This window comes from Phoca vitulina, unplaced genomic scaffold (assembly GCF_004348235.1).
Source record: "Phoca vitulina isolate PV1807 unplaced genomic scaffold, GSC_HSeal_1.0 scaffold39, whole genome shotgun sequence".
Taxonomy (NCBI): domain Eukaryota; kingdom Metazoa; phylum Chordata; class Mammalia; order Carnivora; family Phocidae; genus Phoca; species Phoca vitulina.
The window spans coordinates 11,593,619-11,665,707 of NW_022589742.1; the positions used below are offsets into that span (position 1 = coordinate 11,593,619).

At 44.0% G+C, this 72,089-nt stretch overlaps 1 protein-coding gene across 1 annotated transcript; it reads right to left on the reverse strand.

Moving 5' to 3' along the window:
• Positions 1-22,376: 22,376 nt before the first annotated feature.
• HPRT1 (hypoxanthine phosphoribosyltransferase 1) lies at positions 22,377-59,547 on the reverse strand. The gene is made up of 9 exons (XM_032428328.1): positions 59,351-59,547; positions 44,362-44,468; positions 42,021-42,204; positions 32,215-32,280; positions 28,916-28,933; positions 26,850-26,932; positions 24,420-24,466; positions 24,124-24,200; positions 22,377-23,598 (listed from the first exon to the last, which is right to left on the reverse strand). The coding sequence occupies exons 1-9, from the start codon at positions 59,375-59,377 to the stop codon at positions 23,551-23,553; spliced, it is 657 nt and encodes a 218-aa protein (XP_032284219.1). The 5' UTR covers positions 59,378-59,547; the 3' UTR covers positions 22,377-23,550.
• Between the last annotated feature and the right edge of the window lie 12,542 nt (positions 59,548-72,089).

Here is a 72,089-nt window from a genome sequence, read left to right on the forward strand (position 1 = left end):
AGACATAAATTCTTTCCTGCATCTGCCACTGGGTACAGAACTGGGATCAGCTGGGGCTTTGACCTTCTTCTGAGCCAGGTCGGACCACACAGAGAATCTGCGTGGCTCAGCCAAATTATCCAGTGTCCTCCTTTCCCCTAGGCTCCATTCTAGTCCCTACTAGACAGAGTGTAAGAGAGGGGACGAGTGTGGGAGGGCCCCCTTCCTAAATGGAAGGTCTCCTGCCCAGCTGAGAGAGAGAGAGAGAGAGATTCTTAATATAAGCACTGACCTTAACTCTTTTCACTTACCAGTGAGAAAAGCTCTAGCCCCTGAATTTCTGAACCAATAAACGGTCTTAGGATTTGGCCAGGACAGAGAGCACTCAGAGCTGGGAGTATGCCAAGAAGGAGCTGGGAGCTGCCCTTTGCTAACAGGGTCAGGGCAATCCCTCATTTTACGGAAGAGGAAACCAAGTTGCTGAGAGAGGAAATACGGTGTAGAGAGGTCATGCAGAGAACCGGTGGCCACGTTAGGACTGGAACCTTGATCTTCAGGGCTCTGTCCACTCTAACACCCTGTCTGTAAAGGGCGGACGAAGCCACCCAGGAAGGCGCTCTGAAGGATGTGGGGCTCTGTGAGAACCTTTGAAGGCGGGCAGGGCCAGAAGAGGCAGAGAGGGCAGGGGAGGGCACTTCGGCAGGGGAGCATGGCCCCCCGCATGGGCCGCGGGCAGGGATGGAGATGGCGTGGCAGCAGGGCACTCAGGAAACAGGTCTGGAGGAAATTGTGAAGGCCAAGTCTGGCTTCCCAACGTGAGCTATTCAGACCATTGAGGGGATAAGCCAGTGTCCCCAGGGGTGCAAAAAGCCACACAATACTAGGGCACACACTGGGCCCAATCGTGAGTCATTTAAAGCATTGTTTTCCCGTTAAAAGCAGCACAGATCTCAAAAGATAAAACTGAGGCCTCAAAAGCATTTCAAGTTTGTGGCAGTGCTGCAGGCCCCTCGGGGCTGTCCCACAACTTCCACCCCAGTCCCATTCCAAGGGAGCATCTGTGTACTGGTTTCTATAGACGTTTTGGCTTTTTGTCTGTTTTTCCTGCCAACACCAGGATCCTGCACTTCTCCTGATAAGAGCAGTTCTGCCCTTGCCTCGGGTGAACTGCTTCTCCCCAGCCTCCTGCCCAGCACATGACCCAAGTCAGGCCAGTGAGGGCGTCTCATGCCCCTTTCTGCGCTGTGCTAGAGAAAGTGCATGCGACCCTCGCCTGACCAATGAGAGCACTTCCCTGGGATTTCTTTCCCTCCTGAAATGGAGAGAGTCTCTTCTGCAGTTTCTAAGCCTGCTTTACCATGTTCATCACTGGGAGGAAACCCACCTTCAGCAGAAGAGAATGAGAACGATATGCACACAGAAACACAGGAGAGAGAGAGAGAGAGAGAGAGACAGAAAGACAGAGAGACAGAGAGAAATGACATTGCTTGAGTCCCTGGACCCAGGTCTGGAGCACCTATTGTCCCTTTTTTTTTTAAAGCTGGTTTCATTTATTCATTCAACAAGTACTTACTGAGTGCCATCTTGGTGCCAGGCAATTCTAGGGTCTGGAAATAGAGCAGTAAACAAAAGAGACAAAGATCCTGCTCCCGTGGAGTTTAGTTATAAGTTGAGTTGTGCTTCTGTCATTTTGCAACTGAAAATGCTGCCCGCCAGATCACGGAAGAATTTACAAGCTACGATAAGGATCAGAGAGAGAGAGTCTTTACTGTAAGCAAGGGAAAGTCTGACATTTCTGGAGCAGAGGAATCACACGATCTGTCAGAGCCCTCTGGATCTGAGGCAGACCGGGCTGGAAGCAGTGACTTTACAAAAGCTGGAGTGGCCGGGGCTCCGATTTGCTCCATTTTTAAAATACACGCATGAAGACGATGTCATACCTGAAGCAAGGCTCCTGGGATGAAACTCAACTCAGAGGGAAAAGAAAATGCTCCCAGGAAGTGCTCCAGGCCCAGCTCTTCCGGCGCTCCCACCGGCACCTTCATCGGGCGGGTCGTTCGCTTCAGCCTTTCCGGGCCCTTCGTCCATCTGCTGCCCCAACGTCCATCTGCATGTGCAGTGCGCACGCCACTGGCCCGACCAGGTCAGCTCAAGGGAAGGCCCATGGGAACTCCCATCCAGGCTGACCAGTGAGAGCACTTCCCTGGGATTTTTTTCTCCCTCCTGAAATGGAGAGAGTCTCTTCTGCAGTTTCTAAGCCTGCTTTACCATGTTCATCACTGGGAGGAAACCCATCCTCTCCCCGGCCCCGACCCACTGCACCTTTAAGAGCCATTGCAAGCGCTTCCTTCTCCAGAGGGCTTTCTTGACTGCTCCCCACCCCTGCCAGGCGGAACCTCCTTTGAACTCCAGCCACACCCATGTCCAGGCACTTGCTCATAGTAGCTGTGGATTTTTGCAGGAGTGTCTCCTGCAATTCAGTAGGAAGCCACCCGAGGGCAAGAACCTGGGCCCCCCTGCACCGCCTCCCCCCTGGAGCCTAGCTCCGTGCCCGACCCAGCAGACGGGGTACTCAACTCAGGCTGCTGGGGGGACCTGTTGCGGAGACAGCTCAGGGATAAGGTATATCTGAATTCCTTTTCCTGGGACAGTCCTGGTTTAGGCCGGTTTTATTGTCATAATTATTAGTAGCATCCTCTTTCACTCTCGAAAGTGCCTTATGATAAAGTAGACTGTCACCTGTTTATCGGGGGGAGTCCCAGAGGGGCTGTCGTCACAGCCAAGTTGGAGTGGCTCCCGATATAGGACAAAATATTTATAAAGTCTAAACAGCATCCTATTGCAATTCCGTGCTCCATCACTTGGAACTAAGCATGCTCCTTGCGGAGCTCTGGAAGGTCCTGCCCCCCCGGGTCTTGCCTGCTCTGCTGGATCCGGTTGCCACGCACCCCCCGGCACACGAAGCCTGAAAACCACAGTACAACCTGTCACAGGATTCCGATGTTGCTTCCATTGCCGTCGTGCCCCGGGCGTGGAAAATAGCACCGTTACGCCCCACAGAGGCTGGAAAGGCCCATGGGCCCCGTCCAGGCGCAGAAAGAATTCAAAGGCAGTCATGAATGAACCCGAAGCCCAACAGATGGGCTACCCATGTCCCCAGAGTCATGGCTCCATCCTGCCACTGCCCTGGGATGCTCAGTGTGCCTGGGATGCTCACGGTCCGCGGAGCAGAGCGCCCGTCTCCAGCAAGTCCCTCCTTGGCCGGTGAACGGTGCCCGCAGATTCTCCGACACTCCTCCCACTGGGATGTGGGGTCTGGGTCCCCTCCCCTCCAGTCTGGGCTGGCCTCAGTGACCTGCTGCCCAGTGTGGCAGACATGGCCTCACCTGGCTTCTGCCTGGGTCTCTTGGAGCCCTGAGCTTCCACATGGAAGTCCAGTCACGTGGAGAGGTGCCACAGAGAGGCCCCTGAGCCTCCACTAAGGAGAGAAAGAGAGGCCCTGGGCAGCTCCTTACTATTCCAACCCCCCCAGCGGTCAGGTCATCCCTGCTGTCCTCGGATATCACTAGACATCCGGGCCGAATCGCAGATTCCGGAGCAAGAGAAATGATTGTGGTTGTTTTAAGGGCCGGAGTTTGGGGGTGGTTTGTTACGCAGCGCTTGATAAGCAGGCCTCTCCCTGTTGCCAGTGCTGATTTATCACTTCTCCTAGCGTCAGTCCGCTGTGCTAGGTAAGCTCTACAACACAAAGGGAGGCAGGGGAAGGACAGAGCAGGTGGAGGGAACAGAGAATCCGCGACTGCTGCGCTCCGAGTTCAGTAGGGGAGGGTGGTTAGACAGTGAAAGTGAAAACTCCCAGACATCTGTAGTACTGTGTGTTTACTTTTACTTTCTATTTATGGCAGGTGAAAATGGGTTTTGTTTACCAGAGCGAAATGAAATGATACTTAAAAATAAATTTATGTCACATTCATGAAGATGGCTACTATGGAAAAAAAAAAAAAAAAAAAAACAAAACCCAGAAAAGAACAAGCGTTGGCCAGGAGATGGAGAAATTGGAACCCTTGTGCATTTCTTAAATGGTACAGCTGCTGTGGAAAACAGCATGGCAGTTCCTCAAAAATTAAACACAGAATGACCGTAGGATCCAGCAATCCCACTTCTGAGTATATACACGGAAACATTGAAAGCAGAGATTCAAACGGTATTTGCACACCGGTGTTCACAGCGGCATTATTCACGATGCCCAAAAGGTAGAAACAACCCGTGTCGGGGCGCCTGGGTGGCTCAGTCGTTAAGCGTCTGCCTTCGGCTCAGGTCATGATCCCGGAGTCCTGGGATCGAGCCCCGCATCGGGCTCCCTGCTCTGCGGGAAGCCTGCTTCTCCCTCTCCTGCTCCCCCTGCTGGTGTTCCCTCTCTCGCTGTGTCTCTCTCTGTCAAATAAATAAATAAAATCTTTAAAAAAAAAAAAAAGAAACAACCCGTGTCCACTGACAGATGAATGCATGCAGAAAGTGTGGTCTATCCATATAATGAAAGATTACTCAGCCTTAAAAAGGGAGTTCTGACACCTGCTACAACATGGATGAACCTTGAAGACATTATACACTCAGTGAACTAAGGCAGTCACAAAAAACGAAGTATTGTATGATTCCACTTAGGTGAGTTATATGGCCTATATGAGCACAGCACCGCCCCCCCAGTGGTGAGCTGGGACTCGCCACGGGCGCCCGGGGGTTCCTGCCTCCCCAAGGATACAGAGTGCAGGTGCGTAGGGCCCATCACCCTGGGTGGCCCCTCCCAGGGACCGCCTGGCATATTACCCAGGCCTGGGGAGTGGGTGGAGTCTGGGGGAGAAGATCCAGGCCTCCCGACTGCCCTGGCTCATTCTGACCCCCCACTCCCACCCCCACCGCCACCCCCCCAACCCCCCAAGTCGACTCTGCCTGTGACCACCCGTGGGACACAAACCTCAGTGCCTCAGACCCAGTGATGATGCGTGCATGTGGAGGGGTGGCCCAGCATGCATGTCTTGGCCCAAGTGAGTTCAGGAAGGCATCAATATGCGGCGGGGGGAGGGGGGTCGAATTATAGAAGTTCTGTTCTTGGTAACACTTAACACAGCTGAGGATGGGAGTTACTGGCTAAACCAAAAGCAGAACAATTGATGGAAAGTCCATTTAGACTTTAGTAAGTCCAGCACCCTCACCCCTAGGCTCCTTTCCCCAGAGCTCCCAGTATGCTGGCAACCTGGCATACGTCCACCAGTCTGGAGACTGGAGTTTATGTAGTCCCCTAGTGCGTCTTGTCCCTTCCCGTGGGCCACGTCTGATTTCAGCCACATACATGCACCGTTCTGTACAAGATCAGACTGACCTCATGCTGGTAGTGTTCGGCCTTCGGGGAACATGAGGTTTCTTTCTGCTTGTAGTTTCCAGGCCTTCTCTGATGCTGTGTGCTATGGTCTGAATATTTGTGCCCCCCTCCATTCAGATGTTGAAACCCACCCCCTAAGGCGATGGTATCAGAAGGTGGCGCCTTTGGGAGGTGATTAGGTCCTGAGGGTGGAGCCTTCATGAATGGGCGTAGTGCCCTTATGCAAGAGGCTCCAGAAAGATCTCTTGCCTCCTCGACCATGGGAGGACACATCAAAAAGATGGCTGCCTGTGAACCAGGAAGCGAGTCCTCACCAGACACCAGACCCTGGACTTCCCAGCCTCCGGGACTGTGAGAAAGAAATGTCTGTTGTGAACAAGCCACTCCACGTGTGGGATTTTGTTACAGCAGTCCAGATGGACTAAGACATTGTAGGTGCCCACCTGGCTCACTTTTAAGAGCAGCTTGAAGTGTGGTCAATTATCACCCCAGGATTAACTCTCCACCCATGGGGAGATAGGAGCGGGTGTTTAAATGCTCCAGGTTCCCGGCGCCTGGGTGGCTCAGATGGTTAAGCATCTGCCTTCGGCTCAGGTCACGATCCTGGGTACCTGGGATCGAGCCCCGCATCGGGCTCCCTGCTCAGCGGAGAGCCTGCTTCTCCCTCTCCTTCTGCACCTCCCCCTGCTCATGTGCTCTCTCTCTCCCTGTCTCAAATAAATTAAGAAAAAAAATCTTTAAATGTTCCAGCTTCCTGGGGCGCCTGGGTGGCTCAGTTGTTGTGCGCCTGCCTTCGGCTCGGGTCATGATCTCAGGATTCTGGGATCGAGCCCTGCGTCCCCGCATCGGGCTCCCTGCTCCGCAGGAAGCCTGCTTCTCCCTCTCCCATTCCCCCTGCTTGTGTTCCCTCTCTCGCTCTGTCTCTCTGTGTCAAATACATAAAATATTAAAAAAAAAAAAAAAAAAAAAAGCCCCAGCTTTCTGTTCTCTGTGGTCAATTCTGGGAGGCCTCTGAGGGCTTCTAAGGAGGCGCTGGGGGGGATGAAACCATGTTCCCTACAGGGGTGACCTCAGGCACGCACGTTTATATTGGCTTTCTCTCTTTCCCTGTGTCACTCTCAGCTCCTTCACTCCAAACCTGAGACCAACTCCTAAATACGCTGCCTGCTCTCAAATCCTATTCTCAGCCTCCAGTTTTCTGAAAACCCAAATTAAGATGCTCTCCATTTGGAGATGCCATAATGAAATGTCTGTGTCCTGGTCCAGGCATTCTAGAATGAAGCCAGTGGACAGGCCTGACCCATGCCACAGGGCTTCTGGTCAGCATGTTCATATCTCATCCCTAAATATGGATCAGGGTCCAGAGCTGGGACTAGAGTAAGGCAAGATGCCCAGGGCGCACAATTTAAGGAGGTGCTCACTCTCACATGCTGGCCCTGCATTTGCATGAGCCTGAGAAGGGAGTGCCTCCCTAAATTTTATACCCTTGGCGTCCTGTTTGTCTCACCAGGACCTGGTTCTGGCCAAGACACTAGTAAAAAAAACCTCTGAGATTAAAACAGACAAGGGGACCTGGGTGGTTTCAGTCCGCTAAGCATCTGCCTTCAGCTCAGGTCATGATCCTGGAGTCCCAGGATCGAGCCCCGAGTCGAGTCGGGCTCCTGGCTCAGTGGGAGTCTGCTTCACCCTCTGCCCGTCCTCCCTCTCGTGCTCTCTCTCACTCACTCTCTCTCTCTAATAAATACATAAAATCTTTTAAAAAAAGATTAAAGCAGACATAAGAAAAAGAAACTCAAATAAAAAGGAAATCATGCACACAGCAGAAAACAACTTTTAAAAATCCACAATATCCTTGGAGATGTAATTCATCGAGAAGGAGCATTTAAAGAACAAGAAAGGGCTCTTGCAAATTAAAAGTTTAGGACAGCTCTCAAGAGAGTAGAACAAAAAGACAGAGTAGGACTGAAAAGAAAAAGGACATTAGAGAATTGTTCCAGGAGACAAATATTCGAGAAAGAGAGTAGGGGGGGAAAAAGGTGGAGAGGAGATTATTGAAAAAATCATACATAAAAATACCCAGAGCTGAAGGACATGAGTTTCCAGTTTGGAAGAATATGGTGTGCCCAGCATAGTGAGTGAAAAGAGCCCAAATCAAGGCACCTCATCATGAAAATTTCAAACACAAGGATAAAGAGAAGATTTAAGCACTTCCAGGAGGAAAAAAAAATAGATTAGATGAAAAGGATCAGAAATCAGAATGGCTTTGGATTCTTCAAGAGAAACACCGGCAGCTAGAAGATAAGGAAGCAATGCTTTCAATATAAAAATTAATATCCAACTAGAATTCCAAATCCAGCCAAACCAACCATTATGAGAATAGAAGTTTCAAACATACAAGGCCTCAAAAAATTAATTCTTTTTTTTAAGATTTAATTTATTTACTCTAGAGAGACAGAGAGCAGGGGGTGAGGAGCAGAGGGAGAGGAACACGCAGACTCCGAGCTGAGTGTGGAGCCCGACGCAGGGCTTGATCTCAGGACCCTGGGCCGAAACCAAGAGTCCAACACTTAACCGACTGGGCCACCCAGGTGCCCCCTCAAAAAATTAATTCTTATACACTCTTTCTCAGGACGCTACTGATGCCTCCCAAACGAGGAAGAGGGACTTTAGCTTCTGTAAATGGCAGACTAGGTAATGTGGACCAACACTCCCACTGGAGACATCAAAGAAGGTGGACAAAATAATTTCAGTGAGAAAGCAGTGAGCCAAGATCTGGGAAAGGACAAGAACCCAGTGAGATGAGAACAGCTCTTCAGGTCACTTTGGCTCAGGGAGACTTTTTCCAATCAGGAAGAAGCAGCTGAGAGACCAAGTGCTTCTGGTGGCCTCCCAGGGACAGGGAACAAAAGTCAGAGTCCAGGGTCAGGCCAACGTAAAGACCCCGTTAAACCACTGCCTGCCTTGGACTGGTATCTTGAAAAGCTACACCCTAGCAGTAAGGATGAATGGGATGCAAATCATATCTCACACGCATTGCAGCCTGCCTTCCGTTCATCTGTGTAACCCAGAAAAATCTCACACCCCGAAATCAGGTTAAGTTTACTTCAGATAGCTAGGAGCCCCAGGCACCCGGGGAAAACAAATCAAAGTCTTCTTTGGAGGAACAACAGTATCTTAGGCTTAAAATTATTTCTTTAAACTAAAATCTAATGTCCAACACAAAGACACATAAAAATTTAAGACACTACAAGCAAGAACCAGTAGAAATCACAGCCAATAGGAATGAATGCAGGAGAGTTTCAAATACCAGAATTTGCAAGTGTGATCGTAAAACAATGATGCTTATTTTGTTCAAGAAGAAAATGCCAAGCTTTTCAAATGTGGGGGGAATTGGAAAACTCTAAAATGAGACATAGATTAAAAATGAAAGAAACCAAAGCATGAGAGTAAACCAATTAAGACAGAGATAGGGGATCCATCAAACAGGGGACACAACACAGAAGTACAAAGGGAATCCCTAAGTCGATAGGGGAGGAGGATGCCAGCATGACAGCCGAGTGTGAAACCTTGAGAGCTCCAAGTTCAGATGGGGAGCTCCAAGTTCAGATGGGAGCAGGGGATGGAAGGCCTCCAGAAGGTTGTTTTCCAAGAGGAAAAAAAGTGGAACTGATAGGTTATCAACTGGGCTGAAAGCTGTTTTACAAAGTGATTGGACATTATGAGAACAGTTAGCCAAGGATTTGAAGAAACAAGAGAGAGAGAGAGAGAGAGAATGGCGGGGGAAGGGGAAGGTGGCTATGGAAAATACTTAAAAGATTTTATTTTGTTTGTAAGTCTAATTTCTCACATAATTTCTTATTTGGCCTATGGGCTATGTAGAAGTGTGTTTATTTACTCATATTGGGGAATTTCCTTCCCTCTTTGGGGTTAATAAAATATCTCTTTGTGATACCTGCTCTGTCTTCTTAGCTGGACCTCTTTTTGCTACTTTCTGTGGTAGCTCTAGGTTAACAATACACATCTTTCACTTAGAGAGTCTCTTTAGAGTCATACTTCACGCCTGAAACATCAAACTTCCAACTTTCCCCTTCTCGCTTTACATGTGACACTTCACAAATCTACTAACCTTCCAACACAATAGTTAGTTCCATACACCTGCCCTCCTATTCTTGGTGCCACTTTGTCTTATCTTTTACTTCCACAACTGTTGTAAACCCCAGTGTACAGTTTTTGTTCTTTCCATTAGAGAGTTGTTTACCTTTTAAGTCAGCTACAATAAGAAAGCATAATTTTTTATTACTCACTGACTTGCTATTTCCAGTCTTCATCCCTTCTTGTACATCCGGGTTTCCTTCCGGCGCCATTTCTCTTTGGTCTGAAGGACACCTTTTAATGTTTGGTTTTTTTTTTTAAGATTTTTATTTATTTATTTATTTATTTGTCAGAGAGACAGAGAGCATAAGCAGGGGGAGCGGCAGGCAGAGGCAGAGGGAGAAGCAGGCTCCCCACTGAGCAAGGAGCCCGATGTGCGGCTCGATCCCAGGACCCTGGGATCATGACCTGAGCGGAAGGCAGATGCTGAATGACTGAGCCACCCAGGTGTCCCCCTTTAATGGTTTCTGGTGATGAAGGTCTGCTGGTGACACATTTTCTCACCTTTGGTTTATCTGAAACTCTGTCTCTCACTCATTTGCGAAGGATCCTTTTGGATGGACATAGGTCCTTTTGGTCATGATCTCGGGGTGGTGAGATTGAGCCCTTCCTCGGGCTCCACGCTTAGCAGGGAGTCGGCTTGAGATTTTCTTGCTCCCTCTCCCTCTGCCCCTCCTCCCCACTCCCATCTCTCTCTCTCTCTCTCTCTCTAAAATAAATAAATATATCTTTTTTTTTTTTTTTTTTAAGAATTGCCATTTACTGACTACCTACCCCATGTTATTGGAAGTGGACCCTCAGTGGAAAGTGAGGTTCAGAGAGGTGGAGAGGAAGTGAGGGTGAGCATAGGAATCCAAATCTTTCAGTAGACACATGTTGGTCTTCTCATGCAGTAGCCTGGAAATGTGTATGACACACAAACCTAAGCAAAAAAAAAAAAATATGTCATGGTCAGATATAAAATGTGACTATAATTAGGATAAAAAAAACACTGCACTTCTGATTGCATTTGGATGATTCACTTCCTAGTTTTCTGTATTTCTCACATTTTTAAAAATCAGCATTAAAAACTGTAAGAGCACAAATCGAGGCTTTCTTCTTGATATAATCAGAATGATTGAAAAAGAATGATTGAAAAGAGGGGGGAAAATGAGAGAGCAAAAGCTTCCTTTTTAAAATTACTCCCTTTCTCTGTTTCAGCTGCAATAAAACTAGTTTCATTTTTTCTGATGATATACATTTAGATATATACATAAAAGTTCAAGAACCAAACAAACAACCTGATTAAAAAATGGGCAAAGAACTTGAATAGACAAGTCTCCAAAGAAGATATACATTTAAATAACCAATAAGCACATGAAAAGATGCTCAGCATCACTAATCATTAAGAGAAATGCAAATCAAAACCACAATGAGAGACCATTTTATACATCGGGATGGCCATTAACAAGAAAACAGGGGGTGCCTTGGCTGGCTCAGTCATAGAGCCTACGACTCTTGATCTCAGGGTTGTGAGTTCGAGCCCCACGCTGGTGACAGAGCTTACTTAAAAAATTTTTAAATATTAAAAAACAAAACAGACAATAACAAGTGTTGGTGAGGATGTGGAGAGAACAGAACACTTGTGCTTTGCTGGTGGGCATGGAAAATGGTGTAGTCACTGCAGTAAACCAGCATGGCAGTTCTCCAAAAAAATTAAACCTTGAATTATCATATGATCCAGCAATTCCGCTTCTGAATATATACCCAAGATAATTGAAAGCAGACTCAAATAGATATTCATATACCCATGTTCACAGCAGCCTGATTCACAGTAGCCAAAATGTGGAAGCGACCCAAGGGCATTAATTTGCTAGGGCTGCCATAACAAGACTACAGACTGGGTAGCTTAAACAAGAGAAATTTATTTCCTTACAGTTCTGGAGACCGGAAGTCCAAGACCAAGGCGCCAGCAGGGTTGATTTTTCCTGAGACTTCTCTCGGTGGCTCGCAGATAGCTGCCTTCTTGCCACGTCCTCACGTGGCCTTTTCACACATCCTTGGTGTTGCTTCCTTTTCTTATAAGGACACCAATCCTACTGGACTAGGGCCCCACCCTTATGACTTCACTTAACCTTAATTACCTCTCCAAAGTCCTATCTCAACTACAGTCACACTGGGGGTTTGGGCTTCAATATGGATTTGGGGGGGGCACAATTCAGTCCATAGCACCAAATGTTCATCGATGGATGAATAGATAAAAGGAAATGTCATAGACACATGAAATTCTGACACACGTGACAATGCGGATGACTCTTGCAGACATTACGTGAGGTAAAATGTTGGTCACAAGGGGACAAATATTGTATGATTCCACTTCCATTTAAGTTCCTAGAGTGGTCACATTCACAGAGACAGAACCGAAGGGTGGTGGCTGCCAGGGGCTGGGGACAGGGAGGAGGACTGGGGAAGGATTACTGGGAATGGGTACAAAGCGTCAGTTTTGGAAGATGGCAAAAGCCACTGAATTGGGGACACCTGGGTGGCTCAGTCAGTTGAGTGTCTGCCTTCAGCTCGGGTCGTGATCCCAGGGTCCTGGGATCGAGTCCTGCTTCGGGCTCCTTGTTCAGCGGGCAGCCTGCTTCTCTCTCTCCCTCTGCCTGCCGCTGCCCCCTGCTCGTGCTCTCTCTGACAAGTAAATAAATAAAATCTTTTTTTTAAAAAGCCACTGAATTGTATACTTAAAAATGTTTAAAGTGGTTAATTTTATATTATATATGTTTGCACAACAGAAGCACAAGAATCCCCCCTCCCCCCGAGATATTAATCATTAACATTTGGGGAACTCAATTTTTCATGCCTCTTTTTCTACACTTATGTATACACATATCACATGCGGTTTTTTTCTTTTTCATCCTTGTAGAAGTCCTACTAATTTTAGGATAGTTTTATTAGATTTCAAGTGTCTTAGAGAATCATATTTCAAATATAAAGCATAGAGAATCATGCGTACCCACCTGTGTACCCACCACTCAGACTTCACAAATTTCACCATTTCCCACGCTTGCTTGAGATCTTTTATAAAAGTCTTTTTGATGATGTGATATTTAGGACCTACAATATTATATATGAAATGTGCCCATAAAATAAAAATGCATACTGAGAACCCACAACACACAACCTCAGCTTTAGGCCCTTATGGGTACCTTTGAATCTACCTGTGTTCCTCCCCCAAGAAACACTATCCTGACTTCTGGGTTTATTATTCCCTCGCTTAAATAACTTGTCACTTAGATATACAGCTCTATTCTGGCCACCTTTTGCTGCCTAAGAAACTACCTCTAAACTTAATGACTTAAAGCATCAACCATTTAATTACATCTCATGATTTTATGGGTCAGGAATTCAGGCAGGGTTCAGCTGGGTGATTCTTTTATTTCACATAGCAGATGGGCTGGTCTGGAAGGTTCCGTGTGGGCTCCACTCAAGTCTGGAGACTTGGTGGGGCTGGGTAGAAGACTGAGTTCAGCTGGGACTGTTTATTGGGCGCTTCCAGAATGACCAACTCTGGGTAGTCGAATTTCTCATATGGTGGCTCAGGACTTCCAGAATGTTCCAAGAGAGCCAAACAAGGCTGGAAAGCCTCTTATAACAGCCTCGGAAGTCCTAAAACGTCACTTCTACTGCAGTCAATTATCAACTCTCAAAGGCCAGACTGGATTCCAGGGGAGGGGAGTTTGCTCCATCCCATAATGGGAAGATTAGAAAAGAATTTTTGGCCATCTCTAATCTATCACAGCCCCTGGATAATATATTTTTTAGTCCTCTTAATGCCAGATGGTGGCAGGGGCCCTGTACATGCTGAGCATTCCACAGCAAATGTCCCCTTCTCAATTAGGTTATCCTGGTAACTTGTTTTTCTTCCTTTTTTTTTTTTAAAGATTTGTAAGTAATCTCTACACCCAACATGGGGTTCAAACTCACCACCCCGAGATCACACGCTCCACCAACTGAGCCAGCCAGGCACCCCTTTTTCTTCCCCCTCTTAAAAAAACAACTTATCATGGGAAATTTCAAACATATATAAAAGGGTAGAATAGTATCCTGAACTCCGCATATACCCATCACCCAGTTTCAGTGATCATCAGCTCATGACCTATTTCCCCTGACTCCTGTATTTTTTTGAAACAAATCCCAGACATCGAGCTGTTTTCATCTGTAAATAATTTAGTCTGTATTTTCTAAAAGATAGGACTCTTTTTTTTTTTTTAACATAACCACAATATATTATTCCACATTTTAGAAACCACAATAATTCCTTGGTACCAATGTATATTCGAGCCGGGGTTCACATTTCCAATTGTCTCATGTCATAAATGTGTATTTTCAAGTTTACTTGGGTTGGGATCTAAATGAGGTCCGTACATTGCTCCTGGTTGAGATTTCTGTCTCTCTTAATCTATAGGTTTCCTCCTTCATGTTTTTCCTTGCAAGTTATTTGTTGAAGAAACCAGGTTGTTTGCCCAATAAACAACTGATAGCATCTTAGACTCAATGAAAACCAGGAATATTTTTGGTTTATCAAAATTCACATTTTTTCCACATTCCCCATTTCTCACTCAATGAGCACAATCCTCCACTTTCTTGGCACTTGAGAGCACAGAGGTTGCTGGTTGCCTCCCTAGCACCGAATCCGGGCTACGTCCTCTTCACCAAGTTCTGAGTTTGTGCTATGCGTCCCAAGGGAAATGGACTCTAATCTTAGCTCCGGAAGTGGGCCTGATGGGGCAGAGGGCAATCCCACCCCCCATCGCCAGTGACTGGCTACGAAATGGACATCTGAGCCTGTTCTGGCTTGTGGGACACCAGGAGGGACTTTTTACCACTTCTAAAAGCAAGTTGACACAGAAGGCCGTTCTCAGTGAAGCTTGCCCCCCCCCCCCCCAATGACTACTGGCCGCCCTCACCCGGCCACAGGACGAGCGGCCTTAGGATGAAGCTGGTCCAGGGCAGGCACGTGGGAGCCTGGCATCGTCATGGAGCGGGGGATCACCCAGAGCGGGCTGAAGCTACTCCTGGGCTTCTCAGTTCCGTAGTTAATGCCCTTTATTGCGTAGGCCGGTCTGAGCAGGGCAATCTGACGGGAAGCCTAGATCATCCTAACAGATACAGAAGCCCTTAAAATGACCCCAATCTACTCTGCTGGCTTTCTCTCTTATCGCTCCCCTCGACATCCTCTGCCATGGCCAAAATAGACTCCTCACCATTTCCCACACTACCCTGTGATTTGTTTTTAACCCATGCCTCTGCCCAAGCAGATCCTTTGGCTGAAACCCTTTCCCCAGCCTTCCTTCCTCTCTATCTACCTATTCAAACCTTTCCTGTTCTCCAAAGTTGTATTTTATTTTTTTTAAGATTTTATTTATTTATTTGAGAGAGAGAGAGCACAAGCTGGGGGGAGAGGGGCAGAGGGAGAGGGTGAAGCAGGCTTCCCTCTGAGCAGGGAGCCCCGATGCGGGACTCGATCCCAGGACCCGAGGATCATGACCTGAGCCGAAGGCAGACACTTGACCCACTGAGCCACCCAGGCGCCCCTCCAAAGTCAGATTTTAAATGCTGCTTCTCCCTGAAGCTTCTTTCAGAAGGCCCCCCTGCTTCCCCCTCCTCGTTCTGAGTTTTCTTTGAAGTCCCATTACATTAGGTGTACCCTCTTCTTCGGCACTGAACGGAGTCTTGCCTTGCGTTGGAACACTGGTAGACTTGCCCCTTTCCCCTCCTAGACCTGAAGCCCCTCGAGGACGTGGACCGTTGGCATTCAGCGCTATCCCTGAAATGCCCAGCACACAGCCCGAGACGCAGGAAGGCCCCATCACCACTACTGAACGGAACAGCGACAATGCCAAGTGCGGATGCTCCTTGAACCGCTGTGCTCCCAGACAACTGTTTTCCATGAAGCCTCGGTTACCTTTTAAAGAAATTGCTAGGTTGCCAAATTTACAAGACATGTCAACACATTTTGGAAAATGGGGAGGGTGGAATCGACTGAGGGCAACGTCTTCCCCCAGGTCCTAGGCAAAGGCCAGGTGGCCCCTCATGGCCCTTGTCTAGCCACGCCGGAGCAGAACAAGGCTTGCGACAGTGAACAGAACATTTTCAGACAGGTGACTTCAGACGTGCCGAGCTTCAGGGAGACCCAGGATGAGGAGGGACCAGACAATTTTAACAAAAAGGTGGTCCCAGTGTCGTTCCTGGTGTCAGATCCCGGCTGGGGTAGCTGCCAGGATGTCAGCTCGGACAACGTCCTCACATCTGTGGGGCTCAATCCCCTCATCTAAGAAAATGGGGGTGATACTAGGACCTACCTCAAGGGGCTGCCGTGAAGGGGAACGTGCCCAGCCATAGTAGGTGCTCGGCACACACACGGCTGCCACGAGAAGCCAGGAAGATGATGGTCGTCGAGTGGGTGGGAGGAGCGGAAAGCTGGGGCAATGGGAACAGGACGAGGGGACAAAGTATCTCTGAGCAGACCTTTCCGTATCACTCTCACTCTTATTATGATCCACTGTAAGACTCAATCACGACTAGGATATAGGAGCCTAAATAAAATACACTAACAAATGATTCAAACTGCATGACAGGTGAATACCACAGCTGCGCTAAAAGGGAGGGAGAAGAAAATAATTCTGGAAAAGAGTATTGCGATTGGATACCGTAAGGCTTACGGCAAAAAGATCTGCCCACAGACACCGGGCTCTAGTTAGTTAGATCTGTCACGGGCACACGTTAAGTCCTTCATGATACTGGGGTTGAACAAGCAAGCGAATGGAGCCAGATTCTCCAAGTCGAAGTGAAGTTCATAAGTCAGGCAAGGCGGCTAGAATGAATCCTGTGGTGTGGATGAGAGCAGCCCGCAGTGTGAACTCTCTCTTTTCCTACGTACACAGATGCAGAAATAGACACAGATGTGCGTGTACGTGTGCGAGGGTGTGTGCTCCCTCTTCTAGCTCTGTTCCACCCGGAGGCCCCGGAAGCCAGGACGCCCCGACGGTGATGAGCACAGCGCTATCCCTGAAACGCCCAGCCAGCTAGCCGCCGCATCCAGGATGAACCCGTCAGGTCTTGTGGAGCCGGGGAAACAGGGAAGCCCTTGGGAAAGGGCAGGGCAACGAGGACACGGGGGCCGGTGGGCAGATGCGGGATGAGCGCTCCAGACGACGCCCCGTGCAGAACCGAACTGGTTCATGTTCACAGTTCTCGAATATTGTCACGATGAAGGCAAGAGGGGGGAAAAAATGTCAGGAAAGGAAGTTCTACTGTAAAGCTACGGAGTTTGAAAGTCACTTCAGTCATGAATCATAATGAGGAGGCTCATTATGAAGTACACCCGTGTTGTGTTAAGAGAAAACTTGAAAGAATTTGGCAGTTTTTATCAGTAATGCTTGAAGTTACAACTAATAATGAAAAACCATTAAAAAATCATTACTCTTTCAAGTGGTTTGAGGGATCTATAAAATTCACATTTAAAAATGGCAAAGAGCACACACACAATCCTTCATGCCAGAGAGTTATTTTGTCTGAAGCTGCCCACGGGGTCGTAAAATAAGCCAGCAGAAAAATTCGGAGATCACATTGGAGGAACTCCGCAATTGTTTTTGAAAACGGTTCCCAGTGCTGGAGGAAGTCAGTGTACATTCTTAAAGATCAGCTGTGACCTCGAGAAGCTGTTTAAATACACAAGTCATTTGGAATTATTCCCTTCAACGAGCTTAGTATTTTTCTCTGTGCCCTCAGTGTATTAGTTTGCACCTAAGAACCAGGCACTAAAGGTTAAGTGCTAATGGACTAAGAGGGCAGGTTCCGGAATAAGACCGCCTGGGTTCAAATTCCTTATCTGCCATGTCTAGCTGTGTGATCTTGGGCAAGTTACACAACCTCTCTGGACCTGTATTTCTTCATTTGCAAAATCAGGATGGTGAAAAAACATCTGCCTCCTAGGGGTATCACAAAGATTCGACAGTGCTTAGCATGCTTCCGCTGCATGTGGTTAATGACCCAATCAATGTTAGCTAGTATTAGCAAGAAAGAAAATTCTGCTCGTGTTTTTTTTTTTTTTTTGTCTTGCACAACCTGAGAAAACGTTTTGCTTCTCACTCTGGGTAATTCGGCTATCATTTTTAAATATTTTACTTGCTTTTTAACTTCCTATCATTTATCCAATGGATACTTCTTGAGCACCGTAGTTTGCCAGGCCCTCTCGTGGGTGTTGGGGACACAGCAGGGAAGAGGGGCAAGGTCCTGCCCTCACGGGGCTGGGGGTCTATGAGGGAAGCCAGGAAAGAGAGAGAGAAAGCCACGATCCACTGGGCAGGTGCTTGTAAGGGACCAGCTCCGCCACAGATGCCACTCCCTAGGTGGCATAGAGAGAGCCGACTGCCGTTGGACCCAAGTCTCAGACAGCCCGGGAGCCTGCCGGGAGCAAGGACAGGTGAGCAGCTGTGGGAGGAGCTGCCGCAAGGCTGTCTGTCGTCCCCCTCCTCATCTCACGGGTCTGCCATGAGGCAGCTTCCCATCCGCCTCCCTGGTTCGGGCTAAGCCGTGGGACCTCCGACTCGCCCCCTGAGCTCGGCGAGAGCTGCAGGCCACACATTTAGCCGGAGAACGGTGCCATCCCGGGGGCCCCGCGCCGCTCGGGCTTAGGCTAAGGAATAAACCGGCCGCGGCCGCCTGGGCGGCTTCCTTCCCAGCCAAGCGCGTGGCAGAGTGGCCGCCGTGGCCGTTTCTGCCCTGTGGGGACCGCGTGAGTGCCCAGCGGTGCTGAGGACCACAAGCAACCGAAACAGGTCACGTCATGGAGCGCAACCTCGAGGCTGTTAGAGGAGATCAGGGAAGGGTTCACTGGGGCGATCCGTGAGCCAGCCTGGCTGATCTGGGGCAAGTGAGTGACAGGCACAAGGAACAGCAGGAACGGAGGCCCTGAGGTAAGGGGGGGTGGGCTGGCAGGTCTGAGGAACTAAAAGAAGAGCAGTGTGGCTGAAGTGAAGTGAGCAAGGACAGATGATGTGAGGTGGCGGGGGGCTAGTTCGTTCACAGGCGGGCTTGCAGGCCACACGCTCTCTCGCTGTGTCTCTGTCAAATAAATAAAATCTTTTTTTTTTTTTTAAAGATTTTATTTATTTATTTGACAGAGACACAGTGAGAGAGGGAACACAAGCAGGGAGAGTGGGAGAGGCAGAAGCAGGCCTCCCGCGGAGCATGGAGCCTGATGCGGGGCTCGATCCCAGGACCCCGGGACCACGACCCAAGCCGAAGGCAGACGCTCAACGACTGAGCCACCCAGGTGCCCCAGATAAATAAAATCTTAAAAAAAAAACTTTATTCATTCATTTGAGAGAGGGAACACAAGCAGGGGGAGTGGGAGACGGAGAAGCAGGCTCCCCGCCAAGCAGGGAGCCTGACGCAGGGCTTGATCCCAGGACTCTGGGATCATGACCTGAGCCGAAGGCAGATGCTTAACGACTGAGCAACCCAGGCGCCCCTGACTTCTATTTTTTTTTTAAACATTTACAGTCTTTATTCAGCAATTATTATTCTGGAATGTTACACAACGGAAGTGATTCGAGGTTTCTTAGACATATAAACTCATAATTTTGTCTTTTTGTAATATCAAAACTTCAGGATTTAAAATGTGTATATTAACTAGGATGCATGCAACCATTCAAAAACATATAAATTCTATAACTAGAAAATTTTCATGATATAGTAAACGCAAATATTTAAGAAATTTTTTGTAGAAATATTATTTATCTGACTTCTATTTTTAAAAGAACATCATCCCAAAAAAGCAAGCAGACACCAAGAGTAAGAAAAGAAGGGCCTACCTACAGCGCAGGGGGGCAGCGGGAAGGGGGCAAGAGCCGAGGCGGGGAGAGCAGCCGTGGGGGGCTGGCAGCCATCCCCGTGCTCGAGCGAAGGGAGGGGGGGCCATGCAGCAAGCGAGCGGGTCCGGGGCGAGCTCAGCATCCTTACGGTGGTGGTGGTGGTGGTGGTGCGGCCAGGGCGCCCCGCAGCAGCGAGGCAGGACCCACACGCGATCCACCCCTGGAAGGACCTGGGCTTCCCCCCCACAAATGGGGAGCCCCAAGAAGGATCTGAGCCAAACCGAACATCTTCCTTGGACTCTGACTGCTGCACCACCTGGTGTGGGTGTCAGTCCGGCGGGCGGGGGACAAGGATGGGAACTGGAGATGTGACTGCAAACATCCGGGGGAGAAATGGCGGCCAATCTGTCCCGGGCAGCCTCCCCTCCACTAACGTGACAACTGAGCCTCGGAGACGGTCCCTTCCGTGAAATGTGCTGTGAGCAAACGTAACGCATATAAGGCCCTCGCCTTACGCGACACCGTAAGCCCTGCCGGTGCCGGTCTGACTCCCGAAGCCCCTGCCACCCCTGCCACTCTCGGAACTGCCCTTGGGCGTCCTCGCGCCTCCGAAGCTGCAAACAGAATCTTAACCCCGGCTCCCTGCTTCACAGCCCTGGACGGCCGCCTGCTGCCCAGCGCACAAAAGCCCTGCTCCTCGGCCGCCTGGCACACGGCCTCCCCAGTCTCCGGCGCCACCTCGCTTACACGCGCGCGCACTCACACTTACACATGCGTGCACACACTTTCTCTCCCCGGCGCAGACACACACTTACACACATACACACTTACACGCACACACTCTCTCCCCGGCGCAGACACACACTTGCACACACTCACACTTACACACGCGCACACACACACTCTCTCCCCGGAGCAGACACACACTTACACACGCGCGCACACACTCTCTCCCCGGTGCACACACACACTTATGCACTCACACACACACACTCTCCCCGGCACAGACAAGCGCGCGTGCACTCACACTTACACGCACTCACACTCTCTCCCCAGCTCAGACACACACACACACAGTCTCCAGCGCCGACACACACACACACACACACACACACACACACTCTCTCTCTCTCTCTCTCTCTCCAGTGCCGACACACACACTCTCTCTCTGGCACCAACACACACACACACACACACACACACGCACACACGAGAAGACCAGGAACCTTGCCAGTCTTCCCCAGGACCTGGCACCCAGAGGGTGCGCAGTGTGTTTCTAGAATCTCAACCGCAGGGGAGGACATTAACCCTCCAAGCTGATGAATCAGACCAGCAGGCCATCTTTACACACGGAATTACAGGCATGATGCAAACAGTAGTAGTCCCATATAAGCATTCACAATAGGGGGACACGTGGAGGGTTTGGCACACACAGTTTTCCAGGTCTTTGAGCACCCACATCGCCTCGGATGGTAAGATGCCATGTTTCCCTGTCTCTGAAAATCAAGCAAATGAAAGCGCAGTCCCGAGGATTACGGACGTGTGACATTTGTGACCAGTGGCTCCCAGGCTAAATGACCAAAAAGGGCCCCAGGAGGCTTTGGCCTTTTTTTTTTTTCTTTTTAGTACTTTTCCTCTCCCTTGACAGACTGTTATTCCAGAAATTACTACTGCTCCCATCAGTGTGCCCTTTCTGTCATCCTATAAATGGACGACGTTTAATCTGCTGCAAGTTGGTCAAGGAAATAAAATTACTGGGAACAGGCACCCCGATGGCAGGTGAAGTAAGGTCTGAGGCGTCTTCTTACGAGGTAAGAGGATGCGCTCCCCAGGCCTTTCGTTCCCAGCGGTTAGCTGGGATTCCTGACGGGTGTGCCAAGCGGCAAAGACATGACCTAACCGCAAGCTAACGAGCTTGGCCGACGCGGGAGAAACAGCTGAGGCTCCTCATGCTACAGTAGCAAGAATCTGACAGATCTCAGCTTAAATCTCGGCCGCTGACTAGCCATGCACCTCACTTCTCAGAACATTCATTTCTTTCAGCATGAACCACAGTTTACAGCGTGCCGGCTCACTCCCGGGCCACCGTCCCACTCCACCTGCATCAGGGCAGCTCCTTACTCCTCACCACGTGCCTGTGAAGAGACACCACTGTCCCCACTTACAGCTGAGAAAACAGGCCCCAAAATTCAGTACCTCGATGTCACAGCGCTAATAAGCAAAGGTTAGGACAGTCTAACCCAGAGCTCTTAGCTACTCATTTGACAACTGTCATCTGAGCTCCTAGTAAATCTTCGAGACACTGAGTATACATCAGTGAACAAAACAGATACAAATTCTTGTCTTGGGGCACCTGGGTGGCTCAGTCCTTAGGCGTCTGCCTTCGGCTCAGGTCGTGATCCCAGGGCCCTGGGATCGAACCCCACATGGGGCTCCCTGCTCAGCGGGAAGCCTGCTTCTCCCTCTCCCACATCCCCTGCTTGTGTTCCCTCTCTCGCTGTCTCTGTCAAATAAATAAAATCTTTAAAGAAAAAATTCTTGTCTTCCTTATGGAACTGACATTCTAGAAGATGTGGAGAGGGGAGACAAACAGGAAGCCATACATACAAATGTAAACCACACAGCATGTTTTTAGGGCACACCACTTGAAACTGCCACCAGCCAACAGTTTTTTTTTTTTTTTTTTTACCTATGAGAAGGGTCATTTCACATGGTTCAACCTAACAGAAGGTGGGAAGTGCACCGGGAAAGGGGAGGGGAAGAGGGATGGGCAGCAGGAGGCCGCTTGCCTAGCAAACCCACCGTGAGGCCAGGACGTGCTGAGGGGAGGGGAGGGGAGGGGAGGGGAGGGGAGGAATCGGGAGTTATGGTGGATGCTACACCCATAGCATCGACACCAACCTCAACATCACAGGGTTATGAAGATCAAATGAGATAACCAAAGTGAAAAGGTTTGATAAACTAGGAAGCTCCGCGACCATAATAAATTATTACTCGGTACTACTTCAAGTTCCCTACTTTGCTCTTGGGAAGGACAGCAAACTTCTTAAGGCATCGATGTGGCTAGATGGCTCCCGGGGTTGCTGGTTCATACCTCACCTGGAGCTGAGAGGCCCCTGAGGGTCTGGGTTGAAAACCGGTCTCCCTGGTCCCAGAAAACAAGAGGCTGTGTTGGTGCTGTTCTCAGTGAGGTATTATCTACACAAAGGCGGCAGCGGGATGCGGCTCAGACAGACTGCTGAGATGCCCGCCAGACCGCGGTCTGAACAATCTACCAGGATCACAAGAGAAAGCCCTGTTACTCGAACACGGTGACACGTCATAAAGCATACTGTGTGTCTGAAACTTAAACGTCGGTAAGAATTTCACTAGCCTCACCAACGCATTCTACCAGATAATCGCTATTCGCTGGGCTCCGTAAAGATTACAATTAAAATAGCTGCTAAAACGTAACAGACGAGGAAAAGGTAACCGACAGAAAATGACACTAGGTTAATTTGTAGGGAAATGACAGGTAGGCATAGTTTCTTTTAAGAGACAGCCTTTATTGTAAGGAGTTTTACACCCAAGAATTCAAAATGTGGTAACGTTTTTTGGAATTTATTGATTTGTATTTAAAAGGAACCGCTGACAGATTCACCGGAAATCATTGGAACAAGCGCGAGAAAACAGTTAATACTACCGAAACAGTAAAGTAATTCCAAGACATGTGGTTTCTCCAACAGAACAATACTGTAGATGCTGTCACTGATATTAAAACTGACGGCTCCTTACTCTTCTAAACACACAGTGGTATATAATTAACAATATTCAATCACTTCTGTTCTTTCCGGAATATATAAAAATTAAAATACCAATTAAAAAACTAATATATCTTCTCTTTAAATGTTTCTTACAGATACAATTTCAATATTTTCATTCGATAGTGGTGTGGTTTAAGAGATTTTTTTCATTCACAAGTCAAACAACACTCCACTCCAAGAGAACAGATAGTCTATAGGCTCATACTGCAAATAAAGACTTCAGGAATGCAGCAACGGGCATTTCTAAAATACAAAATCGATAAAATTCTGAGAGGAAACATGCAATAAAGCTCTACTAAGCAGCTGGCCACAGAACTAGAACATTCTACTGATGATTTCAATGGGACTCCAGATGCTTCCAAACTCAACTTGAACTCTCATCTTAGGCTTTGTATTTTGCTTTTCCAGTTTCACTAATGACACAAACATGCTACAAAATAAAAATCCAGAAACTCACATTAGAAAAGTGTATTGTGCAACAAAAGGCAAGAAGAGCATTTTGCATGGCTCGGGCGAACGGTGCTGTGCTGTAGGGGTTCTAGTGGACACAGGGGGGTGGGGTCTTCTGCATCTTCCTCACCCGTGTGAGGAAACGCACGCCCGGGCCTCTTGCCCACGGAGCAGAAGCGGGTGCTTGAAGGAGAGTGAGTGAAAAGACTTAAACCTTCATTTATTTCTTACTTATGACTACATCTATCATCTGAAGTAATTAATAATGGGACAGTTATTGTACATTAAAGCTGTTCAACTGTTGCAGCCAGCAAGAAGTGTCGCCCCAGCCTGGCCCAGTTCCAGCTCTAAGGACGTCTGTACTTGACTACAGCTTTATGTGACTAATGGGAACCATCAGTCTGTTCAAATTATGAGGTGCTGGAAAGAGAAAACAAGTCTTCTCTTTTGTAAATTTTTGTATGGGTTCTGAAAAATGAGAGTGAGAAAAAGAGGCATTACTTACATTCAAATCCCTGAAGTATTCATTATAGTCAAGGGCATATCCTACAACAAACTTGTCTGGAATTTCAAATCCAACAACTAAAAAGAATCATAAGTCATCATTTAGATACAAGAAAACATCATTTTCAAATCGAGTGCTTATGAATGTGCCTTCTCTACAAATACTCTCTAAAATCTTAAAACAAACAAACAAACAAACAAAACCCAAATACCCTCTAAAGTAACTCTCAACCATTTCACGTAAAACTTGTTCAGGTCAAAGATGGTTAAATGACTGACATAAAGTAATTCACTTACAGTCTGGTTTATAGCCAACACTTCGAGGAGTCCTCTTCACCAGCAAACTGTTAATTACAAAATGTAACGTGTGACATATGGAGACATGACAGGGCATTACAAAACAGAACATTCATGCTCTGAGACATGGTCTCACCCGCACCTAGAATACTTTCTACGTGAAAGACTATGAAATGGGGAGCTAGCTCACAGGGACCGGGCGGGCCAGCAGTGCGTTCCCACCACGGCCAAGGCCCCTGCCTGCTCCCCACCCGAAACACGACTGACGGTTCTGAGAGCTGCACCTTGACCACTCAGCACCCACCAAAGGGCAGCGAATCAGAAGGATGAGTGGATGGCGAGTGCTAACGAGCAGTTTCACAATCCCTGGAAATCCAATCCTAGAGCTGCAAAGGGGTGCGGGAGATGTGAGCATCACCTTTTGAGACTCTTAATACGTGGCTTACAAAGATCATGAGGCTAAAAAATAAGTAGCATGCTCGAGGAGCTAGTATTCATTTTTGAGAGCAAAAATTGCAGTTGGGATAAGCCACCTCTAACATAAGCTAATTTTGTAACCCAAGTGTGTACTACCTGCTGAAATTTTTCAGCCATTAAGAAAAGCTATCGACAGTGTTTTGACAGCCTTTACATGTTAAGGGCAGTCCCAATAAAACTCATGATTTTACATCTTCTTAGATAAATATATTTAAAAAGCTGGAAAGGACAGGGGCACCTGGGTGGCTCAGTCGGTTAAGCCTCTGCTTTCAGCTCAGGTCATGATTCTGGGGTTCTGGGATCGAGCCCCCCTCCCCAGACCCCCCGCCCCCGCATCGTCATCAGGCTAACTGCTCAATGGAGAGCCTGATTCTCCCTCTGCACCCCGCCCCCCCCACTCGTGCTCCCCCTCTCACTCTGGTCTCTCTCTCAAATAATTAAATAAAATCTTTTTTAAAAAAAAGCTGGGAAGGACATAAAGTGATATTCAATCTTAGCTACACATCAGACTCACCTGGGAACTTTAACAAAACAAAACCCAGATACCCAGGCCACACCCCTGACTGATTACATTAGAACTGCTGGGGATGGGACACAGACATAGGTTTCTTTTTTTTTTTCTTCTTTAATTTGTATAAGTAAATAAACTATACAAGTATACTTCAGAGATCTTGTGGGTATGGTTTCAGGCCACCACAATAAAGCAAATATCACAGTAAAGGGAGTCAAATGAATGTTTTGGTCTCCTAGTGCACAGAAACTGTTTACATTATATTGAGGTATATTAAGTGTATAATAGCATCACATCTAAAAAATGTACATATCTTAATTTAAAGACATTTTATTGCTAAAAAATGCTAACTATCATCTGAGTTTTCCGAAGTCATAATCAGTGATCAGAGATCACCACAGCAAATATAATAATAATGAAAAAGTTTGAAATATTCCAAGAATTAATCAAAATGTGACCGAGAGGGGCGCCTGGGTGGCTCAGGTGGTTAGGCGTCTGCCTTCGGCTAGGGTCATGATCTCGGGGTCCTGGTATCGAGCCCCACATCGGGCTCCCTGTTCAGCGGGAAGTCTGCTCCTCCCCCCCCGCTCATGCTTGCACACTTTAAAAGAGGTTTATCAAAACCAGTTAATCATTTAGGAAAAAAGTTAGATTACTATTTGACCCCTACACAAAAATTATAGAGCGGTCAAAGATTTAAAAATAAAAGATGAAATTGCAACCCCCCCAAAACAAAAACAAAAACCACCCCAAAAAAACCACCCCGGGTGTTACCCTACCGAAAACTTAAGGTGGTCAATAAAGCACGAACTGTGAGCCGGTTGCCTGGGTTCAAATCTCACCCCAGTAGGGTGCTAGGCACTGTGCCTTTGGACAGTTCCCTATGCCTTGGTATCCCCAACTGTAAAGTGGGAGTAACAGTGCTTCCTAGGAGTTGTTAGGGATTAAGCTCTAATTATAATTAAATATAATTAAACTAGAAACAAAGGTAGAACTAATAAAGCAAACGCCAAACAGCACAGGCAGGGCCTGGAGATGAGGCTGGCATACGTTGTCACCACATCACTCAATTCCAGGAGCTCCGGACCCTCAGATCCCACCCCTTTCCTACTACCTCCTAAACCCAATGTGGGATCCCTGGTCTCAAGTCTTCAAGAAAGTCCCAAATCTTCTACCATGCTCCCCAGGACAAGTTGGTATCATTATTAGCATGCTAAAAAACCAAATGTTATTAATATTAAGCAAAAAGAGGACCACAATGAAGGGCTTCCTTAACACATGACAAAATTATTTACAAAGCATATTTACTGAGTCTTATTTGAGGTCACATTACTTTCTGAAGGTAAAACAAGTTGAGAACATTTACCCTTACAAAGAAGCAATTAATTACTTAATCCTGTTTCAAATGAAGAAAATAGCCTGTCAAAATGTTATATACATACCTTGCGACCTTGACCATCTTTGGATTATGCTCCTTGACCAAGGAAAGCAAGGTTTGCATTGTTTTGCCAGTGTCAATTATATCCTTTAAAAAAAAAAGACATTTAAACAGCAAATAAAACCGAGTCATATGAACACGAAATACCAAAACCCCACGTGTAAAAGAAGAATGCTATTTTTCTTTTTCAGTGTAGCCAACTCTCAGATGCAGGTGGTTAATAGACCCCACTCTGAGAAACACTGCTGTATGCCATCTTGAAAGTATCCAAACTAATAAGGTTTTACTATATAAAATGACTTTATATGAAAGTGAATCTTCGCTGTTTAGTCAAAAGCAGGACATTATTCAAAACAAACCCATCTCTAATTGGGAAAATGCTTCTTAAACCATAACCCTAATGTTCTTCAGTGAAAATACTCTATGGATGGTATAAAGCAATGCTTCACAAAGTGGGGTCCGTGAGTCATCAGAAACATCAGGGCTGGAGACTTGTGAAAAATGCAGACTTCCGGGCTGTGGTGGCTAGAATTCAGATGGCCCCAAGACTCCCGTCCCCTAGTGCACACACCCAGAATAACCCCCCCAGCCCCAGCATGAGCACAACCTGGGAAAATGCTGGGACGGTCTCTCCTGTAATTAGTTATATTCCATGAGGTGGTTGTAGCACACTGGAGAGAAGATCTCTGGCTGGTTTTGAAGAAGTCAGCTGCCACGTGAAGGCCACGTGTTAAGGACATGAGGTGGGCCTGTAGGAGCTGTGAGCGACCCCTGGCCAGCAGCCAGCAAGAAAACGGGGCCCTCAGTCCTGCAACCACCAAGAACTAAATTCTGCCAACAACCTAAATGAACTTGGGAGAGGACCACGAGCCCTGGGTGGGATAGGAGCCCCAGCCTTGCTTCAGCCCGATGGGACTCTGAGCAGAGGACCCAGCTAACCTGTACTCAGGCTCCTGACCCATGAAAACTGAGACACTGAACATGTGTTGTTTTCAGCTGCTAAATTTGTGGTCATTTGTTAGGTGCCATTACCCCAGACAAAGTCAACCTGAAGTGGAATTAATGAGTGTACATTTAAAAACAAGCAACCAGGGGTGCCTGGGTGGCTCAGTCGGTTAAGCGTCCAACTCTTGATCTCAGGGTCAAGAGTTCGAGTCCTGCAATGGGCTCACGCTGGGCGTGAAGCCTAATTAAAAAAAAAAAACAAAAACAAAAAACCCCAAGCAACCAGTTCCCAGGGATATTCATGTACACGAATCCTTTGAAAACAGTGTTGTCTGTTTAGCTTTTGATCCGTAAGCTAGTTTCTATTAATAACAACAAAAATGAATTGGGGGTTACTGGTGCTCTTAAGTCTTAAACATTTCACATAAAAGAATGAAAACTCATTCTACTGGTGAGAGTATAAAGCATACAACCACTCTGTTAAGTCATTTGGCAATAACAATAAAACTGAAAATGTACCAACCCTACCATCCAGTCACTGCCTGCATCTAGAAGGGACTCACACAAGTGCACGCCGCGTACCCCAAAGGGTTGCTCTTAGCAGCCCTGTTATAGCACGAGAACTACGAGACTTGCCCTATTCAGAGGGCAATAAACTGGTGGATTTGTACACTGCAATTTTGCATTTTAAGCCAACTAACTGTAGGTCTCAACACGAATAACCTCAGAACTTATTATGAGTGAAAATAACAAGATATAAGAGAGAATATGTATAGTGTGGCACTATATACATTTTTAAATCACAAAATACGTTTTCCATGTGGATACATACATGAAAGAGAAGTATAAAAAAAAGACGCATGGGAATGATGTATATCAACTTTAAAAGAAAGGAGAAACTTTTAAGCCCAAAAGAGAGGGGTAAGAAATATACCAACATTTTCCCATTATCCAATAAAAACAAATTACTAAGTATTTCTTACAAAAAACCAATCTTACTCCCTTACAACACAAGCCCACCGTTAAAATTGATGACGAGGAATTTCTTTCCCTGGATTACCTTTAGGACTGTGCATCCTAAGTTAGAAAACCATAAACACTATATTGAAAGTATGTAGAACTTACCTCAACAATCAAGACATTCTAGAAGAAAAAGAAATGAAAATCAGTACAGTAAATCAGATAGTGTTTCCAATTATAACTCAAATCACATCATAACAAACTCATTATCCAAATTCTTGTTTTTAAGATACTTTCCTATCTCAAACCCTGATTTAAACAATGGGCCATCTGCTGGGATTTGGAACTCTTTAATGTGAAATTTTCACTGTAATGGAATTTTTTAAAATAAAATTTGACCTATATGTTCATCTAAAAAAAATTCTCATTACTTTGAACAGAGGTCTCATCTTGGGCAAATCATGAAGTTTCTCTGGGCCTCAGTTTACCATGTGTAAAATAAGGGATGTGAACTAGTATATATCTTCCAAGTCTACATTCAAGAACTATAATTTGTACCAGAACTCCAAAATCATGCCTTTAATTTACCATACAGGATCCAATTCAAAACCCATTCTCATTAGGTTGAAACTGATCTGTTTTTTCTGGATGTGTTCACATTCTTGGACTCAACTAAAGAAAGGTACCAACGCTTCCTTCCACCATAAACCCTCACCCCAATTTCTACCTCTCAGAATTTTATAGCTGGAAGAGAGCCCTTGCAGGAGAAACCATCTAACAATTACATCTGAGGTAGAGAAGAGTCCTACCTGTTCTTATGCTAGTTATGGGAACGAGGTAGCATTTCACATACTGGTTATAATCACTGTCACGGGAAAGATTCATGCTATATTGCGATTTGTAGTTCTCACTTCTTGGTCACATACCTATTGCATGACCATTTTAAGGTTCTATATATTCCTCTAAGTCAGTGGTTACCAAGGTAGGGCACACAAGATCCACAGGGTTGCAAAAAAGAAGTATTAGACCTTTCTTTTAAACCTCACCCTGTTTGAGCTATAAATTTTGCATGTATTTTGTAATATACACAATATCACTACCATAGTCTGTATTATCATTTATCCCTTTCCTCCCATGACAACTACTTTGTCTCTTTTCAGGATACTGCAATCTCAATCTTTAGTAAAATATAATCAATGGACCAATAATCGTTTTACCGCCTACTATGTGATTCTTTCTCAACATTTTCTCTACCCTAGCTAGCACATCAGAAGGATAACATTCTCCCATCCTAACTGTGGCTCACTGCTGCAGCAATGTACACCATGGGATGGAGTTACAGTCTGGAAACAGCACTGAATTATGAGACAGAGAAACTGGATCCTAGTCTTGACTCTAGTACTAAGTAGCTGCACGATCTTGATTATGTCATAATCATAGACTTCTAGTAATATGAGATAGTTTGTACAAATCAACCACAATCCAGAGAGATTAAATATTTATCCAATACAAAATCATAGTATCTAGAGTATGATCTCAATATTGTTTTAAAAATAAAGAATGAGAATTTCTACCATTATTAAGAGCTTATTTTATGTCAAATAGCTACAGCTCTTAATAATGGTCAAAATTCTCATTCTTTATTTTTAAAACAGCATTCTTACTTCATAAATGGAAACAATGAGGCTTCAGAGGTCAAATGATTTGCCTAAAGTCATAAAACTAGCCAAGTGGTAATGAGGTGTTTTCAGGGTCCAAAGGCCATATTCTCAACCACTAACTGGGAGGGAAAAAAAAAGGGGGAAAAACATTTATATACATATGTATCTACACACAGTGTCCCAAAAAAACTGAAATAGAAAGTCTAAATAACCCACAATCTCACCACCAAGAAATAACTTCACCCAACTTAGATGTCTTGATTTTTTTCCCACAATTAATGTGCTCTACTGTGACTATCATGAAAAGAAAATTATTTTAGAAAGAGACGTTTAAGATCACAAAGTCATGTAGTAGGACAGAGCCATTAGGTGGGAAAGGCAAGGTCAAATGGAATCCCAGGAGGCTTTGAAGGCTAGGTCCCTCCCAGCACTAAAAACTGACTATAGGAGTAAGGGCTTCAAATGACTTCTAAATATGGGCAAAACACGCTGAAAGGGAAGACTAGGTCTAGCAGTGGTATATATGATGGGCAGGAAGGGGAAAGAGTCAACAGATTATAATTTCTCTTTTGAAGTTTTCAAAAGATGTTGAGGAGGACAAGATTAGTTTGGCAGGACCCTGATATGGGATAAGAGGATTTGACACAAGTGTTGTATGCTTAAGTCTCCTACTAGATACTCAGTCAAGGAAGCTATAAACATTTAAAAGCCAGAGGAAGAAAAGAGCTTTGAGGCCAGAAAGACCTGCATTTAAATTCAAGCTCTACCACTTACTGGCAGCGTGACTTTGGACAAGTCCTTCAAATCTACTGAGTCTTAGTTTCCTGATCTGTAAAACAGGGGTAACAGGATCTACCTCACAGGATTGTTGTGAAACTTTTATGAGATTCTGCCTTTATATCTGGCAGTGTTTATAAATAAATAACTAGCAGCTGAAAAAAATATAGCAATCTATCATTTCTCATTGGTTACTCGAAAATCATTTCAATGTATCACAAGAATAATATTCAAATATCTTAATATCTCTATTATTTCTGCCAATTGTCTATACTGGAACAATCTTGATGTATTTAGAAAACTCCTTCTGAGATTTCTTAAGATAGTAGTATGTTTGAACTAACTGAGTATTCCCACTACCAGAAAAACTGTTGTAAGAGGTCTACATGCATTATCTCACTTAATGCTCTGAACTCTGTGAGGGGACTGCCATTATTGTCCCTACCTCACACAGAGGAGACTGAGAGGTTACATAATCTGCCCAAGGTCACACAGACAAAGTACTGAGCCAGGCTTTCAAGCAAAGCTGCCCATCTTGGGGCACCTGGCTGGCTCAGTTGGTAGAGCATGCAACTCTTGATCTTGGGGTCGTGAGTTTGAGCCCACGTTGGGTGTAGAGTTTACTTAAGGAAAAAAAAGCTGCCCATCTCTAGAACCCACACTTTCACATCTACTACATGATACTACACTACATGTTTTGCTGTGTGAGTCTATTTTTAAAAAGAAGACTGTCTTTCCCCCAAAAAATATATATATACTTTTGAAGAATTCCAAATTAGATCACACAGAGGAAGACAAGAGTACTTTGTAATACAGACTTGAAGTTTAACGTTGGATTCTGCTGCCTCTCTGCTATATGACCTAGGAAAAGAAAGCTAACTGAGATTGCTTCCAGGGGTTAAATAGCCCTTGTGTAAGTGCATAAATAACTGTGTAAACTGCCTCGTAGTGATAAAGCACAGTGTTACTGACTGACTCCTGGCATGAAGTCAAGAGAACTCTTTTCTTCCCCTTCAAGACACATACCTTTCCAGTCAAAGTTGAGAGATCATCTCCACCAATTACTTTGATGTCCCCTGTTGACTGGTCATTCTAGTTAAAAAACAAAAAAAAAAGATGTAAGTATATATGTATATCCTTTTGTGTACACACCTACATTTCAAATTATCAAATGGGAACTAGAAGATTTAAGAAGTTAGCTATCTAACGTCATCGCATTATGATATTCTAAACGATACAAATTACAAGAATTATGTTTCAAGAAATGAACGACTAGGTAACTTTCAAGTAGAGATTAGTGAAAATTTAAAAGTTCTAACTGGCCATTACTGATTTGATGCTCCTCAGAGTCGTACAAGAAGGGCACACACATCTTCGAGTGGGCAGTATCCTAGAAACCACCCATCTTCAGTCGCAGTAATTTCTGAACCATGAAGTTATTAGCACGACATATGTCCAGTTCTGGCCCTGGACCATTGCCATGAATCAAGCAAGCTGTAGGTTCTGGTCGGTATCACACTCAACCCCAAAAATACTGCCCTCAAAAGTCTAGCCCAGGCACATGTCATCTTCAGCACAGTCTGGAAAAGCAGGTCTGATTAGCAGTCTTTTAAGGCCTTCCTCTTAGGAGGCTCCCAGTTTTCTGCTATCACAGAATCCAGTAGAAACCCTTACAGGAGTTTCAAAGGGAAATCCTCCATACCCACCGTAGTTGGTGGTGATAGTGATCATAATTTGACTGAACTGGAGCCAAAGAGCAGGTGAACAAAAGAGCTGAGACTTGCCCTACCAGAGAGCAAACCAAACCAATGCTACGACAATTACAACAATGTTGTGTCAGCACAGTAACAGACAAAGAGACCAAGGAACAGAATAGAGCCCAGGAACATATGAGGATTTAGTATACGATAAAGATGATATTTCAAGTCAGTAAGGAAAAGATGAATTATTCAGTGAAGTAGTTATCCATTTTGGGAAAAAAAATAAAGTGTGATCCCTACCTCACAGCATACACAAAAATAAATTCCAGATGGATTAAAATCTAAATGTAAAAAATAAAGCCATAAGCAGACTGGAAGAAAATGTAGAAGAAATATTTTCACATTCTTAGAGAGGGTAAAAACCTAGGGATATCATGAAGCCAAACAGAAAGAAAAGATCTGTTAACAAATATTCCTATTATATGTTGAGTTCCAAAACTAAGAAGCCAAAAGGAAAATGAAGAACGAACACAAATAGGCAATTCACAGAAGAGAAGGCCGGAACATATAAAATGGTATCAATCTGAGAAACAAACACTAAAACCATGTGATTCTACCATTCCTCCATTCACACTGGCAAAACTTAAGCTTGATGATATATGTTGACAGAAGTGAGGGGAAACAAGCACTCTTGGTGAGAGAATAAACTGGTACAACCTCTTTTGAAAATGGTACAGCAATACCTATTAAAATTTAAGTATGTGTGCCGCTCGACCCGGCAATCCCACTTCCAGGAATCAATGCTATAAAAACACTCACAAATATGCAAAGGTACATACAAGGAGGTTCACTGTATCAACTATTTATAAAAAAAGAAAAATGGGAGACAACCAACGAGTCTAGTAACAAGGACCTATTTAAATTAAGTGCATCTGCACAAGGTAATGCCATGCAGCTATTAAAAAGAATCTGAAAATCTATACACACTGACATGACCGATGGGAATTAAAAACACCAACTAGTAGAGCAATGTGTTGCCTACGAAATCACTTCTGTTCAGCAGTTTAAACAAATTTATAACATCAATTACCTCTGAGTGGTGAGAATGGGGAATAACAAAGCTTTTTACTTTTATATACTTCCATTCTCATCAGATGCTTCTATATACATGTCCATTTTTTATGGAGTGTCATTTTTGAAAAACACAACTGGGCCAAAACTATTCAGTGTTGCAAACTAAACAGATCTAAGTAGGACTTCTGATATGAAAAAAATCTAGCATATTCCTTCTCATCTTAAGGAAATTACATACACCCTTTATTCTAACTAACTTAAAACCCAGAGTTTCAAACACAGGAAAGTGATTAATAGCCAAAAAAAAAACCCCGTACAAAACCTGAAGCTTTCCAGGAGAGTCAGTCGTAGTAAATTATTTACACTGTGTATCAGAGTAGATAGTGACATCATCCGTAGAAGTTTGGTACTACAGTCCAGTTCCAAATGACCTTTTTTTTTTTTTTAAACATAGGAAAGAACTAAAAAGTATGGAGTCATGGAAAAAACCCCTGTGAACCAAAGACTATGATGATAGTATAAGAAAAAAGAGAACTCCAAGCATGCAAGTCACTGTTGCTTCACTAGCATCCAAATCTCCATACTCCTGTTTGCCTCCAAGGTTGTTAGCTTAAATCTCTTCTGAGGCTTTTTTTTAAGATTTTATTTATTTGACAGAGAGAGAGCGAAAGAGGGAACACAAGCAAGGGGGAGTGGGAGAGGGAGAAGCAGGCCTCCCGCTGAGCAGGGAGCCCGGATGTGGGACTCGATCCCAGGACCCTGGGATCGTGACCTGAGCCGAAGGCAGACGCTTCACCGACTGAGCCACTCAGGTGTCCCTCTTCCGAGGCTTTTTTTTTTTCTTTTTTTTCCCCCCATGTGAACAGCCACCTTTCCAGTGGAGGCTAATAAAGAAGATTCACTGGAGAAAACTGCTACAGTCCACTTTGCTAGAATACAGGTATAAGTGCCCCAGTTGCACAGAAATGGCATCGCTGGATCAGTTACCCCACCAGAGGGATTTCCCTCCCTCCCTCTCGCCCCTCTCCCTCCTCTCCTGGTGGACCAAGCTTCCCACTGTAGTCCTGCTTTGTTACGTTACTGAGTGACCTTGTATGCCTCATCTTGAACGAGATGATGGGGCTGGCCCAGGAGAGGGGAGAGTTCCTGCCCCCCATCGTTCTTCCCTCTTCTCTACCATCCCATCTCCTCATTCTTCCCAGCCAGAGAGCCCAATCTGTCCTTAACTCAGAGCGTCATTGTCAATGACATAAAATTCCCAAAGAAGCTCTCTGGGTCTACAACTCTGCCCTTAGCATCTGTGTTTCCCTTTTGTCTATCTTTTTTTTTTTTTAAGTGTTAAGACTGCCAGTGATGATTTCTGGGTTTTTTAATTCAAATATAATTAACACACAATGTTGTATTAGTTTCATATGTATAATTACCTTAATTTTTTGCTTTTTAAAGATTTTATTTATTTATCTGAGAGACAGAGATAGCACAAGCGGGGGGGAGGGGAGGAAGCAGAGGGAGAGGGAGAAGCAGACTCCTCGCCGAGTGGGGAGCCCGATGCAGGGCTCGATCTCAGGACCCTGGGATCATGACCCAAGCCAAAGTCAGAAGCTCAATTGACTAAGCCACCCAGGTGCCCCCAATTACCTTTCTTGAGTCTGGGTGAAAAGATGAGAAGAGAAATAGAGGAACTTCGTTTATTCCTATTTGTATATCCCTAGGGATTCTGTGACCCTCCAGGCAGCAACAAGAACTGCAGCGTGGTATTGGAAAAGAGGAGAGAAAACTATGGGAAAACACACCGTAAGAGGGCTACGAAAAACCAGCCTGGGACAAACAGGCCTCCTCCTGTGTGAAGAGGATGCAGAGGCCAATCCCCAAAGCTGAGCTCCCAAGACAGCAAGACTAGGAGTTGTACTGAGGTAGGAAATCTGGGCTTAGCACCTTGCAGCTTGCTTACTGCAGTGAACCTGGGACCGTTCTTTCAGAGCCCGAGTGGAGTTACTGGGAAACTCATTCCTTCTACCTCCAGCTAGGCCCCGGCCCGCCACACTCAAGCATGCTTTCTCTGCACATCCTAATCGTGACTGTCCTCTGTCCTGTTGCTGTTTTCCCATACCCTGATCAAGTATCAACAGCAGTGAGAATATTACAATCATACGCTTTTAGAGGTAGACTGCACCTCAGATGAAAAACGGCAGAGATCCAATTTTCTAAAAATAGATGCAGAAAAAGAGAAGTCTGGAAGGATATATACCCAGGGAGTAATTTATTTACCTGTATTTTATGAGTTTTTTTTTAAAAGAACGTGTTGCTTAAAAAAAAAAAAAAAAAGCTATTATCACCAGTTAAAAAAATGCTGATAGTGAGGGACACGTGGTTGGCTCAATGGGGAGAATGTGTGACTCTTGATCTTGGAGTTGTGAGTTCAAGTCCCACACTGGGCCTAGAGCTTACTTAAAAAATAAAAATAGTGAAAAGAAGGGCCATATGCACCCCAATGTTCAGAGCAGCAATGTCCGCAATAACCAAACTGTGGAAGGAGCCGAGATGCCCTTCAACAGATGAATGGATAAAGAAGATGTGGTCCATATATACAATGGAATATTACTCAGCCATCAGAAAGGATGAATACCCAACTTTCCCATCAACATGGATGGGACTGGAGGAGATTATGCTAAGTGAAATAAGTCAAGCAGAGAAAGACAGTTACATGGTTTCACTCATATGTGGAATATAAGAAATAGCGCAGAGGACCACAGGGGAAGGGAGGGAAAACTGAATGGAAAGAAATCAGAGAGGGAGACAAACCTTGAGAAACAAACTGAGGGTTATAGAAGGGAGGGGTGGGGGAATGGGTTAGCCTGGTGATGGGTATTAAGGAAGGCATGTGTGTTATACGCAACTAATGAATGGTTGAACACTACATCAAAAACTAATGATGTCCTACTATATGCTGGCTAATTGAACGTAATATTAACAAATAAATAAATAAAAATAAATTTTAAAATGATGCTACTGAAGTGGGGCATTTAGATCATTTATCCCCTGCACTATCCACTACAGTAGCCATTAAGCACATGTGCCAATTACAGTCGACCCTTGAACGTCACGGGTTTCAACTGTGCAGGCCCACTTATACGTGGATTTTTTTGATAAATACAGAACAGCATGGTCAATGTATTTTCTCTTCCTTGTGGTTTCCTTAATAATTTCTTATTTTCCTTTCTCAAGCTTACTTTATTGTAAAAATATGGTATATAGTACATATGATATACAAAATACGTGTTCACTGTTTATCTTATCAGTAAGGCTTCTGGTCAACAGTAGGCTATTAGGAGTTAAGTTCTGGGGGAGTCAAAAGTTATACAGGAATTTTCAACTGTGCAGGGGGTTGGTGCCCCTAACACCCTGTATTTTTCAAGGGTTAACTGTTCTTGAAATGAAATAAAATTAAAAATTCAGGCCCTCTGTTGCACAAGACATACTTCAAGGGCTCGGCAGAGAGTGGCTCTGTATTTGACAGCACTGAGATAGAACATTTCTATCGCCACAGAAAGTTCTATTGGTCAGAGCTGCTCTAATCAAATCAAAGACACCACTTAGCACAACATAATACTAGAAAAAAATATGAAAAAAACTTGAACACTACCTTTATGTTAAGAAACAGGGTGTTTATATAATGCCTCAGCCTATATCAAAGTGAAAATCCACAGGAAATGGCTACAAAGTATACTTTTGACCCCAGTTCTGTTAAAGTTTCCTTATACCAGAGATGGTACACATCCCTGTTCCCTCCGATTTAAACTGAACAAATTCTTTCCCCCACACCTGTCTGTGCTCTTAATTCAATAAGCAGGAAAGAGACATAAATCATCCCACCTGCTTTATATATAGATACAGAGAGAGAGAGATTAGCTTTACAGAAGATAAGCTTTAGACTAGTGTCAACATCAAAGTGGCACATTTACATTTAACTTCAACTGTTCTGGAGGAAAAAGCATACCTTAAAGCAACGAATAAATCCATATGAAGGAGAAGGTCAGACTAAAAGCTACTGACCTCTTCTTTTAAGAGACACTTTAAGAAACTACTCCAGTATTTTCTGCATTTTTCTTTAACAAGTTCACTCAAATAGCCACCTTCTCACAAATTACTATAAGGTAATTTACATCTTTGATATATTAAACAGCTTAATCAAGCTACTAACCAAGCAACTTCCAAAATCAAGACTGAATTATAGCTTTATGCACCCTGACTGCAACTGAGGGAAAAAAAATCCCACAATTGGCAAGATGAATTTTTTGCATACAGAACCTCTGACCAGGAGGGGTGCCTGGGTGGCACAGTTAGTTAAGTGTCTGACTCTAAATTTTGGCTCAGGTCACGATCTCGGGGTCATGAGATCAAGCCCCACATTGGGCTCCATGCTGGGCGTGGAGCCTGCTTAGGATTCTCTCTCTCAACTCTGCCCCTCCCCACCCCTCCCGCTCAAAAACAAAAACAAAAAAACTTCTGACTAGTAGAAAATGAAGAAATAAAAGGAAGCCCATATTAGAGGATTCAAGTTAGTTATAAATTTTCCCAAATAAGACTCTGAGTTCTGCACAGTTAAAGGTGTGGGTTCAAATCAAAGACCGGTATGATCTTAGGCAAGTCACTTCATCCCTCTGCGCCTCCCTGTTCTCAAATGTATGTGGAGATAATAAATCAGAACTCAAAAAAAAAAAAGTTTTCTGCAAGATTTCAAATCCTAAGAATAATTCATTTTAATGTAAGCCACTTTGTCGGGACACACAGTAAATCAGGCTCATTTTCCCTCTGCTGAAGGCCCACACAAAAATATTGCCACAGAACATTTACTTGTTGGATAACTTTTCCTCCTGAGGCTTCATCTTTTTATGATGCAAAAAATTAGTAAGAAAAAATTTACTACAAAATTGAACTCACAAGAAAAAAAATACATCTGCATATTTATCAATTATTTCATTTTTCTGAATATCACAGAGCCTTAAGGGTCTTTGAATATAAAGTACTACATTTCATTGCTCGAAGATGCACACTCACATTTTAATGTCCCTGAAATCAACATCTTACAATTGACGGCAACTTACAATATAACCGACAGTGTCTTCTTTCTTAGCAGTACAAAAAATAGGGTAAGTCTTACCATCAGTGGTATCTTAGATTGAATGAAATATGGTATTTGGAATCCCTGGCAATTTCCCATTGAGGCACTAAGCAAATAAAATCCTACCAGATACTCTGATTAAGAGTATGTAAACTATGTGGGGCATCTAGGTGGCTCAGTTGGTAAAGCATCTGCCTTCGGCTCAGGTCATGATCTAAGGGTCGCGGGACCAAGTCCCGCATTGGACTCCCTGCTCAGCACGGAGTCTGCTTCTCCCTCTGCCTCTCCCCACTGTTCCTTCTCTCTCTCCCTCAAATAAATAAATAAAATATTTTTTAAAAGAGTATGTAAACTATGATGTGTGTGTGTGTGTGTGTATACTCAGAATATTCTTTAAAAGATTAGAAATAAAAGTCGTAGTGGAATTTAGGGTGACTTCATTCCTTCATTTCTTTATTTCCTGTGGCTGTATGGCTTTCATAATAAACAGGTATTCTTTAATCAAAAAATGCAATTTTTATTTTGAAGGAAAACTAGTTTGGATGTGTTGATATTGTTAGGGCTCTTTATATATTCCAGAAACACTTAATAGTTCATGGAGCATTTCTTTAGGATTAGCACAGATCAGTAAATGTTTAATTCACTATTTCAAACTAGGGAAAATCAGCATGTGAAACTATACTAACATCAATGTTACTGATGCTGCAACAATTTTAAATTTCCATCTTATAATTTATCAAATTAAGTTATCTGGTTTTTTATATGTACATGGGAATATCTTCCATGACAAGCTGATGAATTATTAAATAGTGCAGAAATGTTACTTCAAATCAACAGTAAGCATATGATTTTAATTTCTATTGGTTAGTAGTAATCCACACAGAATTTCACATAAAACAGAACAGATATTTTTCTCTATGTAAAAACTAACCTAAAAACTTGCTTTGCTTACGTTTAAGATTTCATTCTTTTTATCAGTTGAGGAGTTCCTCTTAATAATCCTCTAAGATCTAAAAGCACAGGAAAAAAACCTAAAAGTAGAAAATGGCATTAACGGGTCAAACTGTTTCTACGGCTTCAAATTGTTCTTGTAACTATAAAATACTTTAAAAAGACATATTAAACTCCCCTCATTTTTTTTTACAAGTTTTCTTTTCAAAGAACATTCTGTTGCAAATCCCGAAAGAAATGAAATCTAAGACATAAAGTAGTAAGACTGATTTTTATGTGCATGTGTGTGGAGGGGGGCACTTAAGAAGATCAAAAAAAGAAACCATACCACGGACTGTAAGTACATGTTTTGACTCTAAGCCCAGAAGACATGAAAGGTTGGAGAGATAGCCGTGCTGCTAGCAGCAAAACCGACCAGAATTAAATCTCAGTGTAAACCAGCTCACTCACTAACTTCTAGTGAGTGAAAATCCAGACTCTGTATTTAAACAATTCTCTAATTCATGTAAGACTCTGACAAGTTACAAGGAGCCTGTGAGTATGAAGCAATGTCATGGTGTATGAACACGAAGGGTTTTAAGGGGATAGGGAAAAAGTCTTTTTTTTTTTTTTTAAAGATTTTATTTATTTGACAGAGAGAGACACAGCGAGAGAGGGAACACAAGCAGGGGGAGTGGGAGAGGGAGAAGCAGGCTTCCTGCTGAGCAGGGAGCCCGATGCGGGGCTCGATCCCAGGACCCTGTGATCATGACCTGAGCCGAAGGCAGACGCTTAACGACTGAGCCACCCAGGTGCCCCCCCTGAGAAAATGTCTTAAATGGTTCTCCAATCACCCGAAGGACTGATGAAAATGTGGAAAAGGTCAAACATTTGGGTCAAATAAATGATTAACTGGGAGAATGAGGATGAAAGTTCAGTGGTCTTATTTTCAATGAAAATATAAACATAAGGTCAGCTTCTACAGGGATGTACGATACAGATTCATGAAACAGCAAAGAGCAAACATTTATTCTAATCTTTGAAGAAGCTAAGAGAAACCCCACTTTTAAGGAAAACAGTAACTCCCAGGAACTACAATGGCAACACGCAACCAGAAACAAACAACAGCATGAACTCACAAAAATCAAACATCCACATGACCAAAGAAACCATGGATGATGAAATCCACGTGTACAGATCACCCTGATTTGGGCTCGTCCCAGTGTCAATACTGCTTATTGTGTCCATATCCTGAAGCATCTGAGACGATGGGACACAGGCAGAGTAACTGAATCAGAAGTGGTTTCTTCAGAGCGCCAGGGCTTCCACTCCCCATGGGCTTTCTAGAAAACTGCGGACCCACCTTCTTTTTTTTTTAAGATTTTATTTATTTATTTATTTGACAGAGAGAGACACAGCGAGAGCATGAACACAAGCACGGGGAGTGGGAGAGGGAGAAGCAGGCTCCCTGCGAGCAGGGAGCCCGATGTGGGGCTCGATCCCAGGACCCCAGGATCATGACCTGAGCCGAAGGCAGACGCTTAACGACTGAGCCACCCAGGCACCCCCGGACCCACCTTCTTTATCAGACTTGGCTGCAAATGACTTACCACTGCCCCCAAAACCAATCTAGCTCCACAGAAGATATCTGCCAATGGTAAGTGTAGTCAAAAAATATCCCCCCTCCCAGGTCCCAACGGCAACTCCTAAAAGGGGTTTTTAAAAAATCCAAGAAACAAAACCAAACCAAAAACCCTTTAAAATAAGTGTATAGCCTCCAAGGTGACTAGTTTGAAAAAGATAATATTCACTTGGATATAAAGTAGAAGATATTAGAAAATCTCACTGTAACCAAGTGAAATGAACATGAAAGTATAGTTTGCAGAGCTTCAAAAACATACAGTTTAAACGTATGTTTAAACATGTATATAACATACATTTTTAAAATTTTTTATTTACATTTTAGTTAATAGTGCGATATTGGTTTCAGGAATAGATATACTTACACAGTAGCTCTTCAGTCTGATGAAATCTACAGTCATGGGAATGGATCCATCACTATTTCTGTTCAGTGCTTTGATATAATCCAGCAGGTCAGCAAAGAATTTATAGCCTCCCTTGAGCACACAGAGGGCTACTATGTGATGGCCTCCCATCTCCTTCATCACATCTCGAGCAAGCCGCTCGGTCCTACAGAAATAAAATCAGGAATTTAATAGAAATTAACTTAAAGAAATATACTTAACTTGGGGCGCCTGGGTGGCTCAGATGGTTAAGCATCTGCCTTCAGCTCAGGTCGTGATCCCAGGGTCATGGGATCGAACCCCGCGTTGGGCTCCCTGCTCAGCAGGGAGCTTGCTTCTCCCTCTCCCTCTACTGCTCCCCCTGCTTGTGTGCTCTCTCTCTGTATCAAATAAATAAAATCTTTAAAAAAAAAAAAGAAAGAAATATATTTAACTTTGTAACCAAACATCCCCCTTAGGCATTAAACTTCCACAAAACACATCCTTTGCCCCTCATGAATTATATCCTTGCTTCATAAAGTGAAAATAAAAACTTAAAAACCTTCAAAAAAACATGTACACTGTAACACCTAACAAAAATGTTTAAAATGCAAAGTAAAATACCATTTCCACCTATCAGATTGACAAATTCTGATTAAATGATATTTCCCTGATAATATACAGTATTATAAGAGATTATAAAAAAAAAGAGAGCACTCTCATATACCACTGGGAGTAAAAATTACAGGGATAATCTGACAGTATCAAAACATTCAATAAATACCTTCCCTTAACCCAGAATTTCCCCATGGATCAAGCTGAAGCAAGTGCCCAAACGTTTCCTTCTAGTACGGTCTGTAAGAGCAAAATAATGGAGATATCTTGCATGTCCATCAATAAAGGACTGCTTAAATCAATTATGGTACAGTCAGAAAATGGAATGTTATGCGCGGCGCCTGGGTGGCTCAGTCGTTAAGTGTCTGCCTTCGGCTCAGGTCATGATCTCAGGGTCCTGGGATCGAGCCCCACATCGGGCTCCCTGCTCAGCGGGAAGCCTGCTTCTCCCTCTCCCACTCCCCCTGCTTGTGTTCCCTCTCGCTGTCTCTCTGTCAAATAAATAAATTTAAAAAAAAATTAAAAAAAAAAGAAAATGGAATGTTATGCAACCTTCAAAATACATGATAGCTCTAAATATATTAATATGAAAAAGTGTCCAATAAATTTCAGACCTATATGATAGTACATACCTATGTGTTAAAAATACAGTTGATGCTTGAACAACACAGGTTTGAACTGCACAAGTCCCCTTATATAGGGATTTTTAAAAAATAAATACAGTACTATACATGTATTTTCTCTTCTTTATGATTTTCTTAAAAACTATTCTTTTCGGGGCGCCTGGGTGGCTCAGTCATTAAGCGTCTGCCTTCGGCTCAGGTCATGGTCCCAGGGTCCTGGGAATCGAGCCCCGCATCGGGCTCCCTGCTCCGCGGGAAGCCTGCTTCTCCCTCTCCCGCTCCCCCTGCTTGGGTTCCCTCTCTTGCTGTGTCTCTCTCTGTCAAATAAATAAATAAAATCTTAAAAAAACAAAAACAAAAACTGTTCTTTTCTCTAGCTTACTTGCTTGTAAGAACACAGTATAGAATACACAAAGTATGTGTTAATCGACTTTATGTTATCGGTGAGCCTTCTGGTCAAGAGTAGGCTATTAGTAGTTAAGTTTTGGGGAGAGTCAAGAGTTAACTGTATGTATATTCGCATAGAGTATATGTGCATAACTAGTGTGTAGGGAAGGACGGTGCACAGGAGGCTGAGAGGAGAGAACCCTATTCTCATTTATAGCCTCAATCCGTAGAATATTTTACAACACGCATGTACTGATACCGTCATCTTAAAATCAAAACCAAAACAGCCAGACACACAAGGCGAGCACTTAAATACCAAGTTAGGTATTTCACTGCAATTCAGTTAAGGGGAAATTTTCAAGCTAGATGCGCATACTAATCAAAATATGACCTTCCATTCATGTGATTTAGCCCCAGCCCATTACCCTGTTCAGGGTTGAGTAATCAAAGACTGTGACTAGAGTCCATTCCTATAATCTCCCTTCAATGTTTGCTTTATTCTACTCCCTACAGATTCCCAGTATACCATGACTTACGCTGGGTAATTAGTAAGCTTTCCCTGCACCTTGTTTGTAAAGAGGGCTCTAAAATAGAAAACATCTATTATTTGAAAAGCTAGCCTAATTTATGTTCAAATATCAACCACTTAAAACAGATGCTGACACTTGAAATTAATAGAAGAAAAAAAACAAAAACAAAAGATTGAAGATCTTACTAACCTGTCCATAATTAGTCCATGAGGAATAAACACCTTTTCCAAATCCTCAGCGTAATGATGAGGTATACAGAATAAATCTAGGTCATAACCTGGTTCATCATCACTGATCTGAAAAAGAAATATGACTATTTCAGTGACAGCATTACATTTAGGTATGACACATCAAGAACTTTCTGTAACTTTGTAGGTACGATTATGAATTAGAGTTATATAAGAAATCAAATGTATACTTTAGAGATGAATAGTTAAGACTGTAGACATAAAATGACATGATATGAAATTTCCTTTAGTTCAGCAAAGCGAAAACAAAAAACTTTAAGGAGTTAAGATAAATGTGGAAAAACCCTGAAAACATTTTAAACGTGGGTGATGAGCATATGGGGATTCATTATACTATTCTCTCCACTTCTGAGTATGTTTGAAATTTTAGTAAAAGAAATTTTAATACACTGTAGAAAAAAAAATTTTAACACACTGTAGTCCAACAAGCTAAAATGTCACACTGAACAAAAGCTGCTATTCCCCACCCCAAATCCAAACAGCCTCTCTCACCTCATAGTGGGGGGGGGGGGGAATCACCCAAAAAGCTAAGTGATTTCTTAAAAACCCAAACTCTTAGAAGTCTGAGATTGTTATAATCAATTCATGATGTGCCTTCATAGCAGATACTCCAAGGTTGTTTGAGTAGAACCATATATTGGTTGTCTTTGTATGCCGAGTACCCACCATACAAAATATTTAATAATACTGATGATGTGGTATCTGTGGTAAAATATACTGTGATTATAGTTTTATAAATACTATATATACACCTATGCATACAGAAAAAATATAATAAAATCATAAAAACTATTATCTCGGGGAGAAGAGTTGTAACGATTTTATTTCTTCATACTGTATATTCTGAATTTTCTTCATTGAATATATATTGCTTTTTTAAAAATTCAGTAGTCTTCCTTAGAAATTATTTGTGGGGGCACCCGGGTGGCTCAGTCGGTTAAGCATCTGCCTTCGGCTCAGGTCATGATCCCAGGGTCCTAGGATCGAGTCCCACATCGGGCTCCCTGCTCAGCAGGGAGCCTGCTTCTCCCTCTCCCCACCCCCTTGCTTGTGCTCTCTCTCAAATAAATGAATAAAATCTTAAAAAAAAAGGATTCCCTCTCCCTTTCCCTCTGCCCCTCCCCTGCTCACACACTCTCTAAAAAAAAAGGGGGGGGGGAAGAAAAATAAATTATCTGTGGTATTATGCGTGTTTTTTACATGCATATTAAAAGTATGGGGAAATTTTTAAAGATGTATTAAAACAAAATCTACAAACAAAAATTGTAATACAACAAAATAATGAAAGAAGTGAGGAGGGGAAGGGGGAAAGAAGGAGAAGGAGGAAAGGAACAAGTGAAGGAAGAAAGGGTGGGTATGGAGGAGAACATACCCATCAGTGGTCAACTATAGGGGGATACTTGCTGCACTGTACACTTTATTAAGATTTTATTTATTTATTTGAGAAAGAGAGAGAGTGAGAGAGCACAAGCAGGGGAGGGGTAGAGGGAGAAGCAGACTCCCCACTGAGCAGGGAGCCCGACTCTACTCGGGGCTCCATCCCAGGACCCTGGGATCATGACCCGAGCCAAAGGCAGACGCTTAACCGACTGAGCCACCCAGGCGCCCCATGCACACTGCGCACTTTAATATTGACTTGGCCTTTTTTTCATTATCAATTTCACTTTTTTTTTATCATAGTTGATTTATAATTCCCACTTATCAATAAATTAAAATTCATTCAAAGAAATAAACCAGAATTTTAATACTCCACCTCACATGATATTCAAGACTAAATATCTTCCAAACCACATTCAAGAAGCTGATGACAGGAGTGTTTTGGCAGTTTTCAAGAAATATTGGTCAAACCATAACTACATCTTGATGCTTCAGCTACTATCTACTGAGCCCCTTTCAGTTGGCATTGTGTTAGGTGCTTAAGGACAGGTGGCTTGGCTTTCAATAAATTTTAAAAGTACTTATTTAAGATTTATAATATCCTTCACAGAATTCCTAATTATATTCTGACAAATCTGAGGTTCACACTTTTTCAGGCCCCAAAGCTGTTTTGAGTTCTCCAGGTGTGGGTGGAACTGTAGGTGTCGTCTGGTCCAGCTGCCGGTCCCTTCAGGCAGCCTCCACCTGTGCACGGGGCCTCCACCTGTGCACGGGGCCTCCACCTGTGCACCTGGCCTCCACCTGTGCACGGGGCCTCCACCTGTGCACCGGGCCTCCACCTGTGCACGGGGCCTCCACCTGTGCACCAGGCCGGGCAGCTGACTGTGCCTCAGGGAGGCGCACAGCCCTGCGGCTGCGTAGGGCAGAAGCACTCACTTGGCAGCCGGTCTGAGGGTGGCTGGAAGTCATTGCTGATTTGTTTTTCAACAAACATGTATTACTTTCATACGCAGCAAGAAAAATTCTATTTTGGGGGGGGCAAAAAGATTATGCCGGATCCTCTAATATGAAGTGCTAACCTGTCTGCTAAACATTCACAGCATGCATATTTCAGAACACATTCTCTACAAAAAGAATGGAAACGGGACATCTGTGTCACCTACAAGAGTTTTTCTTTTTTTTTTTTTTTTTAAAGATTTTATTTATTTATTTGATAGAGACAGCCAGAGAGGGAACACAAGCAGGGAGAGTGGGAAAGGGAGAAGCAGGCTTCCCGCTGAGCAGGGAGCCCCACGCGGGGCTCGATCCCAGATCCCTGGGATCATGACCTGAGCCGAAGGCAGACGCTTAACGACTGAGCCACCCAGGCGCCCACCTACAAGAGTTTTTCAAGAATACTCTCTAACAAGCAAGTATTCCTGTTATAAATTTTATTTTATTTTAAGATTTTATTTACTTGTCAGAGAGAGACACAGCAAGAGAAGGAACACAAGCAGAGGGAGTGGGAGAGGGGGAAGCAGGCTTCCAGCTGAGCAGGGAGCCCGATGTGGGGCTCCATCCCAGGACCCTGGGATCATGACCTGAGCTGAAGGCAGACGCCTAACGACTGAGACACCCAGGCGCCCCTATGAATTTTATAAACTGAAATTTAGTTCAAGTTTTGGGAAAAGACAGACCTGGCTAGATCCTGTAGGATAAGAGGATCAGCATTCAAGTCTGGCTCATCAGAAGATATCTGCTATTACCGGACAAGAATGAAAATGTACCATTTCACAGTGCTTTAACACTAAAAAGATCCAGAGCACCAAAATGGCTTCCCTGAAGCTTACTCAACACCTCTTCTCAGTTACTCACTGCTTCTGCACAAGCATAAACCAGGACCCACTCAGGACCCTTCAAAATTATGTACCACTCAGACTACAGCTTCTGCGAAAGTGGCTCAGGGCCTGGCTACAGGGTTTGCACGCAGCCTAAGGACTTCAAGAGTCTGCTTTGTCTCAATCAAAGCCAACGTGACTTCTGCCCAGAGTTCATCCCAGACGTGCAGTCTGCTATACACAGAACAGCTGGGATGTACAACAAAAGAGGAATTCTATCTCTGTCAAAACACAAAATTAATCTCTAATTCAAAAGTTCTTATTTTCAATCAATACTATTAGATTTATATATCATATTTAATGTCAAAGGTCTGACTTGTGGGGCACCTGGGTGACTCAGAAGGTTATGTCCAACTCTTTTTTTAAACTGTTTATTTTTTTAAAGATTTTATTTATTTATTTGACAGAGAGAAAGAGAAAGAGAGAGAGAGAGCACAAGCAGGGGGAAGCAGCAGGCAGAGGGAGAAGCAGGCTCCCCGCTGAGCAGGGAGCCTGATGCAGGGCTCGATCCCAGGACCCTGGGATCATGACCTGAGCTGAAGGCAGCCGCTTAACTGACTGAGCCACTAGGCACTCCTAAGTGTCCGACTCTTGACCTCAGCTCAGGTCGTGAGTTCAAGCCCCTCTTGATCTCAGGGTCATGAGTTCAAGCCCCACCCAGCATGAAGTCTACTTAAAAAAAAAAGAGGGGGGACAAACCTTAAGAGACTCTTAATCTCAGGAAACAAACTGAGGGTTGCTGGAGTGGAGCAGGGTGGGACGGATGGGGTGGCTGGGTGATGGACACTGGGGAGGGTATGTGGTATGGTGAGCGCTGTGAATTGTGTAAGACTGATGAATCACAGACCTGTACCCCTGAAAGAAATAATACATTTTATGTTAATTAAAAAAGGGGGTGTTGACACTCCCAACAAACAAAAGTCTAGGCCCAGATGCCTTCACAGGTGAATTCTACCAAACATTTAAAGAAGAGTTAATACCTATTTTTCTCAAACTATTCCAAAAAAATAGAAGAGGAAGGAAAACCCAAATTCATTCTATGAGGCTGGCATCACCCTGATACCAAACCAGACAAAGATACTACATAAAAAGAGAACTATGGGCCAGTATCTCTGATGAACATAGATACAAAAATCCTCAACAAAATATTAGCAAACCAATCCAACAATACATTTAAAAAATCATTCACCATGATCAAGTGAGATTTATTCCTGGGATGCAAGGGTGGTTCAATATTTGCAAATCAATCAGTGTAACAGATCACACCAGTAAGAGAAAGGATAAAAACCATATGATAATTTCAACAGATGCAGAAAAAGCATCTGACAAAATACAACACCCATTCATGATAAAATTCCTCAACAAAATAGGTTTAGAGGAAACATACATCAACATAATAAAGGCCATATATGAAAAACCCACAGCTAACATCACATTCAATGGTGAAATACTGAGAATTTTTCCCCCTAAGATAAATGAACAAGATGAGGATGTCCATTCTCACCACTGGAAGTCTTAGCCACAGCAACCAGACAAGAAAAAGGAATAAAAGGATCCTAACTGGTAAGGAAGAAGTGAAACTGTCACTATCTGCAGAGGACATGATACTATATATAGAAAACCCGAAAGACTCCACCAAACAACTAGAACTGCCCTTACCTTTAGTACGGTTGCAGGATACAAAATCAATGTACAGAAATCCGCTGCATTTTTATACACTAATAATCAAACAACAGAAGAGAAATTAAGAAAGAAATCCCATTTACAAGTGCACCAAAAATAATAAAATACCTAGGAATAAACATAACCAAGGAGGTGAAAAGGTCTATACTCTGAAAACAATAAAACACTGATGAAAGAAACTGAAGACAATACAAATGGAAAGACAGTCCGTGCTCATCGACTGGAAGAACACTATTGTTAAAATGTCCAAAAGTACCCAAAGCAACCTATAGATTTAATGCAATCCCTATTGAAATACCAACAGCATTTTTCACAGAACTAGAACAAATAATCCCAGAATCTGTATAGAACCACTAAAGACCCTGAAGAGCCAAAACAATCTTGAAAAAGAAAAACAGGGGCACCTGGGTGGCTCAGTCAATTAAGCTTCCACCTCTTGACTTCGGCTCAGGTCACAATCTCAGGGTTGTGAGATCGAGCCCCATAAGGGGCTCAGTGCTGGGTGTGGAGCCTACTCTCTCTCTGCCCCTCCCCCGTTCTCGTTCTCTCTCTCTCTCTCTCTCTCTCTCTCTCAAAAAAGAAAAGAAAAAGAAAAAGCTGGAGGTATCACAATTCCAGATTTCAAGTTATACTATGAAGTTGTAGTAATCAAAACAGTATGGTACTGGCACAAAAAGAGACAAATAGATCAACAGAACAGGATAGAAAGCCCAGAAACAAACCCACAATTATATGGTCAATTAATCTTCAACAAAGCAGGAAAGAATATCCAATGGAAAGAGACAGTCTCTTCAACAAATGGTGTTGGGAAAACTGGACAGCAACATGCAAAAGAATGAAACTGGACCACTTTCCTACACCATTCACAAAAATAAAGTCAAAATGGATTAAAGACCTAAATGTGAGACCCGAAACCATAAAATCCCAGAAGAGAGCACAGGCAATAATTAACATCAGCCATAGCAACATTTTTCTAGATATTTCTCCCGAGGCAAGGGAAGGAAAAGCAAAAATAAACTATTGGGACTACATCAAAATAAAAAGCTTCTGCTCAGCAAAGACAACCTACTGAATGGGAGAAAATATTGGCAAATGACATATCCGATAAAGGACAGTATCCAAAATATATGAAGAACTTATCAAACTCAGCACCCAAAAACCAAATAATCCAATTAAAAAATGGGCAGAAGACATGAACAGACATTTCTCCAAAGAATACATACAGATGGCCAAAAGACACATGAAAAGATGCTCAACATCACTCATCATCAGGGAAATGCAAGTCAAAATTACAATGAGATATCACCTCACACCTGTCAGAATGGCTAAACTCAAAAACACAAGAAACACCAGGTGTTGGCGAGGATGTGGAGGAAGGAGAACCCTCTTGCACTGTGGGTGGGAATGCAAGCTGGTGTGGCCTGTGTGGAAGACAGTAGGAAGTTCCTAAAAAGTTAAAAATAGAACTAACCTATGATCTAGCAATCACACTATTGGGTATTTACCCAAAGAATACAAAAACACTAATTCAAAGGAATATATGCACCCCTATATTTATGGCATTATTTACAATAGCCAAATTATGGAAGCAGCCCAAGTGTCCATAGACTGATGAACAGATAAAGATGTGTGTGTGTTGTGTGTGTGTATATACACACACAATGGAATATTATTCAGCCATAAAAAAAAAAAAATGAAATCTTGCCATGTGCAACAATATGGGTGGAGCCAGAGAGTAGTATATGCTAAATAAAATAAGTCAGAGAAAGACAAATATCATATGATTTCACTCATATGTGGAATTTAAGAAAACAAAGGGAAGAGAGACAGACAAACCAAGAAACAGACTGTTTACTATAGAGAACAAAGTAATGGTTACCAGAGGGGAGGTGGGTGGGAGGGAGCATGGGTGAAACAGGTGATGGGGATTAAGAGTACACTTAAAGTAATGAGCACTGAAGTCATGTATAGAATTGTTAAATCACTATATTGTACACCTGAAACTCATATAACACTGTATGTTTACTGGAATTAAAATTTTTAAAAAATATTTTTATTTATTTGAGAGACAGAGAGCCAGTGAGAGAGCATGAGCAGGGGGAGGGGCAGAGGGAAAAGCAGGCTCCCTGCTCATCAGGGAGCCCGATGTGGGGCTCGATCCCAGGACTCTGGGAACATGCATGACCCCAGCCAAAGGCAGACATTTAACCGACTGAGCCACCCAGGTGCCCCTATACTAGAATTAAAATTTAAAAACTTAACAAAATTTTTAAAAAGGGTTGATGTGGGATGCCTGGGTGGCTCAGTCAGTTAAGCATATGCCTTCAGCTCAGGTCATGATCCCAGGGTCCTGGGATCGGAGTCCCACATTGGGCTCCTTGCTCAGCAGGGAATCTGCTTCTCCCACAGCTAGCTGCTCCCCCTGCTTGTGCTCTCTGACAAATAAATAAATAAAATCTTAAAAAAAAATAATAAATAGGGGCACCTGGGTGGCTCACTCATTAAGCATCTGCCTTCGGCTCAGGTCATGATCCCAGGGTCCTGGGATCAAGCCCCACATCAGGCTCCCTGCTAGGCGGGAAGCCTGCTTCTCCCTCTCTCGCTCCCCCTGCTTGTGTTCCCTCTCTTGCTGTGTCTCTCTCTGTCAAATAAATAAATAAAATCTTAAAAAAAAAAAAATAAAAAGGGTTGATTTCTTTCAAGCATAAAAAAAAAAAAAACATGTTAATATAACTCTTCCCAAAAGGCAAAAAGAAACTCTTAAAAAAACTTGCATTGCTTGAAGGTGTCCCAATTAATAGGGGGCATTTGTGACCAATTAAATAAGATCAAGATATTCACTGATCTATTTGACAAAATTGTTAATTGGGGATCTTATCTAAGGGATGTGATCATAATTTTGGGCCTAATACTTTTTTTTGCTTGTCAAATGAAGCTTTACTGAAATTTTCCTTTATAGTTCTTTTTTATTATTAACATGTAACGTATTATTTGTTTCAGGGGTACAGGTCTGTGATTCATCAGTCTTACACAACACACAGTGCTCACCACAACACATACCCTCCCCACTGTCCATCACCCAGCCACCCCATCTCTCCCATCCCCGTCCCCTCCGGCAACCCTCAGTTTGTTTCCTGAGATTTAAGAGTCTCATGGTTTGTCTCCCTCTCTGGTTTCGTCTTTTTTCATTTTTTTCCTCTCTTCCCCTATGATCCTCTGCCTTGTTTCTTAAATTCCACATATCAGTGAGATCATATGATAATTGTCTTTCACCAATTGACTTATTCTGCTTAGTATAATACCCTCTAGTTCCATCCACATTGTTGCAAATGGCAGGATTTCATTTTTTGATGGCTGCGTAATATTCCATTGTATGTATACACCACATCTTCTTTATCCATTCATTGTTGATGGACATCTGGGCTCTTTCCCTAGTTTGGCTATTGTAGACATTGCTGCTATAAACATTGGGGTGCAGGTGCCCCTTCGAATCACTGTTTGTATCCTTTGGATAAATACCTAGTAGTACAACTGCTGGGTCATAGGGTAGCTCTATTTTTAACTTTTCGAGGACCCTCCATCCTGTTTTCCAGAGTGGCTGCACCAGCTTGCATTCCCACCCACAGTGTAGGAGGGTTCCGCTTTCACGTTCATCCTTTTGCATCTGCTGATCAATGTACCATTTGCTGCCCATCAGGACCCCCTGGGGCCATACCACAAGCCCCTGGACCAACCTCTGGATAGACTCTAACTGCCACACAGCCCGCCGCCCCATTTCAGCAGGAAGCAGCCAGAGTGGTCATTGTCCCATTCCCTAAGGGCAGTTAGGGTTACTATTCCAGGGGGAGGAATGAGGAAGGGACAGGCTGGGCTCGGTAGGGAGAGACAGGTAGGGGGCTAAGTGCTCAGGCTCACAGAAATCCCAAAAATGTGAAGGTGTGAGGAAACCAGAGAGAAGGGGACAAATCGGACCACCCTGCCCTAGGCGTGTGTGGGGTGGGTCGGGTGGGTGTCTTTGTGATAATCACATCTGACCAACAAAGAACCACCAGCTCCTAAAAAGGAAGAAAGCCATTGAAGGTGTTATCAATAGAGATGTTAAAAGGATTTAAGTTCCCTGGTTAGCTTTCTATACTAACCCTAAAGGCCCTTGTCAGCAACCCTGTCGGGACCCCTCTCACTCTTGAGAGCTTTTTCTGTATCCTCACTTAATAACTTCTATCACTTTACTCACACACACACACACACAAAAAAAAAACCCTTGCAGTGCTTGAGGTACTTTAGGCATGAATTCACAACTTTGTTATAATTCACTATAAATAAATGGGGTATATTTATGGGGGTCATAATTTAAGAAATATATGATTGGCCATAGGTAGTTTGCTGTCAAAAATGGGGAATGGGTATATAAGGGTTTGTTACGCTATTATGTCTACTTATAGATATTTCAAATATAAAGTTAAATACAGAGCAATTTATTTAAACGATGACAAGGCACCAACATCACTTTTCCCAATTTTACATTTAATGAAAAGTTCAAGTCTTTTAAATCCATATAAAATGACCAAATATTAGAATACTAATTTTAAAATGGTGATGACCTTATCCAGAACCTGCATTCTTATTACTAATATTCAAATATTTATTGAGAATCTACTATGATGTACATACTAGAGGATTAGATAAATCTGACTTGGCTTCCCTCAAAGAGTTTACCGTATAGAAGACATGACATGTACATGAATAACCATAAGACGGTGGGGTAAGGTGCTATGAAAAAGAAATACGTGAAGTATGGTGGGAGTTTAGGAGAGCACTCAAACTCTCAGAAGCCTCACTTGCACCTGGATCACTGATAAGAAATAAAATAAGATACAATTCAATGAACAGGGACTTTTTTTTTAATCACCCCAAACACCAAAGCTTCACATTGAACAGGTCCAATAACCTCAATCTCCACAAGAGCTAGACAGAAATATACCTGGTGGCCTTTAATCTTATTAGCCCTTATGTATCCCATCTGATATTGGTTAATATCTGCTATTAACCTCATCTGATACGGATTACTTAACAATCCAGTGGCTGCTTTGATAGGAACGGATTGCAATATATTAAATTACATAAAAATGCACTTAGCATCCACTTTGATTAAGGCACAGTGCAATAAATTTTGTAGGGGGCTACAAAGATGATTTTACATTTAGAGCCCTCAAAGAGCTTACAATCTAGAAGACATACACACACACCCCCAACTATACAGCACAACAAAGCTTGTCACTTGTACCTGAATCTAATTTGACAAGCCCTCAAATCTGCGATTATCAAAAGCAGTTATATACGCACTAAAGGCAAACCTGGAACCCAGCACCAATGACTCCCCCGAAAGCAATATCAAGCTTCATCATTATATTCTGTTGCCTAGGTTGTAAACTGAGTAAAGTAGACTGGCATGTCTCTGATACTGAATTAGCACAGCCTTCTATATCAACCAGGCAGTAATTGATTATGAAAAATATGTAACATTTCTGGATGAATGGAAATCACATCTGTTTTATTACTGCTGACTTGGTGTTGCATGTCTAAGCACGTGGCTGTCACCGACACCTTCTGAAACAACTGTATTAGTCTGCTGCAGATGCCATGACAAAATACCACGGCCTGGGTGGCTTAAACAGCAGGAATTTATTTCTTACAGTTCTGGAGGCCGGGAAGTCCAAGATCAAGATGCCAGCAAAGTAGGTTTCATCCTGAGGCCTCTCCTCTTGGCTTGTAGGCAGCTGCTTTCTCCTAGCCATGCGCACAGTAGAGCGTGGGGGAGGGAGCTCTTTGGTGTCTTTTCCTAAAAGACCAGGGCCCCAACCTCATGACCTCATCTACTCCTAATTACCTCCCAAGCGCCCCATCACCAAATACCACACACTGGCAGTTAGGGCTTCAACATATGAATTTGGGTGGGAGTAGCTATGATGTCAACAAGAACTTGACATAACATGGCTAAAGAAGATCACAAAGAAGGTTCTAGATGGCTTTGCGGAGAGCCCAAGCCAAAAATATTTGGGGAGCGCTTTGGAGGGGCACGAAGTGGTAAACAATGTTGGTACATGTGCTGCCAGAAGTGAGCACAGGAAGCGGTAAACAAATGAAAATGGTTTCTCTCCAGATCCACCGTTCCCACTATGGCCATTTCTGGCTGAACTGGAAACCAAAGAATAGGTTACTAACAGCTCTCCCCTCAGAGCTTTAGAACACAGCTCTCAAATTCTAGCCTATCTGTAATATACTTGTTAACGGTAAACTCTACACCAGTACTTTCATCAATATGTAAGATTATTGGAATATGTAACATTAGCATCTACCATTTGTCTAGAATCATAGTCAATACTTTTGCTATCACAGATTACCAAAATAATTTTACTTCCCAGTAAAACTGGCATCACAAATTCTTAATGATTATGTGTGTCACGTCTATAATAGTTTTCATAGTGAAAATTTTTGTGGTTTACACATAAAATTTCTAATTACAAAAATATATTATCTAAAATTACAGCAGGCAAGGAAATTAACTCAACCTAAGATAACACTAGCAACATCAATTCATCATTTGTGACTAGGACTGCTTAAGTCTCTTTGTGGTCAAAATATAGCGATGTTCATGGTTCCAGACAAGACCGAATGGAAGTGAGTCTTAAAATGAGCTTAAAATGTGAATTAAAACATGTACAGTAATAGATAAAATACATTTTATTTTATTCCTAGTAGCCAACAACAATTCCAAGCTTCTAGAATGGGCAGAAATTGCTGGGTAGCATATTTCTACCTTTTATATTCAGATACTTTAGAATTCTTAAAAAACTCGAAAAAAAAAAATTAAAATTCTTAAAAAACACCAAAGCAGAGAATATGCCATCCCCTTGGGATAATTTGTGATAACCCAGGGTATCATAAAACTGAAATTATGAATCACTGATGCACATAATTCTTAATGTAAAAATAATTTAATTTAAGCTAGCAATATGTCCATCTTCCAATTTTATATCACTCTTACAAATAAATTACATATATAAGTTGCTTGCCCTCCCTTCCAGGGGTTAAAGAATTAAAAGTTTTAGAAGAGGGGCGCCTGGGTGGCTCAGTCGTTAAGCGTCTGCCTTCGGCTCAGGTCATGATCACAGGGTCCTGGGATCGAGCCCCTCGTCGGGCTCCCTGCTCAGCGGGAAGTCTGCTTCTCCCTTTCCCTCTGTGCTCCCCTCTGCTTATGCTCTCTCTCTGTCAAATAAATAATTAAAATCTTAAAAAAAATAAAAGGTTTAGAAGAATCTAAAGATTATAAGAATTAAAATCAGCATTCTTTTTTTTTCTTAAAGATTTTTAAAATTTATTTTAGGGGAGGGAAGAGGGAGAGAGAATCCCCAGACTCCCCACTGAGTGCGGAGCCCGATGTGGGGCTCGATCCAAGGACCCTGAGATCATGACCTGAGCAGGAATCAAGAGTTGGACGCTCAAATGACTGAGCCACCCAGACACCCCTAAAATCAGCTTTCTTGACTATTCAACCCAGGGGTAAATTATTAGCTGCTCCTAGGTAAGTTGGCCCATAACTACTATCTGTCCAAGTACATGAACTTATCCTACGCTATGATCTTTCCTTTTATTAGTGTGCACAGTGGAATAATAGCCATGTTCATTCTGGACAAAAAAATATATACCTATCAATTATGAGAAGCACACTGTTAAAGAGAGTAGTTCCACAGCAATTTAAAGTGTGTATGAATTCTTATTAGTAGCAAATTATTCTAAATGTTAGTAATTTGGTGGCAAAGTAACAATGGAGTCTCACTATTGATATTAACAAAGGTGGCTGACACTCCTACAGCATATGAATCTTACTGAATCCACACAGGATAAAATTACAGAAAGAAAGAAGGCTACACTAGTGCATCTGTAACCTCTCCTCACATGACATGGCCCAGTTACTACCTGATGAACTACAAGAAAACTAAAGGAAAACTCCAAGATCCCTCTCCTGGGCTGATCTGGTTGCTCCTTTTGTCTTTTTCTTAGAAAAGAAACCAGCACATAGTAAGCACTAAGTGAGTGTTTGTTATTATTAACATGCAGACCATTTTTGGGAAGGAAATTAAAAAAGGAACAGGAATTTGCAAACACAATGAAGATCTTAATGTTCAAACAAAACTAACAGCCAGTTCTAGCAATAATAATTCACTGCGTGCTGGGGCGGGGCATCATAGCTAAAAGTATCTTAACTTCCTCAGCAACTGAATAAAAACAACATCCCCCACCCTTTTTTAAGTACCTACTATTAGTGTACCATTTTAAGGGTATGGGCTCTGGAGAGAGACCTAGGTTTGAGTTCCTCTTAGTAACTGCGTCATGTGGGTATGAATTTAACCTCTCAGGGGCTTCAAAGATTCCTGCTCTGTAAAATGGTAATAATCATGCTAATTGATCTCGGGGTCCTCGCATGGAGCTCCACCTCAGACTCTGAGCTCAGCAGGGAGTCCGCTTGAGGATTCTCTCTCTCTGCTCCCCACTCTCTCTTAAATAAATGAGTCAATCTTTTAAAAAATAATCATGCTATTGTTACAGGGTTGTCCTGAGGACTAAATAGGACTATATAGGTAAACGCCATGATAGCTATTATGTTATTATTCCCAGTCAAGGGCCATGGAAAAGTTGTTTAGTCAGACTGTAGACAGTCTTACAATCTTTTCAGTAGCACCTCAGTACATTAAGGACCAGAAAGGTGAAGTAAGTTACCCAAGGCCACACAGCTAGCAAACAGCCCAAACAAGCAGGATTCCAGGCCAGACTCCATTAAGAACACTGGTCTTTACCTTAAGCCACAGTGCCTAATATCAACAGAATCCTTCCCTTTTTAGGGCTCAAGTGGCTAATTATTTATTAGTTCAACAAACCATTATTGATAATTCCTTACATGCCAGGCACTGTCCTATGTGCTGGGGTTACGGTGGTGATCCCTGACCTTCATAAAGTTTACGGTTTAGTGGGAGAGACAATCAACAGGTAATCGGGTAAATGTGAAAATAACGACGATGATGCTGCACACTAAGGCATGTAACTGTTCGGGAGGGGCGTTGGCCATTTTAGCAAGCGTGATCCAAAAGGTGGGAGGGGAATGCAGCTTAGCTTGTTCGAGAAACAAAACGAACCAATGAGGTTGGAGACAGGATACGAGAGGCTGACGGTGGTATGAATGTCCTTGGAGGTAAGGACCAGATTCGCATTTTTTGTCCCTGCAGGATCAACGAGCTTAGGATCCAGGTTAAGGCATATCTGAATTCGAGACCTGGTTACCTCCGGGCCGTGGGAAAACTACCTAATATCGTCTCACTATTGCTCGTGTGTGAAGAGGAAGGCATGGTTACCGCTACCAAGGCTGCTGTGAGGATTCAATCGGGCACTGCGCATTCGCACAGTCACTATGTATTTGCGGAACTAGGTACAAATGCCAGTCCCCGCGTGCCCTCCCATGCGGTCGTTCCCGTGCCCGGGCCCTCTACACCGCAACCCGGAGGACCTGGGCAGCGTACCCCCAGTTTAGAGAAGGGCCTCTCCGGAGAAAGCCCCCCCCCCCCAATAAACAGCCCAAACCCGCGGCGCGCCAGATCATTCCCGAACCGGCCCGCGCGGCCCCTCCCCGCAGCACGCTCCCCAGCGGCACTAGTCAACCAAAACGCCATTTCCACCCTCTCCTCCCACACGCCGCCCTCGTTGCCAGGGCCGGCCAGGCGCACCCACCCCGCACCTCGCCATCCGTCCCCCACGCCGCCCCGCGTGACGTAAAGCCCGAGCCGGGACACGGCGGCCGCCTCCGCCCCCCCCCCGCCCCTCCGGGCTTCCCCGGGCCACCCCGGCCGGCGACCTCACTGCGGGCCGCGCGCCCCAGGGGCCGCCCGCCACCGCCGCGGCCGCCGCCGCCGCCACCACGGCCCGGCGGGCCAAGCTGCTCACCACGACGCTGGGGCTGCGGGTCGCCATTACGGAGCCGGCGTGCGCGCGGGCTGACTGCAGCCTGAAGAGGAGGAAGCCGGCGGCGCAGCAGAGGAGGCGGGGGTTCCGCAGAAGGTGGCGACACGCGGGAAAGCCGAGCGATCTGCTCGCTCTCGCGCTCTAGGCCGCCGCGGGCGCTGAGGCAGAACAGGCCCCGCCCCGCCCCGCCCCCGGCTCCGTCCCGCCCCCGGCTCCGCTCGGCTCCGCCCCGCCCCCGACCGCCCGGGCGCCTCCACCGGCGCCGGCGGGTTTCCACGCTCGCGAGGGGGGAATTTTCCTCCGGAAGAAGCGGGGACTCCTCGGGCGCAGCCTGTGTCCCGCTTTTCCTGCGTCTCCCAGCCGGAGGGCTCCCGAATTCCCAAACCTGCCGCCGCCTCGCTTCTTCCTAGTGGCCCTAAACTGGGCGCCGGCTCTTCCGCTTGCAGTCACCACGTGCTTCTCTCGCCCGGCGTCCCCTTCCCAAGACCTTGGACCGCATTGCGGATTCCGTTTTCCCGACCGGTGGCCCAGTTCTACCAAAAAAAAAACTTTTAACTGGGTGTGCGAGTTCAGACCTAGAGCCCCAGAGTCAGCAGGTCAGGGTGCAGCTCCGGCGGGGGACACCTAACTGCCGTGTGACCTTGTGCGAATCAGACTCACTGAGCCTCTCTTTTCGTCTCAGTAAAGTGAGGATATTAACAGGATCGTTGTGAGGATTAGACATGGTATCTGTGTGTGCATACGTATATGTACCTAGGACATTGCATAATCAGTAAATGGGAACTTGCTGTTACTGATCTTTATTTTTGCCTCCACAAATCCCTGTATGGAACTGGGCGAGGGATCTTCCCCTACTCACATACGTCAGGTAAGCAAGTAACAGTTGTTCCATTCCAGACGTTTCTACAGCTCCAGCCCCCACCACAGTGCCCAGCACATAGTAGGTGTCCTCTGTTAGGGCCACTGAGGGATATGTGATAGTAAGCGATTTGTGACACTGGGCAAGTCATTGTGAGCCTTCATCAAAAAAATGAGAATAATTCTTGCTGTGAAGGGTTATTATGAGAATTGTAAAAATCATTTATGTAAAGCACCCAGCATACTACTTACAGCCTCCTAGTAGGTGTTCAAGAAATAGTAGCAGTTATCATTTTAGTGCGTATGAGTGTGTGAATACCATAGTGTCCGAGTTTCTCTGCCTCCCCTATCATGGAGCGGTAAGAGACTATAAGGGAAAAGGTCCATGTGGGCTTCAGATTGAGAAAGATCTGAGTTGAAATCCCGAGTTCACCACTAACTAGTGTTATACCTTGAGCAGGATGCTTGACCTCCGTGTGCCTCAGTTTCCTTATATGTCAAATGAAGATAATATCTCCATCACAGGGCATGGCGAGGATTAAACAAAATAATGCAAGAGTGCCTAGTATAGTCCTTGCTTCAAAAAATGTTAATACCAATGCTCTGTGTTCCATATTTTTGCCTTAAACAATTCTTCACTCTATTTATCCTTCTAGCATCTAAGACCTCTTATCCATTCTCCTATTGATGGACATTTGGGCAGTTTCCAGGTTTGGTTTATTGCAAATAGTGCTGCTATGAACACTATACATATTTTGTACATAAACAAATGAATGTATTTCTCTTGGATATAGACTTTGAGGTTCATTATCAGCACATTTTTATTACTTATCCTTTTAAGGAACATTGTGTTCCACCAGGAACACAATGCGTTAATTCATAGCAGTTCCAGTTTATGCACTGGGCCCCTGGCACAGGTGGACTCAGCTACATTTGTTTCTTCTTTTTTTTTGTCTAAGTAAGCTCCACCCCCAGCGTGGAACCCCATGCAGGGCTTGAACTCAGGACCCTGAGATCAAGACCTGAGCCAAGATCAAGAGTCAGGCCAACGTGCCCCCCCCCCCATTTATTTCTAAATTAGGTATCTGGGGGCACCTGGGTGGCTCAGTTGGTTAAACGACTGCCTTCGGCCCAGGTCATGATCCTGGAGTCCTAGAATGGAGTCCCGCATTGGGCTCCCTACTCAGTGGGGAGTCTGCTTCTCCCTCTGACCCTACCCCCTCTCGTGCACTCTCTCTCTCAAATAAATAACATCTTTAAAAATAAATAAATAAATAAAAATAAATTAGGTATCCAACACTTCCAGAGCCCTGCCGCCTTCTTTGTGGCTTGCAGTATCTTTCTCGGAACCCTGTGATAGCACATACTCTTGTATTCTCACAGAGGTTTGAAATAAACAGTGATAGCCTGGTGACTGTAAAGACAAACTACTATTATTTCAGTCCTGTCATTCTGTGACAACTTGGAGCTTTTGTTTGTGTTTTTAAAATTTAAAACAGCAAATAGCAAGATGTAATACTTTTGTTTGGCAAGTGGAAATCTGGTTCACATATGGAATATTTTCCTGAATTTGGACAATATATTTAAAATCGAAATGTGTTATTTTAAAATCATAACAGTTGGGGCATCTGGCTGGCTCAATCAGTAAAGCATGCGACGCTTGATCCCAGGGTCGCGAGTTCAAGCCCCGTGTTAGGTGTGGAGCCTACTTTAAAAAAAAATTGAAAAATTAAAATTGTCTCAAATCCAAAAAAGAAATCAAGAAAATAATTACTCATTATTATAGAAAATAAAATTTTTGTATAGACAAAATAATTGTCATTTTTTTTGAGAGAGAGCATGTGTGCAGGCGCACGCCAGCAGGGGTGGGGGGGTAGAGGGATAGGGAGAGAGACTCTCGAGCAAGCTCCGCGCCCAGCAAGAGCCCAGCTCGGGGCTCGAACTCACAACCCTAAAATCATGAGCCGGAATCAAGATTTGGATGCTTAACCGATTGAGCCACCCAGGCACCCCAATTTTGTCATTTTTTTATTAAAAATTATCTATTCTGAGGTACCTGGGTGGCTCAGTCGATTAATCGTCTGCCTTCAGCTCAGGTCATGATCCCGGGGTCCTCGGATCAAGCCTGCTTCTCCCTCTCCCACTCCCCCTGCTTGTGTTCCCTCTCTCGCTGTCTCTCTCTCTCTCAAATAGATAAATAAAATCTTAAAAAATAAATAAATAAAATATCTACTCTGGGTGTCAAATATGCTAGGTATGCCAGTTTTACTAGAATATTTGCATGCAGGAAGAGATAAGGAAAGCATGGGTGTAACCCAACATTCCCCTTCCTAACTCCTGCCTTTCCAGAAACAATTCTGTAGTCTACTTGTTTGGACATAATGAGGAATTATTTATGTACCACAACCAATTTTGAGTATATTTCTGCTCCACGTTTCTTCATTTAGTAAGAACCTGCTTTTTATCATGGTGCTATGCTCCACCAAAAGTTGTATTTCTGTGAAAAAAAAATAATCACCACAAAACTACTTATCCTAAACGTTGAATTTTTTAAATTGAATTTAGAGTAGCTTTCCCAGTAATCTTGGATTATTTCCACCTTCACCAGAATAAATTTCTCTAAGCTTTGCTTTGACTCCACGAACTGGATGAAAACTGAACTAGTATTGGAATTAGCTAATGTGATGGTTAATTTTATGTGTCACTTCGGCCGGGCTACAGTGCCCAGATAATTTGGACAAACATTCCGGATGTTTCTGTGAAGGTGTTTTTTGGATGAGATTAACATTTAAATCAGTGGACTTTGACTAAAGCAGATTACCTTCCCCAATGTGGGTGGGCCTCATCCAATCATCTGAAGGCCTGAATAGAGCAAAAGGCTGACCTCCCCTGAGCAAGAAGGAATTGGGCCCGCCGACCGCCTTTGGGTTGGAGCTGCCCCTCCGCCCTGAGTGTCCCGCCTGCTGGCCTCTTCCATCAGATTTTGGACTTGTCAAGCCTCCACAATCGTGAGCCAATTCCTTAAAATAAACCTCTCTCGCTCTCTTTAGTTTTCTCCCTCTCTCTCTTCTCCCCATCCCTCCCCCCCCTTTCTGTCTCTCTCATACACACATCCTGTTAGTTCTATTTCCCTGGAGAACCCTAATACAACTGGTTTTCTCTTTGAAGCCTCTAATGATCTAGATGGCATCGTATAACCGGCGTCATTTAACTGAAGTCTGCTAACAGAGCCACTTCTTTAAAGCTATCACTACGCTTTTCCTCACGTACAGGCCCCTCGGAATCAAAACGAGCAAATGAATCTTGAGGAAAAGTCATTTGATCTAAACAACTCATTCACAGAGCAATACGTGAATGCCTTCCGTGCAGCCGCACCCCATTAAATCATCTTCTTTGGGCACCGTCTTCTCAGAATACCTACAGACCTTTGAGGGAGATGCTGATGCCGTCCCTGCGGATTTATGTCGTCGGGTTTTCGTGCGGTCACCGATACCGACGCGCCGCGTGCACGTGGATGGTAAGTGTCGACAAGTGTTTTGTTCGTGTTACACAGTCATGATCAATTTTCTTGAATAACAGATGTGGTATTTAATTTTTCATTGATTTTGCACTTCAGTGTTTGAACTCCCATGCCGAAAGGGTGGATTGCAAATTTTTTAAAAAGTCACGGGTCGTAGATTTGCACCATCTAGTGAATGACGCGACCATTGTACCAAGAGCATTCAGATTACTTACCGTGTTCTACGGCAGGATGCCCCAGCCACACCTAAGGAGGTAATTTACTGCATCCACTGGGCTACCCACTCGTGGCTGGGCAGCTTCCTGCTCTGTCGTGGGCTTTGGCATGGGCACAGCTGGCCGGCACATCCCACCGGGACACCCAAGTGTCCGGCAAGGGGCACAGTGGTGAATCCTCCCTCTCGTCCCTGCCCGGGACAAGAATGAGTCCGTTGTCTTGAACTTCTAACGTCTGAGCGCACTTGCTTTGTTATCTGTGAACACCCAGCATGCTGTCCTTGAGAGGGTTACATTGTATTTGGAAAAGATTAGACAAAGGGGAAGGGTTATCACTGGTTGCCATTTAGGTTTAACTCTGTGTTAAAGGGAGAATTTGCTTCTCTCTCTCTGCACCACGCAAGCTAGCGGACAAGACCAAGGCAGAAGCTGGAATTAAAAAGTGGTGGTCCCCCAGACCCATCCTGGCTTAGGTCGATTCGGCGATTAATACTAACACCTGGTGGGAAAATGAAAACTCCGGGACAAATGCTAAATTGGACAAGTTGCTGGGATAACAGTCCCAGGCAAACTGGAACGTATAGTCCCCCTGCAGTGGTAGAGGGCCTGGGTGGGGGACGCCTTCCAGTACTGTTGACGGCAGCCCTTCCCTGCTGTATCCCATTCTCTGGCCACAATTTTCTTCCTCTCCAGTTGTCCCTGGCCACCCTGCCTAGCAGAATTGTGCTGCAGACTCGTGGGCGACCTCCTATTCCACCACTCTGCTCCTGGCTTCCCTTACTTCCCCCTTCGGTTTGGATCCCACCACTCTCTCCCCAGCTGCTGAAGGTCCTTTGTACTCTTCTTAATTCTGCTTTGCCAAGATGGCAAAGCCACAGCGTGGCTCAACCCCACAGCCCGTTTTATCTACCCCTGCTAGGCTGCAGAGTGCCGCCGGAGAAAGTCCCACAACCATGGAGATTGGTTCCTCCATGGATTCATGGGCTCAGGTCTCTACTGGGCCCTAAACACCCCTCCACAATCCTTCACGAGGCCTTGGTCAGCATCCCCTCTCATTCCCCTCAGTAGTGTTCTGAACATCTGTTCCCATTCAACCTCATCATCCTTACTCCAGAAGGGTAGACTCGACCCATTAACTTACGAAGAGAGTGAAGGAAACAAAGGATGAAGCACATCAGTCCCTCCCACCCACATCTACACCGTGTCTTCTCTCTCCTCCAGGCCCAGAGGTGAGGGGCCCCTCCTCTGACCAGCAGATCCATCTGTGCTCTGCAGTCCATCGCCTCTGTCCAATGGCTGCTTTTATTCTCCATAGCTTTTGTCCTTCCTTCTAGTCTTTCCCCTGAGGCCTATACAAACTCAAGTTTCTCTCATCCTAAAAATAAATAAGTAAATGAATAATTGAGTGAATGAATGAATGAGCATGTTTAAAGCCCTCTCTTGATGTCATACCTCATGTTCTCAGAAAAATTTCCATGAGGTTCTTAGAAAAATCTGATTTTGTAAAACATTTTAGGACAGGAACGTCTATAGCAAGTTAACTGCTCTTGTAAGTCACGCGTGCTGGCTTTAGTTGGAACAAAGAAATGAGCTTATAACAAGTAAGGCTGGGTGCTATTATAGGACCATGTATTCTTTTTTTTTTTTTTATAAAGATTTTTTATTTATTTATTTGATAGAGATAGACACAGAGAGAGAGGAAACACAAGCAGGCGGAGTGGGAGAGGGAGAAGCAGGCTTCCCGCTGAGCAGGGAGCCCGATGCGGGGCTCGATCCCAGGACCCTGGGATCATGACCTGGGCCGAAGGCAGACGCTTAACGACTGAGCCACCCAGGCGCCCCTAGGACCATGTATTCTTATTGAACTCTTCCAAAATTCTGTATCTATTCATCTGAAAATTGTCAGCCACCAGTGACCCAGAATTTCCCTCATTAAATCTCTGTGCTAATGTTCCATGTCTATATCAGGGTCTTCTTAATGACCGTTAAACTTTTATTTGCAGGGCTTAATTTTCTACCAGCTGCCTACTGTCCTTGTCTTACATTTTTTATAGCCTTCTGATACTAGTGCAAATAGTCTTTTATATAGACTGATTTCTAGAACTTTCAAAATCCCACATGGCTCATGGAAGTTGCTCTCTGCTTCCTTAGAATTTTTAAAAATAAACTGTTTAGTAAAAAAAATTCTTTTTCAGGGGGGCGCCTGGGTGACTCAGTCAGTTAAGCATCGGACTCTTGGTTTTGGCTCGGGTCATGACCTCAGGGTCGCAGGATCGAGCCCTGCATCAGGCTCCGCGCACAGCGCAGAGACTGCTGAGATTCTTTCCCCCTCTGCTCCTGCCCCTGCTCTCTCTCAACTAAACAAACACAATCTATTGTTTTTTTTAAATCTTTTTCAGTCACAGCCCCAGTTTCTTGGGTTGTTCATACTTGCTTGCTCACTCGCTATTAGCCTCCTCACTCAGTGTGGTCTGTCTTCACCCACAATTGTGCCAAAATAGCTTGGCTTGGACACCACCATTGACTGTTCTCTGGCCAGATCTAATGGACGCTATTTTTGGCCTATAACCGTCCTCCCTATCGCATCTGATATTATTTGTCACTCTGTTCTTTTGACTCTCTTCCTTTGGCTTCTGGGACACCACCCTCCTGTCTGTCCTGCCTCCCGATTCTGGTTTTCTCTCTCCAACTTCTCAGGACAGATGGTTCCCGACTTAACAATGGTTCGACTTACAATTTTTCAACTTTATGATGGTGCGAAAGCGGTACACATTCGGTAGAAAGTGTACTTGGAATTTTGGATTTTGCTCTTTTCCCAGGCTAGCAGCGTAAGGTGTGGTCCTCTCTCGTGATGCTGGGTGGCGGCAGCAAGCCGCAGTCGGCCACGCCATCCTGAGGGTAGACAACCCAGACGCTGACAACCATTCTGGTTTTTCACCGTCAGTACGGTATTGGATACATTACATGAGATATTCAACACTTGATTACACAATAGGCTTTGCATTAGATGACTTTGCCCAACTGTAGGCTCATGTAAGTGTTCTGAGCATGTGTAAGGTAGGCTGAGCTGTAATATTTGATAGGTTAGGTGTAGTAAATGCATTTTTGATTTACAATATTTTCAACTGACAATGGGTTTATCAGGGCACAACCCCACTGTAAGAGGAGCAAGATGTGTATACCCTTCCCCAGCGTTAACATTTAATATAAACACACCCAGTACAATGATCAAAACCAGGAAATTAACATTGATGTAATATGATTAACTAATCTAGAATCCTTATCTAAATTTCATCAATTGTCCCATTAATGTTCTTTTTCTGGACCAGGATCTGATCTGGGAGCACATGTTATGTTTCCTTAAATCTCCTTAACCTCCTTTATTCTGGAACAGTTCCTATCTTTGTCTGTTATGAGCTTCACCTTTTTTGAAGGGCACTGGCCAGTTATTCTGTAGAATTTCCCTCAGCTCGGGTTTGTCTGATGTTACCACATCATGGAATTTCAGGTGTTCCATTTTGGGCCAGAAACACAACAGTCATAACGGTGTGTTTTTATATTAGGAGGCGCACGCTTGTCAATTTGTCCCATTACTGACGCTAATTTGGATTACTTAGTTAAGGCAATGTCTGCCGCATTTCTTCACCACACACTATTTTCCTCTTTGTAATTAATAAGGATCATGAGGCATGCTACTTTGAGACTCTGTAAATATTCTGTTCCTCATCAAACTTTCACTGACTAATTCTAGCCTCCCTTGGTGATTCTTTTTTTTAATTATTATGTTATGTTAATCACCATACATTATATCATTAGATTTTGATGTGTTCCATGATTCATTGTTTTTGTATAACACCCCGTGCTCCATTCGGTACGTGCCCTCCTTAATACCCATCACTGGGCTAACCCATCCCCCAACCCCCTCCCCTCTAAAACCCTCAGTTTGTTTCTCAGAGTTCATAGTCTCTCATGGTTCGTCTCCCCCTCCAATTTCCCCCCCTTCCTTTTTCCCTTCCTAATCCCTTGGTGATTCTTGACTGCAGCAGTTCTTACTGGGATGTTTGTCGAATGTCGCTTTTTCCATTATCATTCCTGCTTCACTTATTATTTGGAATGCTACTGTAATAAAGAGCGTTCCCTCCTCCCTATTCATTAGTTTTTAAATTATTTAAATCACCACAGACCCAGGCATTTTATCCAGTGGGGAATGATCTATCAGTAGCTTTAATTACTTTTGTGCCCAAATTGCCCCCAATTTGGCTCTTGGGAGTCCCTTTGTGTTGGCTCCTGTGTCTTTGTGGTTATTTTCCCATCATTCTTTGAGCACTTCCTTAATTTCTGGCACCACAAGATACTCCAGGCTCATCTTGTACTTTTCCTGTCCTAGCCTTGGTATTGGCTGTTTTTCCAAAAAGCCCTGGTCCCTCTCATTGGAGAGTGATATTAGAAGTAGGAGAATGCACAAACAATGAGTCATGGAACACTACATCAAAAACTAATGATGTAATGTATGGTGATTAACATAACAATAAAAATAAAACAAAACAAAAACAGTTACTAAAGCAAACTAACTGTATTGGTCTTGAAGTAAGTGTTAAGATGATATCTTAAACATCCTGTGGTATTATTTTGGGGGTGCCTGGGTGGCTCAGTTGGTTAAGCGGCTGCCTTCGGCTCAGGTCATGATCCCGGGGTCCTGGGATCGAGTCCCGCATTGGGCTCCCTGCTCAGTGGAGAGCCTGCTTCTCCCTCTCTCTCTGCCTGCCGCTCTGCCTACTTGTGCTCTGCCTACTTGTGCTCTCTCTCTGTGTCAAATAAAATCTTTAAAAAAAAAAAAGAAGTAGGAGAAATTATTAGTATTAGTAGTATTAGAAACCAAGCTCTGGGCATTAGGTTATAACATTTAAATCATGATGGTGAAAATCAACAGTGTCTTATAATAAGCTTAAGGGTAATTATGTTTTACAAACTAAGGTTTAGGGGCTGGTTCAGTTGGCGGAGCATGCAACTCTTGATCTCGGGGTTGTGAGTTTGAGCCCCACGTAGAGACTACTCACAAAAAAAGGGGGAAAATTTTTAAAAATTAAAACAAAGGTTTAAAGCTTAAATGATGCCACCTATCATTTTTTAGTATGTGTATGTATAAATTTATATATTTAAATATGTATAAATTGAGGTATATTGAATTCTTTTTTGGAAAGAGAACCTTATGCATACTAAAATTCAAGCTGACTTCCTTTCTACATAGAAAGGAGAGTTGTTGCCTTACCCAGCTCAAATGTATACTCTTAAAAAGGTCTGCTAACTTTCATGCTTCTGTGTTGCATTTGAGTGTTTCTGCTATAGACAGCTGTAGAAAAATCAGCAGATAAAACAGGATTTTATAAGGGTTCCTTGCTTCTACGGAAGCTAGAAGTCCCTAAGGTTAGGTTACCTCCTGTTGGGGTTTTCAGAAAGCGCTGTTACTCTGGTTATTAATATAGCTAACGTTGTGGCTACTTGGGGTGCTCAGCAGAGACTGACATATTGACATCTCTTTTTCCCCAAGTTTTTATTTAAAGTCCAGTTAGTCAACATACAGAGTAATAGTAGTTTCAGGTATAGAATTCAGTGATTCATCACTTACATACAATACCCGGTGCTCATCACAACAAGTGCCCTCCTAATGCCCATCCCCCATTTAACCCATCCCCCCCAGCCCCCTCGCCGCCTGACATCTCTTTCTAATGTTGCTCTTTTCTAGGATCAGGCCCCAGATTCAGAATAATAAAACTGATGAGGTATTTCACACCCAAAAACCATCCTTAGCACTCTCCTGGATGGCCGCTAGCACCAAAGGCTTGCTCGCTCTCCTGACTCACAATGTGGCCTCACAAGCAAAGGTGGGGAGGGGTGTGTGTTGGGAATAATTAGGTATACTAGGTATGCTTCATGTGTTCTTCGTGAGATCAACAGTAAACGGTCACAGTTTAGGCTCACAATACAGGGAAAGTTGTCAAGTCAAAGAAAGAAGCTCAAGCTACTTTAGGTTACTTTTTATTACTATAGGAAATTGCATCTCTTTTCAAGCATTGTGGTGATAATATATTCATGTTCATGTGTGTAAGGGCTAACGAAGTGGCTGTTTTTGTTTTTTGTTTTTAAGATTTTATTTGTCAGAGAGAGAGAGAGAGAGAGAGAGAGCACAAGCAGGGGGTGGGGCGGCAGAGGGAGAAGCAGGCTCCTCGCCAAGCAGGGAGCCCGATGCGGGACTCGATCCCAGGACCCTGGGATCATGACTTGAGCCGAAGGCAGACGCTTAACCTCTGAGCCACCCAGGCACCCCTAATGAAGTGACTGTTAACAAATTGACTTCTAATGAATTTTATTGCCCAGTTTAAAATAGTTCTGTTTTGTAATGGCGATATCTTAGCCCAGAGTCGGATGACTTCATGAAAGTAGACTGCTGGGGCGCCTGGGTGGCTCATTCGGTTAAGCGTTCGCCTTCAGCTCGGGTCATGATCTCAGGGTCCTGGGATCGAGCCCTGCATCTGGCTCTCTGCTCAGTGGTGAGTCTGCTTCTCCCTCTCCCTCTGTGATCTTTCGCTCTTGCTCTCTCTCAAATAAATAAATTTTTTTTTTAAGTTTATTTAAAAAAAAGTAGACTGCTAGTCTAAGTAGAAAACGAAGTAGGACTGAGTAAAACTATTGAGAAACGTAGCTGTGGTTGTCTTAGAACCTGATCAGAATTGTTCTGAATGTTCTTTGTGGCAGGCATAGACAGAGCCCCCTTCCTCCTTTGTCTCTTCCAGCCCTCAGTATCAGTGCCATTAGGGTGAACACATTTACTCAAAGTTCATTACCAGTGGACTCCCAACCTAAACTTCTAAACCAACAGCGTAACTCCTTCCTTGACTGTTGTGCTGTTTCAATTATCTGATTTGTGGAGGGGTGCTTTTAAAGAAAACCTTGTAGGTGCGCCTGGGTGGCTCAGTCGGTTAAGCGTCTGTGTTCAGCCCAGGTCAAGATCCTGGAGTCCCGGGATCGAGCCCGAGTTGAACTCCCTGCTCAGTGAGGAGCCTACTTCTCCCTCTGCCTCTGCCCCCCCACCCCCCATTAGTGAGCTAATATATAAATAAAATCTTGAAAAAAAAGAGAAAACCTTGCAAGGGAGGAATCAAAGCAGGACAGGGACAGGGAGGGAGTTGAGCAAGAAGGATATGGCCTCAGGTAAAGTCTAGTCCTGGCCTGACTCACAGGGGAAAAACCCCCTGCAGTGTCCTGTCTTGAGACAGGGGACAAGGACTTTGTATCCTAGAATCGTTGGCTCCCTGGGGAGAGGGGGAGTGTAGCCTCTCAGGCTCCCATGTGCCAAGGTCAAGTAACCAGAGAAGGTCGCGGGTGGAAACTACATACCAAACAAATGTAGGATGAGGGCACTGGCTGGTCAAGGGAGCTGGACAGGGCACAGCAGCAGACACCACACCCATACCCGTAGCTGCGTGAGAGCTACCAGTGAAAATGAGGTATCAGGGGATTTTGTTTAGAAACATCCTCCTAATATAGGAATCCAGTTTAAAGGAATATTACTATATTATCATGAACATAAAGGACTTTAATAATGACCTTTTGTGCTACATAATTAAGACTATGTCTAATTTCCACCATTTGTTAGAAATTTAAAAAGCAATTGATTGGGCAACAAATTAATTGAATTTTCGTTCATTTTCGCTGGTAGCTATTTAGTAATAATTTGTTTAACTGAATCCAGGTAACACTCTGGAATTTACATGAATATGTAGAAATGTTTCTACTCAACTTCATGTGTGGACTTTTAAAGACGTGCCATCTGATGTGTCTATAAAAATTATTTAGCAACTGTATTTTATCTCTAGTTTGTATTTCTTTTTTTTTTTTTTTTTATAATATTTGTTTTTCTCCCTTGGGGAGTTTTTTTTTTTTTTTTTTTTTTTGTTTTTTTTTTTAAAGATTTATTTATTTATTTATTTATTTGAGAGAGAGAGTGAGAGAGAGCGCAAGAGGGGGTAGGGTTAGAGGGAGAAGCAGACTCCCCACCAAGCAGGGAGCCCGATGTGGGACTCGATCCCGGGACTCCGGGATCATGACCTGAGCCAAAGGCAGTCACTTA

Coding starts and splice junctions, on each gene's coding strand:
- HPRT1 (XM_032428328.1), bottom strand. CDS start 59,377: ATGGCGACCCGCAGCCCCAGCGTCGTG. Junction 42,205..44,361: donor CATGGACTAATTATGGACAG/GTTAGTAAGATC, acceptor TTATTTCTGTAG/GACCGAGCGGCTTGCTCGAG. Junction 24,201..24,419: donor TGTTGGCTATAAACCAGACT/GTAAGTGAATTA, acceptor GATTCTTTTTAG/TTGTTGGATTTGAAATTCCA.